A 72,089-nucleotide genomic window follows, 5' to 3' on the forward strand; every position below is an offset into this window, starting at 1 on the left:
ACATGGAACTGTACAATACAGTGAACCTGTATAATACAGTGAACTCTGTTGTGGACAATGGACTGTGGTTAACAGTAGAAACATAATAATGTTCTTTCATGAATTACAACAAATGCACAACACTATTACAGGGTGTTAATAATAGGGTGGTATATTCCCTGTGGTATACAAAGCTATGTTTGTTATGTGATAATCTCATTTGATAACAAATGGACTAACATCTTCAGACACAAGTAAGCATTGTCTCAATTTTTATTTTTTTAATTTACAAATTTCTAAGTTGTTAAAGCTTTGTAGAAAACAAAAAATGACAGGACTTTGCTTGAATGATTTTCTTCTCATGTTGGATTTCAATCATATGCTTTTTGATTTAGTCATTTTTCTGTTATTATAATGATGAATGCACTATATTTTCAGAAATAGAATTGTAGCAATTATGCTGGACAACTGAATTTGCTTTGCATATTTACTAATAATATGATAGCTAAAAAAAAAAAAAGAGGGGGGACTCAAAGAAATCATAGTATCTCAATGCCAAGAATGTAGGAAGAAAATAGAAAAGAGTACAGAGGAACAACATTCCTACAAATCTAAGAGATTAGTGTGAATAAATACCAGGAAAGAAAGTTAAATCAAAGCAGGTGGATATTGGAGATGCTATGAATATTTGAAGACATGCAATAAACTTAATGGGACTAAAAATGACATGAATATGACAACCAAACTACCTATATATATAGGTATGTCTACCAATGTCCACTTCCTGGAGATCTAAAATTATAGTCTATAGAGAATTACCACAAGTGAAAAATTATTTTGAGGTCCTGAATTTTATTTTAAAAACTATTCAATTTTGCATTTGATGTCATATTCACATCCATTTAATTTTTTTTAATATTTAACTTATCAATTAAAGTACTTGACTTCTTTCTGCAAAAAAAAAAAAAGAAAGAAAAAAAAAATTAGTAAATTTAACATTCCAAGTAGATGGCCATGTTTCTCTGTGACATGGAGTTCTCCAACATAACTCAGAGTACTCCAATTAGAGAAGCATCATCTTATTTTCCAGCTCCAAGGTGTTGACTTAAAAATCATTCAAACTGACTTGTTCTGAGGCAGCCACGAGTCCCTCAATGACTAGGTTCTCTTTGAGAAAATTCTAAGATGAATGACTGCTAGCACTCTATGATTCAAGCTATGACTTACTAGAAAAGGACTTGTTCTAGGAACCATTTCCCTACTGTAGATAAAGCCTCTCTGGGGAACATCACTCAAACACCATCCCATCCCACCATGAGCCAGTAAAGCCTTGAGGCATTTTCACAAACATACACACACACAAGAGTAGGCTTCCTACATAAAACCAGCAGTCATTTTGCTTGAAAATACCCAGTTCTTATTTGTAAAATTTTGGGGGACTCTCACAGAATTACATTTAGGGAAAGGGCCCAAGACTACAAGGCTTCCTAAGTTTGCCCCAATCAGATTCACATCTCCTCAACACTTGAAAAGGTTGGATAAAGGAATCTTTTATCATCTGAATGTGATTAAAATTTTCAAGCTGACTTCTATGACCAACAACTCAAAAAAAAGTGTTATAGTGTCCCAGACGGTGTTTACTTTGGCTCGAGCACACTGAGTTCTGAAGTCAAACAGGGAATACATTTCAGGTTTGCTTAAAAAACCTGAATGGTCCCCCCCTGAGAACAAAGATATAAAGTGTTCCTGAGGACTAGGAGATACCCCAAGAAGTTGTCAAATCACTGAGCAGTGTATGAAATTGAAAGGAAAAACCTCTACTATTTACAGAGAGTATGATTGTTTAAAAGTGTTTTGCTTTGGGTTTTTCCCCAGTTTCTAAGTGTAAAAAAATGAGACCAAAAGTACATTTAGGAATGCATTATTTCAGGTTATTTGATCACTAATGATATTGTACTTGCACAGGAGTAAGAAAGCATAGCAGAGTTATAAATTTACCAGTAGATAAGGCTGGAACAATATAATAGACGAAGTCCTAAAACTGGAGAAGTTCATGAGTAATTTTACATGCCAATGCTGTAAAAGAGCAAAAAGCCACCTATAATAGAGAAAACATTCATACGTGTTATTATACGCAATGGAAATGTTTTAAAAAAAATCAATATTCATTGTGTTTTCAAGAGTTTCATAACACATAATGTTTCAGGACTGAACATCTAAAAGTTAAAAGATCTACAATACATCCCTATCAAATTATACTTTGTGTTAAAGGAACTCTAAATTGACCTTCAGGCCCTGGGTTACAAAATGGATCCTGGCAAAGGAGGTACACAAGGTGGACACCCAGCACTGGGGCAATCAGACTTCAGGAATATACAGCTTGCATTAGGAGAAATAGGAAATAGGTCAAGAAAAGGAGGCCTAACCTGACCAATCAGTTTCAGACAAGATTCCTTCCGCCTCAATTTTCCAATAAGCTACTAGACAATAAACCGTCTGACAACCACCATTTCCCTTTCTGGGGAGGACTATAAATTCACAATGGCCCCTGAACACTTTGGAACACCTGCTTTTATTTGGTGTTGCCCTACTCGCAAATTGTTATACTGTTAAGAAAAGTTTCTTATTTCTATTTGCAGTAGCAGTTCTTTTGACACTTGGTAATTAATATAGAATGCCTAAATTCCCATTATGATTAAACATAAGTTATTAAAAATCAAAACTGCATTCATAAACAAATAGGGAAAAATCATGCTGAGCTCAAAAAACTAAGTTTCTATGCAAGACAAATTGCTTTTCTTAACTGAAATGCTCAGATCAAAATGTCAAAACAATTAAATTACAATTTTGTCTGACATCAATATCCCATGCAACAGCGCAAAACAGACAACTGTGATTTCAGGTGTACTGTTTGCTTTTAACTGGCAAACTAATTGAGCAATGAATCAAATTTTGCTAAAGAAAACACGAAACACACTGCCAAATCACGAGGTCAAGGAATTCATCAAGACTTACTTCCCATACAAATGTATGCTTTTGGCTCAGGGAAAAGATTATCTATTCCTCGACATAAAAACACACAAAATAAGGACAGATATTTAACTGTCTATATACCAAATATGACTAGAGAGTCTAATAAACCAAACCACACATAAAAATAAATCACATTCATTTACATGTGTACGCCTATACTTACCTATCTATCTATCTATCTATCTATCTATCTATCTATCTATCTATGCATATGTGTCTATGTATGCACAGAAAGGGAAAGGGGGGCCCTAAGTTTTTGCTGTAACAAACCTAGTTCTGCCACATTGCCATTTCATCTGTTTCTTGAATGTACCATGCAAAAACATACACAATCACAGTATTTATGAGCTGTAAGAAACTATAAAAATGATCTTGAGTGATCCCCACACTTTTCAGTAAGAAAACTGAAGGCCAGAGAAGACAAGGACACAAAAGTGAATAGGGACAGAATTGGGACTAGAACTCTGATCCTAACTCCAAACAATCATGCCATATACTGGAGAAATGTGACTCCTTAAAAACTTGCAAATATTGTCAGTAGTAGCAACATGTTCCTATTACTATGTATTTTTACATTTACTTACATTTTAACTGACGTGTTCTGCTTTGAAATATCCATAAAGACTTCCTGAGAAAACGATGCTGTGTTAGAATTTTCTACCCAGGCATATTTGGATTTCATAAACCATTCAGCCTTAATGTATGTTTAGGATGAGTTAGCATCTTAAAACCTTGCCCCCATAATCACAATATTGGACCTCACTTAAGTGAAAATCATTTATTTATGAATTAATATTGATTCTCAGATTGGCTAAAATTCTTTTCATTTATTTATTTTTTTCTCTGTATCTAAAATGTAGCATTATAATTAAGGATTTGGATGCTGAAACAGGACAACCTGGCTCCACTACTTACTAAATATGTACCTTTGGACAAATTACTTAGTAAGTTTAGGTCTTAGTTTCTTCATTTGTAAAAAAATAATAGCACATACTCATAGGTTTGCTAAGGATTAAATTGGTTTTTACTTACAAAGCAAAAGAACAGTGTCAGCTCTTAGAAAATACCCAAAAAATATTCACTACTATAATTATTACAAATATTTATTCAGTAAATGGTTTAACAAACATACTGAATCTGAAGGAATCATAGAAACCATGTAGAACAAGGGTTGGCAAAGACATTTTAAAGGGCCAGATAGGAAATATTTTAGGATTCCCAGGACATAGAGTCTTTGACACAAGTTACTCAACTCTACAGCTACAAAGGGAATGTAGCCACAGACAATACATACATTGATGGACGTAGATAATGTTCTAATAAAACTTTATTTACAAAATCAGGCAGCAGGCTGGATTTGGCCTGAGGGCTATACTTTGCATGGAAAATAACGACAACACTCTACAGAGAATGAAATTAAATAATAGAGGTAAGATGAAGTGAGTGTCAGAAAGTTACCCAGTAAGTCACTGGCAGATACAGAACTAGAACTGAGAACTCTACAATTAAGCTCAATGTTCTTTCTACTTCTCCACACAAGAGAGGCTTCATGAAAATACCCTATCCTGACCTACCAACAGAAAAAATCTCTCTTCTCTACCTTCATACAATATCCAAAATCAGCAGAAAATTGATGGAATTTCAAGAGTAATGAGTACATTGATATTCATTAACTATTCTTTACTTTTGAATGTATGATAATTTCCATAATAACAAGTAAAAAAAAAATGAAAGCACTCAGTACTTCTCATTAGGCCTTTATTAATTCTATCAGAATGTTTGTGTATATTCTTTGCTTCATTCTCTACTAGAAATGATAATATGAGGGCAAGGATCCTGTCATCTGTATCTTGTTATTACCACCCCTTGCCAAGATTTCACATTGAACCCTGTTTACAGTAAGGACTCAATAAACAAATAGTCCTTAAATAACACTGTCCTTTTGCTTTGTAAGTAAAAACCAATTTAATTTCAAACACGATACCATTTCCAACTCCAACAACTCTCCCGATCTGGGTAAAGTACTCAAGTAGCCATGAGCAATATTGTCAAATTGCAACCTTCCCCTATGACTTTTATTGCCAATCCAGTTGTCTTTATATCATTTTGAAAATCCAACATGAAATCTAATCCTAGCTAACTATCTCTTCCTAGGTCTAATACCAATTCTTCTATAATTAGATTGGGCACCAGTAACACCTTTCTCCATTAGTTTACACATAACACTTAAAAAGTCAACGAGCTCTTTGATAAGGATGGTAATAGTCTTAGAACTTTACTGTAGTTATCTATTGCACTGGAGATAGAATTCAATGTCCTTACCATCTATGATGGTTAGGTTCATGTATCAACTTGGCCAGGTGATGGTACACAGGTGTCTGGTCAAGCAAGCACTGGCCTAACTGTTGCTGCGAGGATGTTTGTGGCTGGTTAATAAACCAACAGGCTGGTTTATTAAATCATCAGTCAGTTGGCTGCAGCTGTGACTGACGGTGTCAATGAAGGGCATGTTTTCCACAATGAGAGAATGCAGTCAGCTGGATTTAATCCAATCAGTTGAAGACTTTTAAGTGAGAGAGACAGAGGATCTTCACTACTTCTTCAGCTGACCAGTGAACCCCTGAGGAGTTCGTTGAAGTTGCCACCTCGTTTCCTGAGGAGTTCATTGAACATGTTCTTCGAAGTTGCCAGTTCATTGCCTGAGGAGTTCATCAAACATCTTCACTGGAGTTGCCAGTTTGCTGCCTGTCCTATGGAATTTGAACTCGTGCACACTCATAGTTGCATGAGACACTTTTATGAATCTTATATTTATAGATATCTCTTGTTGATTCTGGTTCGCTAGAGAACCCTAACTAATACAACTTGGTATCGGGAGTGATTCTTGAGAAACAGAATCTTAAAATGGGCTTTTACAATTTGTTTTCTACTCTGATTAGATTCAAAGGCACTAATGACTCATTTCCAATAATCAAGATGGCACTGACAATCTATGGCATGAGTTGGTAAAGGAGATATGCTAAATAGCACCGTTTGATTCTCCTAATCATACTCTTGTACAAAGCAAGGCTCTGGATGACAGTGTTTTCGACACCTTTACAGAGTTTTGCAGAGTTAAGAAGTATAATCGTGTTGGCTGGTTGTTCTTACATATGCTGGATAAAGTTATAAGAGGAAGGGATGAGCTAAAGGCTTCAGATTTGAAACTCAGGTGCCGTATGACAGATGTAAAGGTTTCTATGTGTGCCCTGAAAGAAAATCTTATTTCCTGTGGCCACAGACTTGAAATTTCTGAAAACCAGACCCAAAGTCTCACTGTGTGAGTAGCAGGTTTACAATGTAAATTAAAATCTCAACCTTGCAGGGTGTCTGCCATTAAAGTAAAGGCATTGATTGGAAAAGAATGGGATCCTGAAACTTGGGATGGGGACACATGGATTGATAATAATGGCAGTGAGGGCACTGGAACCCAGGATTCTGTTAAGTCATTGTTAGATACACCTGTAGTGGTCAGTCCTGAGGAAACAGACCCCACCACCTCCAGTCTGCCTTGAGGAAACAGCTTCCCCACCCCCAGTCTGCCCTAAGGAGACTGCCATCCAACCTCCACCTAAAGAGATTAACCCTTCAGTGCCTGCTAATCCTATAATCACCTACCCTGAGGAAGCAGCCCTCACTCCTCTGTCTGGAGAGATTAATCCTATCTTACAAGATGAAAATGCAACAGAATGTCCTGAGGTAAATGGCTCGAAGGATACTTCTAACGCTTTTCATGACCCATCCCCAGGACCAGTCTTTGCTTCAAGACCTATAACTAGACTAAAGTCCCAACAGGCCCCAAAGGGTGAGGTACAAAGTGTGACTCATGAGGAAGTACGCTATACTCCAAAAGAAATGTATGAGTTTTCCAACTTATACAGAAAGAAACGAGGGGAATATGTGTGGGAATGGATATTAAGGGTGTGGGATAATGGTGGAAGGAATACACAGTTGCATCAGGCTGAATTTACTGATATGGGCCCACTAAGCAGAGATTCTGCATTTAATGTTGTAGCTCGAGAGGGAAGAAAGGGCATTAACAGTTTGGGTGGTTGGCTAAAACATGGATCAAAAGGTGGCCAGCATTACCGGAGGTTGAAATGCCAAAACTGCCCTGGTATAATGTAGGGGAGGGGATTCAAAGGCTTAAAGTGAATTTACCATGGAAGAACTGCTCACAAACCCCTGGAATGTTTTACCAGGACTGTGAGGAATAAATTTGTGAGACTAGCTCCATCATCCCTGAACAGCTCTGTAGTCGCCCTTCTCTCTAAGTCAGAGATTACTGTAGGAACTGCTGTCATTGAGCTGGAATCCTTAAACACAATGGGGACAATCGGACCCTGAGTCAGCAGAAGCCATGTGGCTGCAGTTAATCACCACAGACAAGGTGGACATGGCCACCATGATGGAAAACAGGCTCAAAGGAGCAATCAAAATAATCTGACTCACAAAGACTTATGACACTGGCTAGCAGATCATGTAGTACCAAGTAGTAAAATAGATGGGCAATCAACTAAATTCTTGTTTGAACTATATAAGCAGAAGAATTCTAGGTCAAATGAACAAAAGTCTCCTTTGAATTACAAAATCAGAGACTCACAACCCCTTAATCAATTCCCAGACTTGAGACAGTTTACAGATCCAGAGCCCCTTGAATGAAGGGAAGGCTGGGTACCCTTGGGACACGGCCCTGCTAAAGAGCCAAAAATTTATACTGTTAATCTTCCCAGCCTTCCCTAAGGGAACCTAAGGCCTTTTACCATGGTAACAGTGCATTGGGGAAAAGGAAATGATCAAATATTTCGTGGATTATTAGACACTGGTTCAGAAGTGACATTAATTCCAAGAGACCCAAAACATCACTCTGGTTCACCAGAATTGGGACTTAATGGAGGTCAGGTGATTGACGGAGTTTTAGCACAGGTCCATCTCACAGTGGGTCCAGTGGGTCCCAGGACCCATTCTGTGGTTATTTTCCCAGTGCCGGAATGCATAATTGGAAGAGACATAACTCAGCAACTGGCAGAAGCCTTACACTGCTTCCCTGACTCATGGAGTGAGGGCTATTATGGTGGGAAAGGCTAAGGGGAAGCCACTAGAACTGCTCCTGCCTAACAAAATAGTAAACCAAAAGCAATACCAGATTCCTGGAGGGATTGCAGAGATTAATGCCACTCTTAAGGACTTGAAGGATGCAGGGGTGGTGATTCCCACCACATCCCCATTCAACTCTCCTATTTGGCCTATGCAGAAAATAGATGGGTCTTGGAGGATGACAGTGAATTATTGTAAGCTTAACCAGGTGATGACTCCAACTGCAGCTGCTTTTCCAGATGTGGTATCAATGCTTGAGCAAATCAACACATCCCCTGTTACCTGGTATGTAGCTATTGATCTAGCAAATGCTTTTTTTCTCAATTGCTGTCAGTGAGGACCACCAGAAACAGTTTTCACTCAGCTGGCAAGGCCAGCAGGTTACATTGACTGTGCTACCTCAGGGTTATATTAACTCTCCAGCCCTATGTCATAATTTGTCTGCAGGGATCTTGATCATTTCTCCCTCCCACAAGACATCACACTGGTCCATTATATTGATGATACCATATTGACTGGACCTAGTGGGCAAGAAGTAGCAATTACTCTAGATTCATTGGTAAGATATTTGTGTGGCAGAGGATGGGAGATAAATCCAACAAAAATACAGGGGACTTCTGTCTCAGTAAAATTTCTAGGCGTCCAGTGGTGTAGGGCCTGTCAAGCTATCCCTTCTAAGGTGAAGGATAAGCTGTTGTATCTGGCCCCTTCTATGACCAAAAAAGGCACAACACTTAGTTGGCCTCTTTGGATTTTGGAGACAACATATTCCTCATTTGGGTGTGCTACTCCAGCCCATTTACTGAGTGACCAGAAAAGCTTCTAGTTTTGAGCGGGGATCAGAACATGATGAGGCTCTGCGACAGGTCCAGGCTGCTGTGCAAGCTGCTCTGCCACTTGGACCATATGATCCAGCTGACCCAGTGGTGCTGGAAGTGTCAGTAGCAAATAGAGATGCTGTTTGGAGTCTTTGGCAGGATCCTACAGGAGAATCACAATGCAGGCCCTTAGGATTTTGGAGTAAAGCTTTACCATCCTCTGCAGATAACTACTCTCCATTTGAGAAACAGCTGTTGGCTTGCCTCTGGTCCTTAGTAGAGACAGACTGCTTAATCATGGGCCACCAAGTTACCATGAGACCTGAGTTACCTATCATTCATGAGCTGGGTGTTATCCGACCCGCCAAGCCATAAAGTTGGGCGTGCACAGCAGCACTCCATCATAAAATGGAAATGGTATACACGAGATAGAGCTTGAGTGGGTCCTGAAGGCACAAGTAAGTTACATGAGGAAGTGGCCCAAATGCCCATGGCCCCCACTCCTTCTACCTTACCTTCTCTTTCCCAGCCCACAGCTATGGCATCTTGGGAAGTTCCTTACAATCAGTTGACAGAGGAAGAGAAAACTTAGGCCTGGTTTACAGATGGTTCTGTACGATATGCAGGTACCACCCAAAAGTGGACAGCTTCAGCACTGCAGCTCCTTTCTGGGATGTCCCTGAAGGACAGTGGTGAGGGAAATCCTCCCAGTGGGAAGAACTTCGAGCAGTGCACCCAGTTGTTCACTTTGCTTGGAAGGAGAACTGGCCAGAGGTCTGTCTGTATACTGAATCACGGGCTGTTGCTAATGGTTTGGCTGGATGGTCAGGGACTTGGAAGCAACATGATTGGAAGATTGGTGACAAAGATATCTGGGATGTGATAGACCTTTCTGAGTGGGCAAAAAACATGAAGATATTTGTGTCCCATGTGAATGCTCACCAGAGGGTGACTTCAGCAGATTTTAATAACCAAGTAGATAAAATGACCCATTTGGTAGATACCAATCAGCCTCTTTCCCCAGTCACTCCTGTCATTGCCCAATGGACTCATGAACAAACTGGTCATGGTGGTAGGGATGGAGATTATGCATGGGCTCAGCAACATGGACTTCTACTCACCAAGGCTGAGCTGGCCACAGCAACTGCTGAGTGCCCAATCTGCCAGCAGCAGAGACCCACACTCAATCCCCAATACGGCACCATTCCCCAAGGTGATCAGCCTGCTACCTTGTGGCAGGTTAATTACATTAGACCACTTCCATCATGGAAGGGGGGGCAGTGATTTCTTACTGGAATAGACACCTACTCTGGATATGGGTTTGCCTTCCCGGCACGAAATGCTTCTGCAAAAACCACCATCTGTGGACTTACAGAATGCCTTATCCACTGTCATGGTATTCCACACAGCATTGCTTCTGACCAAGGAACCCACTTCACAGCAAATGAAGTGAGGGAATGGGCACCTGCTCATGGAATTCTCTGGTCTTACCATGTTCCCCATCATCCAGAGGCAACTGGGTTGATAGAATGGTGGAACGGCCTGTTGAAGACTCAATTACACTGCCAACTACGTGGCAATACCTTGCAGGGCTGGGGCAACACAGTGTTCTCCAGGAGGCTGTGTATGCTCTGAATCAGTGTCCACTCTGTGGTGCTGTTTTTCCCATAGTCAGGATTCACAGGTCCAGAAATCAAGGGGTGAAAACAGGAGTGGCACCACTCACTAGCACTCCTAGTGATCCACTAGGTAAATTTTTGCTTCCTGTCCCTGCAAGCTTAAGCTACAAGTCTTTGTTCCAAAAGGAGGAGTGCTTCCACCAGGAAACACAATAATCCCATTGAACTGAAAGTTAAGACTGCCACCTGGCCATTCTGGGCTTCTTATGCCTCTGAATCAACAGGCAAGGAAGGAGATTACTATACTGGCTGGGGTGATTGATCCTGACTATCAAGGGAAAACAGCACTGCAACTACACAATGGAAGTAAAGAAGAGTTTTCCTGGAATATAGGAGATCCCCTAGGGCATCTCTTAGTACTACCATGCCGTGATTATAGTCAATAGAAAACTGCAAGAACCAAATCCAGTCAGGACTACCAATGGCCAAGAAACTTCAGGAATGAAGGTTTGGGTCACCCCACCAGGCAAAGAACCACAGCCAGCTGAAGTGCTTGCTGAAGGTAAAGGGAACATGGAATGGGTAGTGGAAGAAGGTAGTGATAAATATGAACTACAGCCATATGACCAGTTACAGAAACGAGGACTATGATGGCATGAATATTTCCTCCTTGTTTCTGTTATGTTTGTATCTGTCCGTAAAACAAATATCTTTGCTTTCTTCTCTGTCTTATCCCCTTATCATATGGCATAAGCTGTATTGTTCATTTTGCTGTATTTAAGCTAAAGGAAATCAATTTTAAGAGTTAATGTCACCCAAGGACTTGCACCCTGTTCTGCAGAGATTTAGTGCATTTCCGGTTGTACGCTGCACAGCAGAGTACTGTTAGGCGAAATACATGTGTGATGGTTGGGTTCATGTGTCAACTTGGCTAGGTGGCCTAGCTGTCTGGTCAAGCGGGCACTGGCCTGACGATTCCTGTGAGGCTATTTGAGGCTGGTTGGTTTGTCGGATCATCAGTCAATTGACTGCAGCTGACTGATGACTCATCAAGGGGCGTGCTTCCACAGTGAGAGAATGCAATTGGCTGGATTTGGTCCGGGTGATCAGTTGGAGGCTTATAAGCTGGACGGTTAGAGAACCTTCACTTCTTCTTCAGCTGCTCAGTGAAGCTTTTCCTGGGGAGCTCGTCGAAGTTGCCAGTTCGTTTCCTGAGGAGTTCGTCAAAGTTGTCGGTTCGTTTCCTGAGGAGTTCTTCAAAGTTGCCGGTTCGTTTCCTGAGGAGTTCGTCCAAGTTGTCGGTTCGTTTCCCGAGGAGTTCGTTGGACGTCTTCCTTGGAGTTGACAGCTTGTTGACGGCTCTGCAGAATTTGGACTCGTGCGCTCCCGCAGTTGCGTGAGTCATTTTTACAATTTGATAATAAGAGACATCTCTCATTGATTCTGTTTCCAAGGAGAACCCTAACTAATACAACATGTCTGTTATTATTCTCTACTTAGAGATAAAGCATGGTTTTAGGTGATGTGTATAACTGCCAAGTTGGCAAGGGGTGGAATGTGATGGTTAGGTTCATGTGTTAACTTGGCCAGGTGATGGTACACAGGTGTCTGGCCAAGCAAGCACTGGCCTAACCGTTGCTGAGAGGGTGTTTGCGGCTGGTTAATGAACCAACAAGCTGGTTTATTAAATCATCAGTCAGTTGGCTGCAGCTGTGACTGATGACATCAATGAAAGGCGTGTCTTCCACAATGAGAGAATGTAGTCAGCTGGATTTAATCCAATCAGCTGAAGACTTTTAAGCAGGACAGATAGAGGATCGTCACTTCTTCTTCGGCTGAACAGCGAAGCATTTCCTGAAGAGTTTGTCAAAGTTGCCAGTTCGTTTCCTGAGAAGTTCATCAAACACATTCATCGAAGTTGCCAGTTCATTTCCTGAGGAGTTCATCAAAAACGTTCATTGAAGTTGCCAGTTCGTTGCCTGAGGAGTTCATCAAACATCTTCATTGGAGTTGCCAGTTTGCTGCCTGCCCTACAGAATCTGGATTTGTGCATACCCACAGTTGCATGAGACACTTTTATAAATCTTATATTGATAGATATCTTTTGTTGATTTTGTTTCCCTAGAGAACCCAAATACACCATCCTCATCAGAGTTTTTCCCAGATTTCACCATATGATCCAGATTGTGCTACTTCCTCCTCTCCTAGCTAATTTCTACACCTTATCATCTCAGCTTTCAAGTCTTCTCCCAAGCAGAACCCAATGTAGAAATTCTCCCCCTTTCTTTCCTCAGCAAAATGCAAAGTCCCAGTGGACTGTATACCATGGATGATTGTATGGTGTGTGAATGTATTTCAATAAAACTGAATTTAACAAAAAAAAAAAAAAAAAGGCAAAGTCCCTTGCTTCAAGCAATTCTCAGAATCTATGTGTTCTTTCATCAACTATTCCTGACCAAATTGGAAAATAACAATTCCTACAAATTTCTCAGGCACCATTACTGTGCCACCCACCACATGAGAAGTGATCTAAAGATCCCCCACCTGCATTTGTATTCACACACTCTTCCTTCTCTCTTACTCCTACAGATAAATAGCCCCTAATCCTAGGTACAGACAACCTCTCTTGTATATTAAATCCTATCCTTTCTCATATACGCAAGAACATTACTCTCTCTGTCTCTTGCACCATCATTTTTTTCATCTCTACTGGCTGCCTCTTTCTCTTCAACTCAACAAACCATGGTTTTGCATATCCTTTAAATTCTCTTTACTTCACATGGTCTTCCAACTAAAGCTCCATTTCTCTCCTTCTCTAAAATTCTTGAAGAGTCACATATCATTACCCTCTTCAGTTTCTCCCCTCCTATTCTGTCAAACCCATTCCAAACAAGCTTTCACACCCACCATTCCAAGAAAACTGCTGTCTTCAAGGTCATCAATGACCTCCTTTGCTAAATCAATTCTCAATCCCCATCTTTAAAAAAGTTGGCCAGTCCCTTCTTCTTGAATCACTTTAGTTAGTTGGTTTCCAGGATTCCACACTCTCCTGCTTTTCTTCTTACCTCACTGACAGCTCTTTTCAGACACCTTAGCTGGTTCCTACTCATCTCTTAATGGCAGAATGCCCCAAGGTTCACTCCTCTTCAAGTTTCTAATCCCAGACTTTGCTGATGAATTTGTCCAATCTCTATGTGGAAGATTCTTAAATGTGTACCTCCTAGCCTAGCTTTCCAACTGCCTGCTTGTCATCTCCATGGATATCTAAAATGCATCAACACTTATCACGTCCAAATCCAAATTCTTAATTCCCAACACTGAGGCAGGCTAAAACAGGGAGAGAGGGGAGAGAAAATATCGTGAAGCAGCCCTTGAGCAAGGATGATTAATCAAGGTCAGGAGGGCCTGTCCTGGACAGACAAACAGCCTGGGGATACCCACTTAGGTAAAACACCCAGCAGCAGCCAACCCACCCAAATGCACTATCTACCACCAGGTACCATCCTGGAGAGAAGGGAGGAAAGGAGAAAGAGCCCCAAACAAGAAAGGGGGAGGAGAGTAAGTAAAGCTAAACTATAAAAGCAAATTGCCCCAACATTTGGGGCCTTGTGCCTTTCTGACCTCTGTCTTTGTAAGAGTGCCTGCATGTCCTCTTAAATGTGTTCTCAATAAATTTTCTGTCTGCTTACTCTTTGGGCCGCGCCCTTGAATTCTTTCGCATGGCATGGCCAAGAGCCTATGAGGCTGAACCTGGCAAAATATTTCGGTGAGCCAGCCAGGAGGCATGTCTCTTCAACCCTCTGGACCGGTAAGTCATGGCTATTGACCAGGAAGCTTGGCCATGTTCTTTCACTTTTTCTCCTTGTTTGGCTCATTGCTATCCTTTCCTATGTCCTCATGCAACTCTCTGTCTCCAAGAATCTAGGGACTCTGATCTGGCTCCCCTGGACATAAACTCGGTGCACTCTGAGCCTCCGGCTCCCTCCCCAAAGGTTGCAGGAGCCCGTCTCCATGCTGTGCAGATCCAAGGATGCTCAGGGTGGCAGGTGATGCCACCCTTGGGACCTGACTGGGGGCTTCTCCCTGTGTTGAGGAGGAGTCCAATGAGAGCCAAATCAAGTCCCCCTGTTCCCCTCCCCCCGACCTCTCTCTCTCTCTCTCTCTCTCCTCTCTCTCTCCTTGGCTCTCTGAGACTTCCCCACACTCTCTCTTTTCCTCACCTCTGAGGAACCAGACTCATCCTCCTGATGAATCTTTTCCTCTTTCCACCTCTTTGACAGCGGTCCTCTCCCCTGCCTCCATGAGCTTCTCCTTCTTTCTCCTCTGTATGGCTTTTAATGCCTTGTGAGACATTTCATCTTTTGTAACACAGGATTCTGGGCTAAAGATTCTTGTACCAAATTAAGGTGTTGTCTTCATTATTCTAGGGAGTCACCTGGTTTAGGTCCATGGAAATTGGGCACTTTCCAACGGGAGTGTCTCCCCTTCAGGTCTTGATCTTTTAGTCTCTATTGAGACCCCCTGTTGCTGAATATAAAGCTCCCTTCTTCTAGCGCATGCTCGCTTTTTAACCCTCAGGAAACAAGAAACTTAAGAGAACAAAGGTATTCCTGGGGGCACTGTCCTAGACTTCTCTCAGGTGAGACGAGTATCCCCACCTCAGGAATGTAGGTCTAGACATCTCCCAGGGAGGAATGTCTAGGGATACCCAGCGACTCATCCCGGGGATGCTCGGTAGCTTCACTCCTCATGATCCCAAAAGATTGGGCCAGCAGAAAGGAAAGACTCCTTGAGAGCATTGTCCTGGAATTCTTCCAGGAAGGCCCAGGAAACTCCCGGAAGTGTAGATTCAGACATCTCTCTGGAAAGATGTCCAGGGGATGCCCAGTGACTGTACTCCCCATGTTCCAAAGAGATCGGGCCATCCTGGGGATGCTCGGTAGCTTCACTCCTCATGATCCAAAAAGATTGGGCCAGCAGAAAGGAAAGACTCCTTGAGAGCATTGTCCTGGAATTCTTCCAGGAAGGCCCGGGAAACTCCCAGAAGCGTAGATTCAGACATCTCTCTGGAAAGATGTCCAGGGGATGCCCAGTGACTGTACTCCGCATGTTCCAACGAGATTGGGCCAGTGGAGACAGACCTGCTCAGCTCTGATGCATGTTGGGAAGCCACGCAGTCATACGGTCGCTAGTAAGCCTCCTCTATTTCCTTTTCCATAGAAAATGGGAAATGTCAACAGTCAATATAAGCTAAAAGATGGGAAGCATAGCCCTCCAATGGGACTCTCAATTGCAATACCATCCTCCAGTCTTTAAAAGATAGGGAAAGTAGTCAAAGATTCCCTATGCCCAAATGTTTATGACTCTTTATTAAGACAAGGACCTGAAAGGGACTTGTCCTTGTGTTGTGCCATGTCTCAATTTCCATCAGAGGAAAAATCTTCTTGATGACCTCCTTTTAAAACTTGTTTGCTAAAAGGAATGAGAAATGAACCACCAAGCCAGTTATCTGTAATAAGCTAAAAGAGATCACTCAGGAGAAAAGGAAAACCCAACTCTGTTCCAGGGTAGTTAGTGGAAGCCCTAAAGTAGTATACCAACTTAAGCCCGGATTCCAGGGAAGGTCAGATTTTGTTGGGCACCCATTTTACCAGCCAGTCTGCCCCTGACATTCAGAGAAAGCTGCCAAAGCTTTCCATGGGTCCACAAACTCCTACTAATAACCTATTAGAAAGTACCTTTTCTGTTTTTATCAGGACAAAGCCAAGGAGGGGGTGAAGGCAATGAGAGGTAAGCAAAAAACCAAACAGACTCAGCTTATTGCAGTCACTATTAAAAGCACCCTGCCCCCTCAACGTCACCCGAATCATGGCTCCAAGCCTCAAGGGCCTTGCTTCATCTGTGGGTCAGAGGGCCACTGGCAGAGAGAGTGCCAGAAACCTCAAGACAACCTTCAACCTTGGAACTCAGCAGGGCCTTGCCCCAAGTGCCACCAGCCTGGGCAGTGGGCTAGGGACTGCACTGTCTCCTGAAGGGGAGAGGGGGAAAGGACAGTCCCCAGAGCCCCACTCATGGCAAGTAAAAAGGACCAAAAGTGCCCCAGACCCCATATAGCTCTGCTGACTTCACATCTAACCATCAACCTAGAGGAGCCTCTGGTGACACCTGATGTGGCAGGTAATAGTATTAATTCCTTAATTAAATAATAGAGCCATTTACTCTGTTCTGAATTGCCACTCTGAGGCTACCACCGCTGCGACTTGCCTAGTTATGGGAGTTGACCATAAACCCAAAACTAGAACCTTCGCTACCCTTCTCCTTTGTAATCTTGGACACATTCTAGCATCTCATCAATTTCTCATTGTCCCTGAATGCCCCACCCCCTTTCTAGGGAGGGATCTTCTTCACTCCCTGTGAGCCACCTTAAGAATAGTAACCAGGCTAGTATTTATCCCTTGTTTGCCCTGAGGTCTCTACTAAATTGAGGCCTCTTGGCATCCCAAAGGAAATCCTTAAGAAAGTAAACCCATCTGTATGGGATAAAGGCATCCTGGCCAACCCACAGAATAGCCCCTGTCTGCATACAGGTTCTCAGTCCTAGTTCTTAAAAACGTTTTTTGTATTCCTCTTCACCTTGACTCTCAATACCTTTCTGCTTTTGAATTGCAGGAACTCAAGGATAAGATTCCTGCTCTGCTCACTTAGACAGTGCTGCTCCAAGGGTTTTGAAATAGTCTGGATATCTTTAAGAATGCCTTAGCAGCAAACCTTACTGACCTTCAACTGCCTCTAAGTACAGTCTTGCAATATGTTAACTTTGTGAACTAACACATTCCTAGCATGAAAATGAATTCTGTTTGTAGTCATTGCTGACTAGAAGCCCTGAATGGATATGGAAAATTGCAGAAGGTTTGAGAAAGTAAATTTTGTAGTCATTATTGATTACAAGCCCTGAATGAAGGTGGAAAGTTGTGGAGAGTTTAAGAAAGTAAGTTCTGTTTCTAGTCACTGCTGACTACAAGAAGTTATAGAACATTTATAAAAATGAATTCTGTCTGCCATAGTCAATGCTTCTCTCTATTAAACTGCTCATAATGAAAAGTTAAAAGTTCTTCTTAACCATCTAAATACTGTCTAGAAGAAAAAGATTTTATATCATATCAGAATAATATCCTTGATGTCTATGTTCACCTTACCACCCTTTACTTCAAAAGACAATGCTTCTCACTCATAAAGCAAAACTTACAAAACTGAGTTCCTAGCTCTGCATGCTCACAGCAGCAGTGTAGAAAGAGTGAGGCTTTCTCCGAATTAAACACCACCAAGAGATACTCAACCTCTTAAATGCCATGTTTTTGTCAACGGAAATAGCTGTAATTCATTACCCTGGCCTTCAAAAAATAATACTAACATCTCTCAAGGAAATAACCAGGCCAACACAGCAGCCAGAGCTGCAGCCCAATCAATCAAGTCCCTTCTAAGCCTCATTCCTGCACCCCTTAATTTGCCACATGCATCCTCTTATTCCCCAGTTGAGCAGGAATGAGCTGCCCAGCTAGGATTCACTCTTGAACCTAAAAGATGGTAATTCCCTTCCCTCTTCCCCAGTCTCTCTTGGCTAATGCCTCCCCTAGGCTGGCTCACTTATATCCTTCTCTTGCTATTGATTGACCACTGCATTTTTAAACTTCTCACCAAGTTTACTTATCCCGGACTAGAAGCCTTTCACACGAAACCAATGCTGATGCAAGGATTTTCAGCCTTTCAAACTACTTCTCTGGACTCCTCCCCTCTCAACTTAAATAAGATAGCCAGAAAGCTCTACACCCCATCAGGTAGGGCCTACACCCCCTGGCAAGCAGGAAGCAACTACAGAAGACAGACCTTTGTCCCTCAACAACCCTTCAGATTACGGGGTGAGAACTCTCCGATGGGGAAACTGAGGCAGGCTAGAACAGGGAGAGAGGGGAGAGAAGGTAGCATGAAGAAGCCCTTGAGCAAAGATGGTTAATCAAGGTCAAGAGGGCCTGTCCTGGACAGACTAACGGCCTGGGACTACCCACCTAGGCAAAACACCCAGCAGCAGCTGACCCACCCAATGTACTATCTACCACCAGGAACCAGCCTAGAGAGAAGGGAGGGAAGGAGAAACAGCTCCAAACAAGGAAGGGGGATGGGGAGTAAGTAAAGCTACTCTATAAAAGCAAATTGCCCCAACATTTGGGGTCTTGTGCCCTTCTGACCTCTGTTTTTGTGAGAGTGCCCGCATGTCCTCTCAAATGTGTTCTCAATAAATTTTCTACCTGCTTACTCTTTAGGTCATGCCTTTGAATTCTTTCCTGCAGCATGGCCAGGAACCTAGGAAGCTGAATCCGGCATCACCACCACTCTTCCTCCTATCTTTCCCATCTGGATTAATGAAAATTCTATGTTTTCAATTGTTTACACCAAAAAGATTGAAGTTCTCCTTGATTCTTTTGCTTTCATATCCCATATATTCAACCTGCCAGAAAATCCTGGGGATAGTGCCCTCAGAATATATTCAGAATCTGACCACTTTTCACCACTTCCACTGTTACCATCCTGGTCTACACAACCATCATCTGCCACATGGATTATCAGAACAGTCTAATGCTTCTGCTCTTCTTTCCTTCAGTCTGTTCTCAACACAATGTTGAGCAACTGTGCTAAACTTTTGGGTTAGATAATGTCATTCCTTGGATCAAAATGTTCCAATAGCTTCCCACCTCACTTCAAGTAACAACCAGAGTCAGTACATTACTAGACTATATAGTACAATCTGGTCCCCTGTCACGTTTAGACCACATATCCTACTTCTCACTCCTCTACTCCACTCCAGCCACACTGGTTTCTTTGCTAATTCCTGAACATGCAAATATGGTATTCTCTGTGCATGGACAGCTCTTGCGTTAAATATCACATGGCACTCCCTCATCTCCTTCAAGTCTACTGAAATGTAACCCACCTCAAGCCTTCCCCAATCATCCTATTTTAAATTGCTACACACACACATACACACACACACACACGCACACATGCTTTCTTGCTTTGTTTCTCCATAGCACTTAATACAGTATCATTTTATATTTTTCTTAATGATTATTTATACAGTCTTGTTCCACTAGAATGCATATTCCAAGAAGGCAGAGATATGTTCTCTGCTTTATTCTAACACTCAGAACAGTGCTTGGCACATAGCACTGAATAACTGTTGACTAAGCAAATAAAGAAGCATTGAGCTATCTACTTGACTCTGAAAATGCTTTATGTAAGCAGTTAATAACCATTTAACCCTGGTTGGTACTACATAACAAAAGGTTCTCAGCTGAGTCTATAATACTCTATGGTAACAGGAGCACATTAGATCACTCTTACAGAGAGGAAACGTTACTTTTATATTTTTCAGAAGTTTTGAAATCAGAGATTCCTGATAACTATGAAGGAGAAAATTCTCTGAGCAGCTGGAGGAAGAGGTATTGTTGAAAGAACTCGCCTTTCCATTAAGAAATCTTAGAGGAAACAAAAGAAGAAATGGAAAAAAATCCCACCCAAACATCAAAGTATGTTTTAAAACCCAATTCTTTCTTTATCCTCTCCTCCCCATTCTTCCAGAGCACTTTGTACCACTACTCTAGTGGTCACCATGGACTCTTCTCCGTCCATGGAGTCTCTGGAAGACAAGAACTGAATCTCCTTTCTTTCTTGACCTGTCATCAGATAACACAGGATCTAGCTCGTGGCCAACACTCCAAGAACTGTTACTCTGAACTGTTACTGAACTGAACAGAGTTTATATACTACAGGAACTCAACATAACTGCTTGTGTTTGTCTACAGAAGCAGCACCATTATCTTCGTTTCCTAGTCGTTTTAAACAAACCAATGTCCTCTGCCTTGCAGGACAAATTGCAGCAATGAAACCACTGGGAAATGTGGTAGTAAGCCAGACACCTGGGTAGAAACCTGCGCAGGCGCTAATCACAGGCTATGTCAACAGACTTTCATAAACTCCCTTGAAAAAAACCATTCTGCGTGTCTTCGGGAGCTGCATTCCACACGTAGGGGCGTCATTCTACAGCTAGCCATCCCTAAAGCACCGATCTGAGGCACCGCTCGTCAACCTGCGTCCCGCTAGGTTGTCTGTCGGGCATCCCAGGCGGCGAGTGTGCGTGTGTAAACGTTTCAGAAGTGGGCACTGGGGAGCTGCTGCGTTTAGATCTCACTCAGCTCTGGGAGGTGGGCGAGGGAGTCCAGGCGGGGAAAGGGGCTCCTCTGATCAGCGTGTGTCCCGGGGAGACCAGAGCCAGGTGCCCCACGCACCACCCTGCCGCAGCCAGCGCTCCCCTCCGACCGAGTACTTCACGCCGGGTCTGCGCCCCAGTACACCGGCCGGGGGATGCAACCAGCGCCGCATTAACAACAGGCTGGGCGGAAGGGAAGGGTAAGGAGCGCGCGTCCGCTAGGCTGGGGCCGTGCAGCCCCTGAGCGCCAAGATGGTTCTGTCTAAACTTTGAAAACCGAAAGACTCCAATTACCTGAGCGGCGCGGGCGCGGGCGCGGGCGCGGGCGCGGGCTCATCTGCGGTACGGCTGCTGGGCGCGGACCGGGTTTTCAGCAGCCGTAAAGCGGGAGAAGCGCGTGCGAGCCGCGGCGCTAGTCCTCTCCCCCGAGCGGCGGCCCCCGCGCTTCTTCTGCGAGCGTCAGCCGCTTGGCAAGGAGCGCGCTGTGTTGAGTCATAATAAAAGACATGTTTGCCGAGCAAAGTGGCTAGAGGGCCCTGGAGGAGCCGTGTTAAATGACAGGAGACGGGAAATTAGGAAAAGAATTTGTTAAAAAAGTAGGCTGAACTGCATGGTGGGGGAGATAATAGCTTCTTTTACAATTTACCTGTTTTTTAGTATTCTTTGTATCTAACGAAACCCTTTTTAAGTGATGGCCTCTGGAGTGAGATTGCTGAGCCCTCGCCACTTCCAGCTTTAGGACCTTATGCAAGTTACTTGAATTCTGTAACTATCTTTCTTCCTATCAACTAGGATATTAAGGTACATGCTAGAAGAAAGAGAATACAGTCTTGGTACCTTGTAGCACTCACTGTACTATTATTTAAAAATAAAGCAGGGAGGGGCGGGAAGTGAAGAGGATCCTAGAGGAACAGATGTAAAAGACCACACAAAAGTAAAGGAATTTTTTTCTAGTGGGGTAAGTTGAAAGAAAAATGTCCCAGTGGCAGAGAAGAAATTGGACCATCTGAGGAACAAATGAGGTTGAGAGATGTAGTTGAGATGACAGTGGGGGGAATAAAGCTAGGCTTAGTGGCCAAAAATCTGAAGCATCATCATGGAAGGGTGGAGAGAGTATGTTTACTCACTATTTAGAAATTCATGACAAACTCCATTAGCTGAGGGAGGTGTTTTGTTTTGTTTTGTTTTTAATCTATATAATCAGATAAACAACTGTCTAAAAATGAGCCCCAAATGGAGAGACTTTTCTCCAATGAATGAGATTTGGCAGTTCTGCAAAAAAAAAATTCTTCCCTGCACTGCATCTTGAGGAGTTGAGTCATCAAACCCCAAACAAAAATTAGTGGGCTGGATTCCTGAAAGGCATCCAGATGGATGCATTCTGGTTAGTTTTAATGACTGTATGATGTTCCCTTCTGTACTTGTCAATTTCAGAAGAAAGGAATCTGAATAAAGATTTGAGACCTGAACTTGAAAACAAATGCCAAACTAGTTACTTAATATGGTTATCCACCCACCATAAGTTTACGGTTAAAAATTCCAAAACGTTACCACATCTCCCACTTTCTTTCGGCCTTCCATTTGTTTCTGCTTTCACTGTATTTCTCTTTATCTGCTTTTATTGTATTATTTTTATAGAAGGGAACTGTCTGGGGGAAGAGTGGTTCTAATTAATGGTAAAGAAGGAAGGAATTTAACTAGGCCTCTGTAAGTGGTAAAACTGAAAGAAACGTTTTTCAGTGGAAGTTTTAATGAGAAGGAGGGTGAGTGGGCAGATGTGCAATCAAAAGTTGTTTTAGAAAAAACAAAAAAGCAAAGAAGACCAAAATTAAAAAGAATGGTCTAGGAATAAGAAACAGTTCTACTCCTGCATTACTGTGAAAACCAAAGACTACAGGAAAGTTTTCTCTGTCAGAAACAGTAAAGAAAAATGTGTGGCTCCCTCCACTATCCATCCCTTCAGAGAGAAAGAAGAGAAAATTTAAAAAAGGGGGTGGGGGGAGAACCTTGAGGTTCTTGTGATGATTTGAATTTCCCTGGGTGGTCTCCTGCAGTGTAAAAGACTGAGGTGCCTCTTTCTACACTGTCTGAGAGGATAATTTTGCATTAGCAAAAAAATTCTAAGGAAGACAAAAATTCCCCTCCCTTTGTTTCAACTTGGCTACATTCAGGCTGAAGCAAACAGATTAAACTTTTATTAATGTGAAATAAAGAGAGAAAATCTTAAATGGTGGGAAGCCCTTACCCTAAAAAGCAGCAAGAAAATAAAGCCAAAGCTGAAACCACAGAAAGAGATTAGGAAGCTTTTCTAAAGGGAAACTTTGAACTTTGGACTCTAAAATGAATGCCTTGCTTTAGTCAAATACACACTGCAAACTGAAGCTGGGGACCTAGAAGATTTTGTCAAATCAGATAAAAAGCTTACCCTGCCTGAAATGTTTTCGTTGAAGAAGATAATTCCGTTCATCTTAGTGAATACAAAAACTCACCACCTGATTTTGTGTGCCCATTAACAATTCAGTCACCTAATCCATTTGAATGCACTTTTCAGTTGGACTAGCATTCTGTAAACTGAACCTTAACTCAAGGGCTTTTGAGCATATTATTAAGTTATCCAAATGTGAATTTTGACTAATAAGAGTTTACTTTTAAAGCTCTTAAATCCCTCTTTACTTAATGTTAATAATTAAAAGCATAGAGCAATCACCTTTTCAAGGTGCTTTATAGATCAAACATGTTATTAAATTATATCAATTTGATTACACGACCCTTTATATGATTGAATTTAATCTTTTTGTTCTAATATGCTTTTCATGTAAGAGTTCATATCAGATTATAGTGGAAAGGATTAATAGTTCAGATTTCAAAAGCTCATATTGTTCTTTCTAATTAATACCTCAGTCTACTGAGGAATTCATGGTACATTCCAAAACTTTGTTACACTTTACCTGCTGCTAAATGACTAAAATAAAAGAAGCAGTAGTTGAGCAGCCAGACACAGCCCTGGCAAATTTATAGTTTTTGAAACTATGTTCAGGAATTCTACAAAAGACTGTAACAAAGCTGAAGTATGATTGTCAAGTAAAACTTGAGCTTTAGCTGGGAACACTGTGTTTCAATGTTGCTAGCTAATCCACCTCAATAAAGGAGAACAATTTTAAAAATACAGATACATGTTCTTCTCTGTCAACTATATGTATACAAACACTCATGGAATATATCATAAATACTTTTAAAAGGGACTAGTAGAAACTATTCAAACCTACAGGAATGTGACCTTTTTTAGACCTTGAGCCATGTTTTAAGAATGCTTTATGGTTTTGATTTTTGAATGATGCCACAACTAGAAATTCTCAGGTAATTTAAACAAATCTTTATTAGAAAAATAAACAACTGTAGGAAATAGGCATTCTATTTTCTATAGGTTATATACTATTCTATAGGTATATTACTCTATAGGTGTATTTTTGACCAGTGTTTAAATTAGTATAACCCCCTATGGAGAACAATTTGGTAACAGTCAAAATATGGATCCTGGCAAGCTCATGTGCGTTGGGAGAGTCTCTGACTATCCGAGTTTTGCTGCTTGTGATATGAGACAGACAGTTGCTGTGGGTGCCATCAAGGCAGTGGACAAGAAGGCTGCTGGAGCTGGCAGGGTCACCATGTTTTCCCAGAAAGCTTAGAAATCTAAATGAAGATTACCCATAACACCTGCCACCCCAGTCTTAATCAGTGGTGGAAGAACAGTCTCAGAACTGTTTGTCTCGATTGGCCATTTAATAGTAAAAGACTGGTTAATGATAGCAATGCATCATAAAATCTTCAGAAGGAAAGGAATGTTTTGTGGACCATTTGCCTTTGTGTGGGAGTTTTAAGTTGTTAGTTTTTAAAATCAAGACTTTTTTGCATGTTATATTTTACAGTAATGGAAATAGCTGAGGTTGTGGAACTGTGACCCATGATATTCTTTGAAATTTGCTCCCTAACTACTTGTTAAATCATACTTTGAAAGTTTTCCCTGTTATGTATACATGTTAAAGTTCGCAATAAAAAATGCATTAAAAAAAAACTAATACTTTTTAAATGGAAACAATGACCAAAAATCTGGCACAGAATTTTGAGACCCATTAAAACAAAGTTTAATGAGAAAAAAAAATTACAAAGACCAAAATTATATTCGCCCCTAGAAGCAAATTGCTTCTAGGAATTCATTCTTCAGAAATAATGTAGAACATTAATCATTATAATAACAAAAATTTGAAACTAACCTAAGAGGAGACTCATTAAATAAATTATAGGAAATCCATACAATGGAAAACTATGCAGCTGTAAAGGGAAAGAAAAGAAATAAAATGAGGAACTTTTCTGTAAATGTTTTTGGGAAGTACAACAAGATACATTAAGTGAGATAAAAACAAGGTGCAGAACTATATAATATAGTACCTTTGTATAAAGGGAGAAGATGTATTTATATTTACTTCTACATGCATAAAGAAATTCTGGAAAGAAACAAGAAACTGACAAGTATTACTCACATAAAGGAGAGAAGAAATATACTGTTCAAAGAAGACATTTCATTGCATACATTTAGTTTTCAGTTTTGGGCCATATAAATATATTCCCTAGTAGAAAGTTAGTTTAAAAGAAAAAGGTCCAAAAGTCTGCATAAGATGTAGAGGGATGAAGTTGGAAAAGTTTTTGTGAAATTGAATCAGCTCCCTTTCATAGCTCCAAATGTATTGAAGTTTAGTATTAAGAATTCCTGCTGAGTAATTGAACTATAGATTCTATGTACATTTATTTTGACTATTAAAAGATTATTTGAAAATGGAAGTTGGAACTTCACATACAGATTAAATTCATTTTCATTTCTCTCTAATGATTTTAAAGTAAAAAATATAGAGAATTTTCTGCATATAGTGTAGGGTATTTTATGCTAATAAACTGTCCAGAATTTCTACAATTTACTATTCTTTTGTTGACAATATTGTGTAGTAGCTATTGTTAACATGTTTAAATTCCAGAATGGCTGAGAGAAAATAGTTCCTACTTTAAATTTACAGATGAATCACAGGATCTAATTGTTCACTCTATGAAGCTCTCACACTACTTCAAATGTTTTTTGGGAAATTAGCGGTCTCAGTTTGAGCTACTCAATGAAAAAATGAATACATTTGATTCCTGTGCTTGCAGAGTGTTTTGTGTTTAAGCTGTTTTATTGAGATATATTCACATACCATACAATCCATTAAGAGTGTACATTCAATGGCTTTTAGTATAGTCAGAGTTGTGCCTTCATCACAACAATTAATTTTAGAACATTTTCATTACTCCAAAAAGAAAAACACTATATGCCTTAGCAGTCAGCTCTCAATCTCTTTATCCTTCCCCAGCCCTAAATAACTACTAATCTATTTCTGTCTCTATAGATTTATTTATATTTAGATTTTATATTAATGAACCATGCAATGTGTACTATTTTGTGTATGGTTTCTTTCACTTAACATATTTAAATTATTTTTTTATTAGAGAAGTTGTAGGTTTACAGAAAGTCATGTAAAAAACAGAGCATTCTCATATACCCCCCATTGTTGACACTGTATTGGAGTGTACATTTGTTATAATTGATGAAAGAATATTAAAATATTACTTTTAACTCTAGTCCATCATTTACATTAGGTGTATTTTTCCCATATACCACCCTATTATTAACACCATGTAATAGTGTCATAGATTTGTTATAAATGATGAAAGAACATTCTTATATTTGTACTATTAACTACAGACCATCATACACACAGGGTTCACTGTGTTATACAGTCCCATGTTTTATCCTCTAACTTGCCTTATAGTAACATGCATGACCCCAAACTTCCCCTTTCAACCACGTTCACAAACATAATCCACACTGTTAATTACACTCACCATAATGGGCTACCACTGCCACTATCCATTTCCAAACATTTATAATCAGCCTAAATAGAAATCCTGTACAAATTAAGCATCAGCTCCCCATTCTATCCCCTAGCAACCTGTATTCTAGATTCTAACTCTTTCAGTTTGCTTATTATAATTAGTTCATACAAGTTCATACAGTATTTCTCCTTTTGTGTCTGACTTATTTCACTCAACATAATATCCTCAAGATTCATCCATGCTGTTGTTGCACACATCAGGACTTATCTTACAGCTTAATAAAATATTCCATTATGTGTAAATACTACATTTTGTTTATCCATTTATCTGTTGATGGACACTTGGGCTGCTTTTCAGTTTGTTTGAGTCCCTGCTTTCAGTTCTTCTAGAATATAACCAAATAGCAGGATTTCCAATTCATATGATAATTCTATACCTAGCTTCCTGAGGAACTGGTAAACTGTCTTCCACAGTGGCTGCACCATTTTACAGGATGGACTTCTCCTACCTAAGATTTTTCTGTTTCTTCAATTCAGTATTTGTGGTGTCTTTCTCCAGTCTCTATCGTCCTCCAGAGTTCAAAGCAAGTGGAATTTGCCTTTTTATTCTCTAAATCTCTGGGGAGGCTTTTTCAAGGGGTGTTTATTATCACCACATTGATGACATCTTGAATGTATTGTGTTTTTGAAGAAATTTATTTATATAAAGAAAGATATTTGCTGAGAAAGTGGTATCTGGGAGTTGTTGACAATTTGTATGTGATTCTTGAATATTGGTCAGATTGGCAGAAATGGTTAAGTCTCATTAATATCTATGTGCTCCATGCATATTTCATCTCCCTTGCAGTTAAATTAGTCATGAGACTCAGTTCTGGACAATGAAATATGGATAAAAGTAATGCCATGCTCTTTTCACTTGTGAGCTGGATTATTGAATAAACTCCAGCTGAGGATCCAAAGTATTGATTCTCTTGGCATCCAGCCTGAAAAAATAACTAAACTACACTATTTATTCAAATAGAGGTTATTTAATATCAGAACATTGATTGCATAGATGCTGAAGCCGGAAGAAGCAGAAAGAGGACACTAAGGCAACTGAGAGATAATTGCAGGAAACAGCTACAACCCCTAGGGCTGGGTGTAGTGGAGAATATACAATATGGTCCCCAATGACCCCAACCTCTCAGTATTTATGCCCTTGAGTATGGTTGCAACTAGTGACTTGAACCTAATGAGTAGAATAAAGCAAAAGTGATAGAATGTCAATTCTAAGGTTAGGATATAAAAATATCCTTCCATCTTGGGTGTGCTCTCCCTCTCATCCTGAGGGAAGCCAACTGATATGTCATGAGGCAGTCCTGTGGAGAGAAAGGTCCATGTGGCAAGGGACTGAAACCTCCCAACACATGAGGAAGATTGGAAGCTGATATCTCCTTCTCTGAGTCAAGCCTTCAGATGAGACTTCAGTCCCCACCAACAGTTTGGCTATGCTAGAACTTCATTAGAGACCTTCAACCAGAGGCATCCAGCTAAGTCCTGCCCACCTTCTTGATGCACGGAAACTGTGAAATAGTACAGGTTTGTTGTCTTAAGGCACTAAGTTTTGGGTAATTTGTTATGCAGCAATAAATAATAGACTAGGGAAACAAAGGGGAAGAGGTGGACACCAAAACTTCAGAGTTAGAGAATGAACATATGTAATTGGTGCTCAGTCATCTGAAAAGGTTGTATTTTATCTACACCCCACAAAGTAGGATGGACTGCCTCTCAATTATAGGTGGTATGTCAAAGCTTATGACACTCCACACACCAAGAGAATTTGAGAAGAATGTATTGCTCACACAAGGTAATCTCAGGGGTGGCAGAGTGGGTACAAGAAGATTTAGTATGACTTGAGCAGGGCAGAGGGAGTGGGTTGAGCCCATGTAGTGGCTAAGGGATGAAACAGGGAAAACGTCCCCATGCATAGGCTTGAGATTTGCAAGGTTTGAATTTCCCACCAAAAGCAAAGGAGGAGGCATGCGTGGGTTTTCTTAGCCTATCCAGACATGGAGCCAAAAGGGAAGAGTATGGCAAGACATAAGATAAGTAAGAAAACTTCAAAAAAAAAAAAATGGAGTCAGACTTTATTATCAGCTACTGCTTGTAATTCAGGTGCTCAGGAGAGGGGACCCAGGATTTGGAGCTCAGGCATATTATCAAAAGGTGTAGTTGTCTGCAGCTGATACAGTGAAAGAGCACAACATGATTATTTCTGGGAGTGCCAAAGGACAACTGAAATGACATCTAACTACTGCTGCTCAATCCATACTGACAGGTAAGAAAAGGACATCCCTGCTCTTCCTTTTCCACACTCCAAATCCCTTTAGTGCCACCTGTTGGCAGAAAGTAGCACCTGTTGTCTCAGAGGTGTACATCTGTCCCAGCTCCCCCAACAAAGAAGACACTATGGAAGTGTGGATTTGAAGCAGAAAGTCAATGTTCAGTAACCAGCATGATCCTCACCTTTGTTATCTCAGCCTCAGTGCACGTGCTTCTATATATTTTTGAACTTCTACAATTTTCTACTTCTGCATTTATCAAACAAAAAACTGTCACCCTCCCCACAAACAAAAGGGGAGACACCGGCAAGAATGTCAATACCATCTTGTTGATCTCTGGGTTAGGTTAATTATTCTGGTTCAGTCACAACCCCACCTGAGTATATCTGACTCCAAACTAAAAACACTAACTATCATTACCAATCCTTATTTAAAATAAGGAAAAAGGAGGAAAAAGGGAAAATACTATATATATAAAGTTGCTACAGTCTTTATTTCCGTAAAAAGTCGTAAGGAAGTTGATCATTATAACTCCCTCCTTCCATTACCTATTGCACATTGTCTTTGCAGGTTCAGCCAGTATCTCTGCTGGTCAGGGTTCCTAACCTGGTGAGTAACCCAGCCTTTATCCCTGAAGGATCTAATGGCTCAGTCATTCTGTCTTTATTGGGTTGCTGTAGTTTTCCATTAATTTTTACTATTGATTATGTACATGATAGGAGGTAACCCAGAGAATCCCCTGGGTTCCACATATAGTTCTCACTGTACCCATTGTGTAGCAGCAACCTAATTTCACCTTGATAATCAAGATCATTCATTTCAGCCAATCAAGTAACCTCCTCTTGGCAGTTCAGTGGCATGAAAAGCTCAGAATATCCAGATGGCAATCTCAACTTCCAATTCAATGGAATAGTTGTTATGATCCCCTATTGGAAGCATTTCTTAGTTTCTGGCAAAAAAAAATCAGCAGAGTCCAAAGTTGCAGGGATGGAAAGCAGACTTCTGAAAATGGGTAATTAGATGAACTGGAGAGAGGAGCCACTCCTATTTCTGCCTTATGATACTCAGAACCATGTGCTCTAGCTTTGGGAGAAACAGCAACACACGTGTTCAAAGTATATATCTTATGCTGTAGAAGAGTATTCACCACATACATGAAATACCAGTGAATGCCATTCTGCCACACTTCTTTTACTGTGAAATAATGTTGTGCAGGAATTCAAGATGGTGAAGTTAGGTGTTCTGTGAGTCCGTGAATGGTGGTGCTGGCTAAAGCATCGTTGGCAGACAAAACAAATCATTATCCAGAATAAATGTACATTCCAATGAAGTCGAATCTCCATGGAGGAGCCACTAGATGAAAAGATGTTGGGTCCTTGAGTTCCTCCCTAGAGGAAAGTATCTAAGAGAGTTACCCAGCCCAAAACATCAGCTTTGGACTTTGTGTGTAAGAAATAAACTTTTTTAAATTAAGCCACTGAGATTTTGGTGTTGTTTATAATAGGATTTAACTTTTTCTGACTAATTCAAGCAAGAAAATTCCATTCAATAAGAAATAAAATAATTCTGAGGACCTACTTAAGAATTAAAGACTTAAACAGTTGTTTATTACACTCAAAAACTTGATCCCTTTAACATATACTATTAAGAAATACACGTATTTCTACATTTCTCTGTATTGTGTTTTCTATTTATATTATGAAATTATTTTCCAAGTCTGAAATAATGAGAAGAATATTTTTTTTATTCTTATTACTACCACTGCTAGTACCATTGATTGATATGTTTTCTTTATTTCAAGTAGCTCAAAGGATCTTTTCTTCCCTTTCTGTCTAAAAGATATTTCATTTAAAAAATCAAAGAACCACACATAAAATCAAAATTTTAATTACTCAAGCAAAGTTAAATATCAAGTTTACTTTGCTTCCATCTCTCTTGTACTCTTACACACAGTATAGTTTCCTTCATTCCTATTATATTTCCGGCTTCCAGAAATGGTTTATATACTAAAAGGATGAACTATATGATTGCTGATTTTCTTTATCATCACATTACAAAGCCTTTAAAACATGATCACATCTTGAAAACCTATTTTTATAAATAATTATTGATACATGGCTGGACTGTTAGAGGGAAAAGAGACTTGAGAATTTCTCTTTCCCTGTTGTGTCAATATAAAAAAATGAAACCAGAAAAAAAAATATTAAATGATATCAGATGGATAGCTTAACCTGAATTTCTGTGAGTTTTCCATGCTAAAGCTATTTAAGAATACCTATAGGAAAATAGACCTAAATATGATTTAGAATTCATTTCAGTATAGAAATGAAATGATTATCTATTGATTAAGAAAAAAGAAGACTACTAGAATACAGAATGATTTTAATGTCTTAATAAGTCTTGTATTGGCAAAGATAAAAAAGCACATCCCAAATATTATATAACATTTTCCTTCCACCTTTCCTCAAATATATATATATATTTGAGGTTTTATCAGTTTATCACTTTCATGATTTTCTCCCTTAAATATAAGATTTTATCTATTGATAAAACTGTCAGCACTTCCATCCTAGCATTTCAGTCTGTGTTAAAGACATCTGTTATATTTTGTTTCCTGCCATCATCCTACCCTTGAGGAAACGTTTTTCTCCATTTCATATAATCTGATAAGACTATCTAGAAAAGGACCCTGCCTCTACCACTACAAGGGCAAATTCATGACCCAAATGCACCAGTCCTAATTCTTAATGGGAGAGAGAGTTGCAATTCTCTGTAAAGCTGAAAAGATGGTAGGCCTAGGGTTGCTGAGGGCTAGTTTTGGGGCCATTGTAACTGTGAGTTAGATTTTGTCCCCCTATAAGATATGTTGAAGTCCTAACCCTCAGTACATGTGGATGTGACCTTATTTGGAAAAAGGCTCTTTGCAGATGTAATCAAGATAAGATGAGGTCATACTGGACTAGGGTGCACCCTAAATCCAATGACTGGTGTTCTTACAAGGAGAGAGAGATTTAAAGACACAGAGAGTGATACAGGGGAGGCCATGTGAAAACAGAGAAGATTATGCTGCTGCAAACCAAGGAACAGCTGGAGCCTCCAGAAGCTTGAAGAGGCAAGGAACAACCCCCCACCCCCAGAGACTTCAGAGGGAACATGGCCCTGCCGACACCTTGATTTTATATTACCGTCATCTAGAACTGTGAGAGAATAAATTTCTGTTGTTTTAAAACACCCTGCTTATGGTACTTTTTGTTACAGCAGCTCTAAGAAGCCAATAAAGGTAGTAGTATCATTTTAACAATGTTAAGCCTTCCATTTATGTCTTTCCATTTATTTAGGCCTTTAATTTCTTTCAGCAATATACTGTGATTTAGGGTTTACAGAACTTTCACTTCCTTGGTTAATTTTACTCTTAGGTATTTTATTCTGTTGGATGCTATTGTAAATAGAATTGTTTTCTTAATTTCTATTTGGAATTGTTCATTGCCAGTATATAGAAATACAACTGATATTTATGTGATGACATTGCCTCTTGAAACTAAATTTGTTTGCTGAAATTGTCTATTAGCTCTCATTTTTTTCTGGTTTGTGGTTTTAGGATTTCCTATATCTGAGCTCATGATCATTTTATCTCCTTCATTTTTGAAGAATAGTTTGTCAGATGTAAATGTCTTGGTTGACAAGTATTTTCTTTCAGCACTTTAAATATGGCATCTCACTTCCTTCTGGTCTCTATGGCTTCTGATGAGAAGTGGGCTGTTAATATTAATGAGCATCCCTTGCATAAGATGAGTCACTCTGTCGCTTGCTTTCAAGATTATCTTTTTCTCTTTGACTTTTAACAGTTTGATTATAATTTGTTTTTGGTGTTAATTTCTTAACATTTATCCCTCTTGGAATTTGTTGAATTTCTTAGATGTGTATGTTGGTGACTTTTATCAAATTTGGGAAGTGTTTGGTCATTATTTTTTTCAAATATTCTTTCTGAGTCCTCTCTCCTCTCCTTCTGGGACTCCCATTATGTGTATATTGGTATGCCTGATAACGTCCCACAGATGTCTTAGACTCTACTTACTTCCTTGTATGCTTCATAATTTTTTGTTGGAAACTGGACATTTTGAATGTGGTAACTGGAAATCAGATTCTTCTTCCTCCTCAGGATTTGTTGTTGTTATTTTCTGTGAGTTGAGGTGATTTTTCTCAATTATTTTTGTAAAATCTATATTGTTTGTGGTCTCTGATGTCTGTTTCTTTAACTTGTGGTCAGTTAGTGTTTTGATTGAAATTTCCTTGAACATGTGAAGTCAGAAAAAAAAAAAAAAAAGGAAAAGAATAAAAAAGGAAAAAATAATTTAAAGAAAAAGGAAATCCAAAACTCTCTCAGATGTTGCAGATTGACTCTGTTATTGCTCAACATTTAGCCAGGTCACTTGCAACTCTGCCTTATCCTTCACTTCACGTTTACGCTGAGCCTAAAGATCAGCGAGAAGTGTAAACTTGGGGTCCTCGTGTCCTTTCTGAGTATGCATCCTGCTTTGGGCATGCCAGTAGCTTTCTAAATTCCCCTATATATGTTGGTGATTTTCAGTACTTTAATTTCCCAAAAAAACTTTCTCCCAAGCTTTTGCTCCCGGGCATTTGGTATGTCCATTGTTTGCCTCAATTTTAATCTTTTGCCCCATTTGACAGGGGGTTGTTCAGTTGACTTATAATGTTTTCAAGGAAAACCCTCTCCAAAGCTGCTTTTTGCCTTGAGAGAGTAGTGAGCTAGGCAACACAAAGACAAGAGCCTTCCATCAGTTCTTCAGTTAGGTCCCGTTAGGTTAAAATGTAGTTTTTTGACAATAAGTTCTGCTCTGCTCCCTCTGCAGACAGAGCTCAGAGTCCCACACTGGGAGCACAGGATGGCGTTTTCAGGACTTCCACTGAGTCTGAGAGCAGGTGGGGCAAGGGCAATAAAAATGACATAAAGCTTTCCTACCACTTCTAAGTTGCCTTTTTCTTGATTCACCATTTGCTTGGTTGCTGTAAACCTTTGACTATTTCCAGAGTTCTGGAAAATATGATTCTGACAGTTTTTGCTTAATTTTTCAGTGTGTCCTTAGAGGGATGAACACTTGGTGCTTCCTGTTCCACCATTTTCTCTGATTTCACTCCAAAAGTCACTTTTTAAAAAAATTATGGAATATAACATATTTACATAGAAGTGATAACTTTCCAAGTGCAATTTAACAAGTAGTTAGGGAGCAAATTTCAAAGAGTATTATGGGTTACAGTTCCACAGTTTCAGTTATTTCCTTATTGTTAAATATAACATATATGCAAAAAGGTGATAACTTTCAAAGTATGATTTAATAGGTAGTTATATAGGAAATTTCCAAGGATGTTATGGATTATAGTACCATGGTTTCAGTTATTTCCTTATGAAATATAACATATATATAAAAAGGTGATAACTTTCCAATTGCAATTTAACAAGTAGTTATATAGCAAATTTCAAAGAATGCTATGGGTCACAGTTCCACCATTTTAGTTCTTTCCTTCTAGCTATTCTAATACCCTATAAACTAAGAAAAGGAAAATTATATACAGATTCAGTATTCATAATCTTTTGTTAAATTCTATAAAAGTCACTTTTAATAAAGGAAAATTAAATTGATATCAGACTTTTCCACAACAATATTTTATACTAGATATTCAAGGAAAGGAACAAGTGAGCCAAAGAAATTGTATCTATCTAAGCATGGGCCACATACAAACAATTATAAACATGCAAGAACTCAAAAATCTACTAGAATATGAAGTTAAGGAAATCAAAAATGCACTGGAAATCGCCAGCATAGGGACTGGTGGTAAACAATGAATATTTAACTGTATGATTAAAGCTATAGAGTGTGTATGAGGATGATGAGATATAACAATTGCTCTCTCTCTCTCCCTCTCTCTCTCTCTCTCTCTCTCTCTCTCTCTCTCTCTCTATATATATATATATATATATATAATGCAATGAACAAAAATAGGGGGACAAGAGAAGAGAATAAAGAAAGAAGATTAGGCTTACAGTTATTTACCTGGAGCAAAAATATATTACTTTAAAATATACTCTGGGAGAGAAGCAAAAGAAAGTGAAGAAGAGGTTGCTAGATAGTTTTAATGTTGCTTATAGCAGGGAAACAATAGACAGTAACTAAAAAAGAGAAATCTATTGTATTGTCTAACAATATAATCGTAAGATTTCATCTGAACAAAAATTCAAGGCTTCCTAAATACCAAATATGAGAGAGAATGAGCAAAAGAGACAGGCAGAGATTAAAGAAAGACCAGAAATTGACGGAATCTCTCCTTCTATCTAACAATATGATGGAACTTAGAACCATATCAATAAATGTAAATAAATTTAACTCACTTCTTAAATTAAAATAAAAAAAATCAGACTGGCTGTACCAGTTTGGATATATTATGTCCCCCCAAAAGCCATGTTTTTATCCAATCTTGTGGGATATTTGGATTTGTTTGTTTCCATGGAGATGTGGCCCCACCTATTCAGGGTGGGTCTTAATTAGATCATTGGAGTCTAAAGAGAGCTCAGACAGAGAGCAGGGAAGACAAAATGCCCCAAAAGCAGCTGAGAGAGACTTTTGGAGAGAGGCTTGAGAGCTGACAGAGATGCTCAGAGATGCTTGGAGTTGCAGACAGAAGGACATATGGACATGCTAAGCTAAGGACACACAGGAGCTGAGACAGGAGATGAAACACAACCCAGGACCAGGAGATGCCAGCCACGTGCCTTCCCAGCTGACAAAGGTGTTCTGGACACCATCAGACTTTCTTCAGTGAAGGTATCCTCCTGTTGATGCCTTAGTTTGAATACTTTTATGGCCATAGAACTTTAAATTTATAAGCAAATAAACCCGCTTTATAAAAACAAATCTATTTCTGGAATTTTGCATAAAGGCAAAATTTCTGGTATTTTGCATAAAGGCAGCATTAGCAAACTGGAACACTGGCTAAAATGTAAACTGTGACTTCATACTGTATAGCAGTAACACATTAAAAACAAATATAGATGAACATTAAAAATAAAAGTATGGTTAAAGACATCCCAGTAAATATAAATAGAAAAAAGCAAAGTTTGCAGTATTGCAACCTTGATACCTGGCAAAGTAAAATTCAGGCCAAACTATTAAGAGACAAAAATAAAAATATATTTTATGTTGTTAAAGTGTACAATTCATAATCATGATATAGGTTATTGATATTCATGCACCAATAATACAGCAATAGATTTTATATAGCAGAAGTTGTAGGAGAGGCACAAAGAAATAGATAAAAACACAGATATAGTAGGAGACTTTAATATATCTATTTCAGCTCAACGCAGCTCAAGTGGGTAAAAAAAAAACCCACCAGCAACGAAAGTATCTTCCACCAGTCAGTTCTTGGTTTTCATTTTGTAAAAGAGAAAATACAAAATGAAATGCAAGATTTCTCTAAAAACTAAAAATAAAACATGAATTAAAGACCCTGGAAATACATAAAGTAGATATTAGAGGAAAATGAATGCTCTGACATACCCATATGAATAGAAATGTAAATAAGTGATTTAATTATCTAAATTAAAATTCTAGAAAAAGAACAAAAAGTAAACTAAAACAAAGCAGAAGGCATTAATAGAGATAAAAGGGAATATAATAAATTAGAAAAGAGTAAAAACAAAGAACTAATACACAAGTAACAACAGTTTAAAAAAATCAAGATCAACAAAATGGGCAAACTGCTAGCTAACCTGTCAAAAATAAGAAAGTATAATTTCACAAAATTAAGAATGCAAAGGACCTTTTAAAATATCATGAGATAATTCTTTGTACAACTCTCAAATAAACTTGAAAAACTCTCTGATGGTTAATTTGCTGGGCTTCCTAACAGTAAAGCATTAGGCCCAGATGGATTCACAGGGGAATTCTATCAAATCTTTCAGTGCTACCTAAACTATTCCTTATCAATGAAAAAGAAAGAAAACATCCAAATTCTTCTATGAGGCCAAGATAACGTTGATAACACAACCTAATAAAGCACAATTTAAAAAAATATATGATGCTTGCTCTTGTGAGATTTAGGGTTGTAAATAGGAAGCTGAGCCTTCCTATAATTATGCCTAAGAGGCACCTCCAGGGAACCTCTTTTATTGATCTGATGTGGCCTTTCTTTCTCTAAGTCCAATTCAGCAAATAATCTCCCCCCCAGAAGAGACATGACTCCCAGGGGAATGAATCTCCCTGGTGACATGGGACATGACTCCCATGAGTGAGCCTGGCCCTGGCAATGAGGGATTGAAGATGCATACTTGACCAAAAGGGGGAAAAAAGAAAGGTAACAAGCTGAGTTCACAGTGGCTGAGAGATACCAAATAGAGTCAAGAGGCTATCCTGGGGTTTCTCTTATGTAAGCTCCAGCTAGACATCCCAAATGGCCACAGTATGCCATGTTCTTATCAAATACCTAGGTCCCTACCTGAGACTCTATAAAAGATTCACTTACTAAGTTTTATCTTTCAGAAACTTAAATCCACCAGAGTGTTCCTATACCAGACAAGTCCTAAAACCCAGAGGGAACAGCCTCTTTAAGATCAACAATCAGATGCAGCCCCTTCCCCCTGCTGTCAACACCCCTTTAATGTGAACAAGTTAGGGTGCTCACTGCCTAGACACCCCTGAAGATGGAGAAAGAGATTGAGAGGAAGGGGCAGCAACAAACAAGATAAGATTTAACCAAGGTCTTTGAATACTGAAACTTTACATAATTATATTTATTTTTTTGGATGCTGGGGTGTTGGAATGGCTATAAGGGGGTAAATGACATGGTGGAACTAAAGCCCATAACATCCTTTAGGATTTGCTCTGTAGCTGCTCATTGAATTTTGCCTTGAAGGTCTTCACCTTTCTGTATGTACCTTGTATTGCGTAATAGGGAAGGGACTGAGACTGTGGAACGGCAACCCATAACAATTTTTGAAATTACCTATATAACTGCTTGTTGAGCTGTACATCGAGAGTTAATACCTTTCTGTATGTATGTTGTATTTTATAGTAATGGAAATCGCTGAAGTTGTGGAACTGTGACCCATGACATTCTTTGAAATTTGCTCTCTCACAATTTGTGAAATCATACCTTGAAAGGTATCACTGTTGGGTATATATATGTGAAAGTTCACAATAAAAAAATTAACTATCTGAAAAAAATACATAAATAAGAAAACTATAGCTAAATCCAATATATGAATATTGTTGCTAATTCTTTAAAAATATTAGCACACAGAATCCTATAGTATAATAAAAATAATGTATCATTAACATGTGGGATTTATTCAAGGAATGCAAGGAATTTTCAATATTAGGATTGTATTAAGTTCATTCTTTATATTAGTAGAAGTAAGGATAAAAATCATATAATCATCACCATAAGTGGTTTTTATGCTAAAAAAAACCCCACACTCAGGTTGAAATTGAATGACACATACTATATACTATGTATATAATCATAATATATATATAATTAATACCTCTTTACCAATCATCTATCTTTATCTACCCACTTGTCTGTCTTTCTATTTTTCTATCTAATCTGTCTACCCATCATCAATTTATCTATCTTATCTATCAATCGTCTATCATCTATCTATCTGTCTATCTATCTATCTATCTACCTATCTATCTATCTATCTATCTATCTGTCTAATCACTGAAGCCAAAAGCCAGCTTTTTACCTAATGGAAAAAAACAGACTTTTCTACTATTACCAGGAATGTAATAAGGATGTTCAGAATCTTCCCTACTATTTCACATATTAGAAGTGTTAGCTAATATAATTGGTCAATATAAAGCAATTACAAGCATAAGAATTTAATGGGAAAAATTTAAAACAATATTGGAAGATGATGTGTTTTTGTATCATAGCAAGGGGAGAGGCAATGTCAGTGTGCATCATTGGGAGAGTGGAAGCACACATCAAGATATAATGCAGCAGTTACAAAGAAACAAAAGACCAGATGTATATAAGTAAATGTGATGCTTAATTTCATGTGTCAATTTGACTAGATTATGGCATTCAGTTGTGTGATCAAACAAGAACTGGCCTGTTTGTTACTGTGAGAGTATTTTGTAGATGGCTTTGCAGCTATAATTTTTGATTGCATCTATTACTGATTGCATCTACAGTCAACAAAAGAAATGGCCCTCAGCAATGTGGGGAGTCTTCTCATCCAATCAGTTGGAGGTCTTAAAAGCCAGAATTTGGGATTTCAAAAATCAAAAAAAAGGATTTTTGCCTTAACTTCAATCAGCCAGCTTCCCTGCTCAGTATGGGCTTCTCAGACTTCAGGATCACCTTTATCAAGTATTCAGCTATGGCCTGCCCTATGGAATTCAGACTTTCCATCCCCCATGGTCATGTGCGCCAATTCCCCATAATAACACACATATACGCACACACACATACCCCACTTGGTTCTGTTTCTCTGGAGACTCCTAATACAGTAAGCATGGATGAATCTTAAAAACATAGAAAAAGGTGAAAAAAAGAAACATAAAAAACACCTTGCTCTGACACAATGCTATTTACACAAATTAAAATTATATGATTTCAAATAATATACACTTTGCAAAAACACATATACATAAAAGTGTACTCGCGCACACACTCACACATGATCAATTAGAATGGTTGCCTAAGGAGGGGGAAAAATAGAAGTGGACACGGGGTAAGAAGGATTAATTAAAACAAATAAATGTAGAGCTTAGAACAGATGAATGGTGGTAAAATGCTAAGAACTGATTGCCTCTACATCTGAGATCCGCACCCCAATCAATAAGGTCTAAATGACCTACTAATTTAACAAATGACTGAAAGATTTGGGTAAACTTGATGGCTTAAATGCATGGGTTTATTTTTTTTTTCTCTCTGAATCTTTAAAATGGCAAAAAAAAATTTGTTTAAGTGCAAGCACACAGTAACTAAGAGAATGGGTAAGGAAATGACAGCAGAAAAAAAATATCACAATTTGGAGTTGAACTTTTCTCTGTTTCAATGTCTCCTCCTGGGAAGAGGGAAACTGCTTGCGTGGCTTAAGTAAGGTGTGGTATATGTATGAATGTGGGAGGGATTGGGTGGGACAGGACTGACTTCAGGGGCATACAGTTTGTATAGTTGCACAGGACCCCACCTTTGGTTTAATATTCTGTGTCACCCTCTTGAAATTGTTAATAATTTTTGAACAAGTGCTGTATTTTGATTTTGCACTAAGCCCTAGAAATTATGCAATTGGTCCTAAGTGAGGAATAGGGAGGTGGAGGTATCTGTTTCTTACACAGATTTTCAATGAATCCTCAAGTTTTTAATGCCCCTCTTCACCTCACCTTCCAAGAAACTTGATTCAACCAGTTCCTGAGCTTTTCTGGGCTTCTGTGGAATGAATGGACTTGTTGATTTTTGATTACTGCTTCCGCGGGCTCATGCCAGATAATTTTTTTTTTTCTTTACAAAAATTGTGGCACTTTCTCTCTCTTTATCCACTCCTTTCCTCTACTCTTGCTTTGATAGTCTCTTTTAATGGAAAAATTCATTCTATTCTCATTTAGTGCAATGATTTATACACTTAATTTTATTTCTTCCATCTTACTCTATATTTATTATTTCTCTTAACAGTGTTGTTTTCTCTTTTTTCTTTCATCCTTAATGCTGTTTTGAGTAAGTTGCTAATCATCCAATGTGTTTTTCTTGTTGATTTGGAAATTCCATTAACTCTCACATTTTATTAATGAGAAACTATCATTTGTGGAAAACAAGATGAGATACCAACAATTTTCCTCAATTAGACGCTGTATTTTTTTTTCTGCCTCAAGACTCTCCTTTTCATGTCTACTTCCTTCCAACAACCCAAGGATACTTTTTACTTCTCCTCTCTTTTCCCCTCTTAAACCCTCTATTCATAGGATTTTCAGAACACTGTTCTCTTTTCCTTCTCCTTCTCCATCAGTAACTCCTAGCTTTTGCTTTGCTAGTAGGTACCTATTAGGATATCTTGTCTAAAATCTTTTTCTGTATTGAATTTTTAATTAAAACTTATATTTTGCATTTTTATTTTGTAAGTACTTATCAGTTTTATGCTTTCATATAGTTATTATTCTATCTCTATCATCTCTATTGCTATGTTTATTTATGCATATATCTATTCATAGAGATTGATATCTATTGCATATCACTCTATGACCTCCACAACATCCTTGACCACTTGAGATCTTGAGGTGCTTGTTTTGGAACATTTGAAATTTGTTTAAAGTCTTCTCAACCATTTTCTTGGATGTGGAATGTATGTAAAATAATTCTGAATTTTTGCATATCCTCAAATATTTTTATTTTACTTTAGCAGGTGAAAGGTGTCTTGGCTGCATTTGGGATTTGGGTTGTGGGCCCTCTTCTTAGAACTCTGTGGAAGCCATTTTACCATCTTCTTGCTTCCAGTGTTCAGAAGAGTAAGTCAATGTCAGTCTGTTATACATATTTTTTGTTTGTTTTTAAGTAATTTGTTCTTTCCATCTGCAAGCTTATAAAAACTTGTTTTTCTTTGGAATTCAAATACTTCTTAAAGATATACTTAATTTTTTATCCTTCTTTATCAATCCAGGCTGGTTTCTAGTAACCCCCTTCAATCTGTATAGTCAGGTTTCTAAAAATATCGTAGATATTTCCCCTATTATTTGTTAATTCCCATCTCCTCTCCATCACTTTTTTTTTTTCTTACTGGAATTTCTATTATTTGTATGTTGTATATCCTAAAGCTGACCACTAAGACTCTTATTTTTTCTACTGTGAATTCCATCTTTATAATTTTGCTCATTTTAAAGATATTTCATTGATTAACTCATCCCTTCAACAACTATTTATTGAATGCTTACTCTGCCAACTACCATTTTGAGTGCCAGTTAAGGCCCTGCCATAAAGACATCTACATTCTTGAGCTGGGAAAAAAATTAAATATATAGTATTTCAGCTGGTGATATGGGTGATAAGTTATATAAAGAAAAATAAGGCAGGGTAAGGGGGCATAGAGGTCTGGTTGGAGAGGTTACTATTAAATGAAGGTGATCAAGGAAGGTTTTGCTGATGAGGTAGCATGTAAATAAAGACCTAAGAGAGAAGTTCGAAATGAGTATGTGTATATCTGGGGGAACATAGTTATAGAAAGTGGGAATAGCAAGTGCAAAGTCTCTTAGCAGGGAGTGTTCTTGGAGTGTTCAAAGATCAGAAAAGAGACCAGTATGGGTGGAGGAGACAAAAAGTAATCGGTGAGAAATCAGAATGTTAACAAATGGTCTAGATCATGTTGTTTTTTAGTCCATTGTAAAGGCATTGGCTTCTATGTGTAGTGATATGGAAAGCTCCTGGCTGGTTTTGAGCAGAGGAGTGACACAAACTGACATGTTTAAAAGAATCACCCAATTGTAACAAGAATAGACTAAGGGAGTTAGGGGTGGGCATATGCAGTAAGAGCACTTAGAGGCTATTGCAGTGATCTAAGTAAAAGAAGTTAGACCAGAGTAGTTGCTGTGAGGTGGTGACAAGTGGTCAGATTCTGCATATATTTTACAGAATTTGCTAATGAATAGGATGTGGGTTCTGAGAGAAAAAAAAGAGTCCAAGGTGACTCAAAGTTTTTGTTTTGAGCATCTGGAAGCATGGACTTTCCATTGACTGTGGTGGAGAAGAATGCAAGAAGAGCAAATTTGGAAGTGGAGGCAGTGCCAAAATTAGGAGTTGGTTGTTTTATTTTTGGGGGGAGAGGACATATGCTTTATTTGTGATGCTTGTTAGATATCCAAGTAGAGATATCAAGTGTGAAGGTGGATATATGGGTCTGGAAATCAAGAATGAGGAATGAATGAGAGATATCAATTTTTTAATCATCAGTATATAAATGATATTTCAAGTTATGGAACCAAGTGATATCATATGGGGAGTGACTATAGCTAAAGAAAAGAAGAGGTCCAGCCTACACTCTGGTGCAATTCAACATTTAGAGGTTTTCTTGCATTTGATGTAGTAGGCCATTAATTTTTGTATCAAAGCTAACTCTCCTTCAAGTCATTTTCTGAATCTTTTACATGTGAAATGATGTTTTAACCCTAGAAAGTATTTTTCATATTGTATTTTGAATTTCTTTGATTCTATTAATATTAGTGTTATTATTTTTCAGGTTATTGTGTGATTCTTCATGTACTTCATAAACTAACTGGGGCTTAGGTCTATTTGTTGGGTGTCCTATGCGGTGGGAATTTCAGATAGCGGAGGGTAAAGAATTAACTACCTCCATGGAACTATGGTTTAAAGCCAAGCAGGCAGGCTGTAAATTTCTTGGCAAATACCTGAAAGGGCAAGGAGAATCAGTTCACCCATTTATCTCCCTGTGGACCTTTTGAAGACCAAGGAGTCAGAGTTATTTCCAATTATTCTTCAGCAAATATTCACTCTGTTCACTCTCCCACTATATAATTTCCACTCCATTGATGTTGGGCTTGGCCATATGACTTTCTTTGGCTAATTGAATGTAGGTGTGATGCAAGAAGAGTCTTAAATGAGCTGGTATGGTTTGTCTTCCTTTTGGATTCCTGTTATCCGTCAAGCAAGAACATGTGCTGGGTAGTTACTGTCTTTTTAGCCTGGGCCTTAAAGTGAATACATGTGAAGCAGTCTGGAACCATACCCATAACATGGAATCAAGCCCAAATGAATCACACCCTAAAGCAGAGTAGCTAACCAAACCCAGCCTAGCACTGCTGAACTGCAATCAGCTGAATACAATCACCTGACAAACCTAACAGCATGAAAATAAACATTGTTACTATAAGCTGCAGTGTTTTGGGGTGGTTTCTTATGCAAAATTATTGTGGCAATAAGTGACTAATTTAGAAACCTAGCATGCTGGTGTGTGGTCAATATCAACCTTTTCCTAATGAGCCCACTCATTTGCAAATGCCAGCCTTTTGACAGGATTGAGATTTCTGGTTGTCGCTCCCAGGCTGTTCCAGAGATGCTTACCAACAGGGTGATCAGGAATGGGGGAAGGATTAAAGAAACCACACTAGAGTTTTGTAGTAGGGCCTTTATTATTTAAGGTGCAAACTAGGCTGCTGTGACAAAGAGACAAAAAATACAGTAGCTCCAACAAGATAGATGTTTATCCCTTGCTCATTAAACAGTTCAGAGGTAAGCAGGCATTCCCCAGCTGGTAGTCACCTCTGCCATGCTCAATTGATGGTTTAGACTTCTACATTCAACTCAGGAAAGATGCTCCAATGCTTGCCATCTCCCAGCCAGTGGAAAGAAAGAGTGCCTATGCCTAATCACTTTTAGTACACAACCCAGAGAAATACACAGTATTTTTTTTTTTTTTTTGCATCCCCTTAGCCAGAACTTTGCCATTTGGCCACTCTTAGTTACAGGATATCTGGAAAATACAGTCTTGAGTTGGGCAGCTTCATTTCTATCACACAGAAAGAAAAGAATTGATAGTAAAAGATGATCTAGTAACTAGCAATCTGCTACAGATCGCAACAGAGCCAGAGGCTTTACAAACATCTACTTGCTTATCCAATTAATTGGTTCAGGCTTGAAGAGTAGGAAAGGAAGAGGAAGATATGGCACTCAGGTCATTAGTTTCCTTATATAATCTTTTTTATCTCTTTTGTAGGTATTAAATGAAATAATACATAGAAAGTATCCTGAAGGAGTGATGTCATCAACATGGTGATAGGACATCTCATGAAAAAGTCTCCCAAGATTCAGTGAATAAAAGGACAAATCCCACTTCTGCTTGCTTAGAACTCTGGAGGATGGTAGAGACTGGAGAAGGACTCCACAAAGGTGAAACAAAGAAAAAGAAAATACCAGGAAGGAAATTTCCAACCCAGACCACTGGTCTGTTCTACTCCACCATACTCAGTCCCAGGCAAGTTGAGCATCCCTCAGATGTAGCGACCAGGGTCCTTCCCAACATGGACAGAAACTACAGAGTCACTTATAGCAGTGAGTTAGAACCCACACATATTCAGACATAGGGACCCAAGTCTGCAGAGACCCAGAATGGAACACAAGCTACCAAAGAGTTTGGCATACAGGGAGAGGACACAGTATAACTGCTGGCAAGAATTGCTGTGCCTTCACTCTATCCAGTTTCTTTTTATGGACCAACTAAATGCAAAACAGTCTTTTCTGAAGTGACCCACCTTTCTGTAGTGACCTCATCTGAATCCCTAGGGTCATCAAAGCATAAGGAAAATGGTGCACTGAGTGAAGGAGAGAATTTAAACAGCTTATAGGACCTGGAGAGAAAATTCTGCACAAAAACAAACAGAACAGATCAAGATTTCCTGAGAAGGAACAGAGGAAAGGAAACTTTCTCCTGGAGGTGAAACAATTTCACAAAAAGTGCAATCTTAAAAATTGCACTTCATATCCAAGGCAAGAATCAGATGAAGAAGAGCAGACAAAATCTGAATGGTTAAACATGGGCTGTTCCAAATGTCTAGAATAAGTTGGACCAAGCATCAAAGAAAAGCATTAGCACAAAGCCAATGAACAGTAAAACACTAGACAACAGGGAGAAATTGACCTTCAAAGTTAATTCTTCAAGAGAATAAGATGCCTAGATATCAGCAAAAAATTACAAGACATACTAAGATCTAAATATATGGCTCAGTCAGGGAACAGAATACAACTTCAGAGGAGATTCAGAATTTTAGAAAACTAATCAAAGATGTACAAATAAAACTCCTAAATCAGTTCAAAGAGATGGAAAATGTGCATAAAGGGATAAAGGATATTAAGAGGACAATGTGTGAGCATAAAGAATGTGAAAGTATAAAAAGAAACATAGAAATTATGGAGATGAAATGCACACTACTAGAGATCAAAAATACACTGGATGTATATAAAATAGTAGTTTGAAGATGCAGAAAAAAGAATCTACAAACTAGAAGACAGGAAAATTGAAATCATGAAATAGATGAAGTAAGTACTGCCTTTTCATTAATAACACTAATGTTAGTGGATGAAACTCATGAATCAAATGATGCAGATTAGCAGAATGGATAAAAAGCATTTATAGAAAAGAATAGAAAAAAATTGAGCAGGGTCTCAGGTTTTTGAGGGACAGCATGAAATACACAATCATACATGTCTTTGGTGTCCCAGAAAGAAAAGAGAAGGGAAAAGGGGGAAAAAGAATATTTGAGGAAATAATGGCCCAAAACTTCCCAACTCTTATGAAAGACATAATTATTCATATCCAGGAAAAGATAAAACAGAATAAATCTAATAGACCTACTCTGAGATACATGCTAATCAGAATGTCAGATCCTAAAGATAAAGAGAGAATTCCGAAAGCAGCAAAAGAAAAGTGATTCATCAGTTACAAGGAATCCTCAATAAGACTATGTGCCATTTTCTCCTCAGAAACCACAGACGTGAGAAGGCAGTGGTATGATGTATTAAAGGTACTGAAAGGGAAAATTTTCCAGCTAAAAATTCTGGCAAATCTGTCCTTAAAATATGAGGGAGAGTTTAAAGTATTCACCACTAACAGAAACTGTGAATTTTGTCAACAAGTCATCTGCCCTATAAGAATTACTAAAGGGAGTTCTGCAGGTTGTAAGGAAAAGACAGGAGAGAATGGCTTGGAACAGTGTGAAGAAAAGAAGATCTTCAGTAAAATTAACTAAATGGATGAATGTAAAACATAACAGCATGGTATACTCAATATACAACTCTCCTCTTTAATTCCTATAAGTTTCAAAGTGCAATTGAACCAGAAAAGGGTGTATATTTTGATGATGAATGGGCAAAATATAAAGTGATAAGGTGGGACAACAATATAAATAGGGGAGACAAAGGAAAAAGGAGGCATACCATGTGTATGCTATGGAAACTAGGTTGGTATGTTTTCAGAGAATATGTTATAGTTATAGATTGGGTAATATAAACCCCAGGCTAACAACAAAGAAAGTATTTTAAAAATATACAGAAACAAAAATGAAAAAGGGATCAGTGAGATACATCACAAAAGATCAACTATACAGAAAAGAAAGCTGCAATAAAGGAAAAGAGAGACAAAAAAGTTATGACACATAAAAACCAAGGGACAAAATAGATGAAGTAAGTACAGCCTTTACATTAATAACACTAATGTTAGTGGATGAAACTCATGAATCAAATGATACAGATTAGCAGAATGGATAAAAAGCATGATCCAACTATAGATTGTTTAAAAGAGAATCACCTTAGATACAAAGATACAAATACATTGAAAGTGAAAAGATGGAAAAATATATTCCATGCAAATATTAACCAAAAATGAGCTGGGGTAGTCATACTAATGTTGGACAAAATAGAATTTAAGTTAAAAACTGTTGTAAGAGACAAAGAAGGATGTTTTTGGCAATTCAAGACCCCTTTCCCTTCCAAATAAATTTGATAACTAGCTTTTCCGAGTCTACAAAGTAGTTTCTTGGAATTTTGATTGGTTTTGGATTTAGGGAAAACATCCTAAAAAAGAATGAAGTGGGAGGACTTACACTTCCAGACTTTGAAGCCTACTATAAAGCTACAGTGGTCGAAACAGAATGGTATTGGCATAAAGATAGACATATTGATCAATGGAATTTAATTGAGATTTTGGAAATAGACCCCTGGATATATGGCCATATCTACTGAACTGGGGCAGAATAGTCTCTTCAACAAATGGGGCTGGGAGAACTGGATAGCCATAACCAAAACAATGAAAGAGGACACCTACCTCACAACCTATAAAAAAATTAACTCAAAGTGGATCAAAGCCCTCAATATAAGAAACAGTAGCATAAAACTCCTAGAAGATAATGTAGGGAAACATCTTCAAGATCTAGTATTAGGAGGTTTCTTCTTAGAACTTATACCCAAAGCACAAGCAATGAAAGAAAAAATAGATAAATGGGAACTCCTCAAAATCAAAAGCTTCTCTGCCTCAAAAATCTTTGTCAAAAGTGAAGAGGCAGCCAACTTAATGGAGAAAATATTTGGAAACCATATATCTGACAACAGACTGATACCCTGCACATATAAAGAAATGCTACCATTCAACAACAGTAGCAGTACAACAGCCCAATTATAAAATGGGCAAAAGATATGAAAAGGTATTTTTCTGAAGAGGAAATACAAATGGCTAAAAAACACATGAAAAAATGTTCATCTGCACAAGCTATTATGGAAGTGCAAATCAAAATCACAATGAGATACCATCTCACACCAATATCAATGGCTGCCATTATACAAACAGGAAACAATAAATCTTGGAGAGGATGTGGAGAAATTGGAACTCTTATTCATTGCTAATGAGGGTGTATAATTGTACAGCCACTGTGGAAGACAGTTTGGTGTTTTTTCAGAAAATTAGATATTGAATTACTCTACGATCCAGCAATTCCACTTCTCGGTATATACCCAGAAGATTTGAAAGCAATGACACAAACAGACATTTGTACACCAATGTTCACAATTGCCAAGAAATGGAAACAATCCAAGTGTCCTTCAATAGATGAGTGAATAAACAAAATGTGGTATGTACATGCAATGGAATACTATGCAGCAGTAAGAAGGAACAAGGTCCAGAAACTTACAGCAACATGGATGCCTTGAAAATATAATTCTGAGTGAAATAAGTCACACACAAAAGGAGAGATATTGTGTGTTACCACTTCTATGAACTCGCTGAACAATGTAATATCAATGTGTTTTAATTTAGAATATTGGGGACCTAGTGACAGACAGTAGCTAGTGAGGGGGAATGATAAGCTAATATGTTCAGATATGTTAATGATGGTGAATTCAAAGGTATGGTAATGGATAGGGGTGATGATTGTTTGTTAATGGGATTATAAGTATCAGAGCTGTATTGAAGCTAAATAGGATTGAAAGAGGTTATTTAAAGGCAAGTTTCCCACAGATCAGCACCACAAATACAGATAGGTACTTGCATGATATACTTCTAAGGTATGACACTAGCACAAAGAGTTGATAACAGAAGGGTATATGGGAAAAATCTACATATTGCATACTAGGAACTATAATTAATAGGAATACCATGCTAGTACTACACAAATACTAGGAACAAATATTTAAGGGCTGACAAGAGCTACAAGATGTTTTGGGTCATGAAAATTGCTTAAAATGGAGAGTGATGAGGATTGTACAACTAAGTGATGATAATGTGAGATATGGATGGATTATCATGGACATAACATATTCTATGTGAACTTAGGCACCCCCTATTTTATAAGTCAAGCCCTTGATCTTGAGGCTTGCTCAGGTGAAACTTACGGTTGTAAAGGGGAAGCTAAGCCCACTGGTAATTATGCCTAGGAGTCACCTCCAGACAACCTCTTTTCTTGCTCAAATGTGAACTTTCTCTCTTTAAGCCTCACTCTGCAGATAAATTCATCACCCTCCCCCCAACATGAGACAGGACCCCCCAGATGAATGAGTCTTCCTGGAGACGCCGGATTCCGCGAATGAAACTGACCTTGTCATAGAGGGATTGAGAATGCCTTTTTGATGAAAAGGGGGAAAAGATAGGCAACAAAATAAGGTTTCAGCAGCTAAGAGAATTCAAATAGAGTCAAGAGGCTGTCCTGGAGGTTATTCCTATGCAAGCTTCACTTTGATAAGCCAAATGACTGCAGTATGATAAGCCTAAGTCAACAGTAGTCCTGAAAACCTTAAAGAATACCTAGACCCCTATCTGAGACTCTATAAAGGTTTCACTCACTAAGTTTATTCTCCAGAAACTTAAATTCTTCAGAGAACAACTATGCCAGCTAAGTCCCAAAACCCAGAGGCAACAGCCTCTTCAAGAACATCAACTAGATGTGTCTCCTTTTCTCATAAAGTTGACACCCCTTTTTAACATGAAAACCTGAGGTGGTCACTGCCTAGACATCCCTGAAGATCAGGAAAGTGATTAAACTAGAGAAAGGGATAGCAACAGACAGGATGGAATTTAACAAAGGATTATGAATATTAAATCTTTATACAATTTTCTTTTTCTTAGTTGCTGGGTAATACAATAGCTAGAAGGAAAGAATTGAAATGGTGTAACTGTAACATATAGCATCCTTTAAAATTTGTTCTATAGCTGCTTGTTAAATTGTAACTTTAAGGCTATCATCCTTTTGTGTTTATGTTATATTTCACAATAAGAAAATAACTGAAACTATGGTGGTATAACCCATAACAACTTTGAAAATTTCCTATATAATGACTTGTTAAAGCATATTTTGAAAGATATTACCTTTTTTGTATATATGTTATATTTCACAATAAGGATATAACTGAAACTGTGGAACTGTCACCTATAATATTCTTTGAAATTTTTCTAACTACTTGTTAAATTTCACTTGGAAAGTTATCACTTCTATATATATGTTATACTCTATAATAAAAAATATGATTTAAAAAAGAGACAAAGAAGGACACTGTATATTAACAAAAGGGGCAATCCACCAAGGATGAACAACAATCATAAACACTATGAACCTAACTACAGTGACACAAAATACATGAGACATATACTGGCAAAAATGAAGGAATAAACAGACAACTCTACAATAATAGTTGATGACTTCAATTCATCACTCTAATCAAGAGATAGCATATCTAGACAGAAGATCAATAAGGAAACAGAGAACTTTAATATAACAAATGTACTAGACCTAACAGAATTATATAGAAAATTGCACCCAAAAACAGCAGAATATACAGTCTTCTCAAGTGCTCAAGGATCGTTCTCCAGAATAGACCACTTGTTGAGACACAAAACAAGTCTTCATAAATTTAGAAAGATAGAAATTATACAAAGTTGAACCATAATGGAATGAAAATGGAAATCAATCACATGCAGAGAACTGGAAAATCCACAAATATGTGGAAGTTAAATTATATTGTCTTAATCAATCACAAGGGAAATCACAAGGGAAATCAGTAAATATCTTGAAATGACTGAAAAGGAGAAAGCAGCATAATTTATGGATGCAGTGCAGGCAGTGCAGAGAGGGAAATTTATAACCCTAAACACTTACTTTAAAAAAGAAGGAAGAACTAAAATCAAAGACCTGACTGCACACCTGGAGAAACTAGCACATGAACAGCAAATAACCCCAAAGCAAGCAGAGGAAAGAAATAACAAATATAAGCCCCGAAATAAATGAAATTGGAATAAAATATCAGTAGAGAGCATTAATAAAACCTAAAGTTTTGTCTTTGAAAAGATCAATAATTGACAAATGCTTAGCTGGACTGACAAAGAAAAAATGAGAGAGGACACACATAAATCAGAAATGAGAAGTAGAATATTACAGCTGACCCCACAAAAATAAAAAAGATCATGAGGATACTCTGAACACCTGTGTGCTAACAAATTAGACAGCTTTGATGAAATGAACAAATTTCAGAAATATGTGAACAACTTACACTGAGTCTGGCAGAAATAGAAGATCTCAACAGACCTATTATAAGTGAAGAGATTGAATCAGTAATAAAAAAAGCCTCCCCAAAAGAAAAGTCCAGGACCAGATATCTTCACAGGTGAATTCTACCAATCATTCCAAGAAGAATTAATATGAATCCTGGTCACACTTTTCCAAAATATTGAAGAGGTGGGAATACTACCTAACTCATTCTATGAGATCAACCTCAGCCCAATACCAAAGCCAGAAAATGATACAAGAAAGAACACATAGACAATTTATCTTATGACTATAGATGTGAATTCTTCAACAAAATACTCACAAATCAACTCCAAAAGAGCATCAAAAGAATTATAAAACATTATCAAGTGGGTTTTATCCCAGGTATGTGATGGTGGTTCAACACAAGAAAATTGATTAAGGTAATACACCAGATTAACAATTGAAGGAGAAAAACATGATCACCTTGACTGATGCAGAAAAGGCATTTGACAAAATTCAGCATCCTGTCTTCAATAAAAACACTTAGAAAAATAGGAATAGAAACTTCCTCAAAATGATACAGAACATAAATGAAAAATCCACAGATAACACTGTACTCAATGGTGAAAGGCTAAAAGCTTTCCCTCTAAGATCTTTAAAAAGACAAGGATGCCCACTGTCATCACTGTTATTCAATATAGTATTGGAAGTTCTAGACAGAACAGTCAGGCAATAAAAAGAAATAAAAGGCATCCAAATTGGAAAGGAAGGAGTAAAACTTTCCTTATTTGCAGTTGGCATGATCCTATATATGGCAAGTCCTCCCCCAAAATCAACAACAAAGCTCTTAGAACTAATAAACAAATTCAGCAAAGTGGTGCAGTTCAAGATCAACACACAAAATCAATAGTGTTCTTATCACTAGTAATAAGCCATCTGTGGAGGAAGTCAAGGATAAAATTCCATTCACAATAGCAACTAAAAAAATCAAATATCTAGGAATAAATTAAAACAAGGATGCAAAGTTCTTGTACACAGAAACTACAAAACATTGCTGAAAGAAATCAAAGAATACCTAAATAAATGGAAAGACCTTCCATGTTCATGGATTGGAAAACTAAATATTGTTAAGATGTCAATTCTACCCAAAATGCTTTGCAGATTCAATGCAATCCCAATCAAAATTTTAACAGTCTACATTGCAGAAATAAGCCAATTATCAAGTTTATTTGGAAGAGTAAGGGGTCCTGAATAGCCAAAAACATCTTCAAAAAGAAGAACAAAGTTAGAGGACTCATACTTTCTGACTTTAAATTACATTACACAGCTATAGTGGTCAAAACAGCATGGTACTGGCACAGGGATAGATACATCAAACAATGGAATTGAATTGAGATTTCAGAAATAAGCCCTCACATGTAGGCCAATTGATTTTTGACAAGGCTGCCAAGTCCACTCAATTGGGAGAGAATAATCTCTTCAAAAAATGGTGCTGGGAAAACTGGATATCAACATGCAAAAAATGAAAGAAGACCCCTATCTCATACCTTATGCAGAAATTAGCTCAAAATGGATCAAAGACCAGAATATAAGAGCCAGTACTATAAGACTCCTAGAAGAAAATGTAAGGAAGCATCTTCAGGGTCTTGTGTTATGCGACGGTTTCTTACACCTTATAGGCAAAGCACAATGAGAGAAAATATAGGTAAATGGATCTTCCTCAAAATTAAAAATTTTTGTGCATCAAAGGACTTTGTAATGAAAGTGAAAAGACATCCTATTCAATGGGAGAAAATATCTTAATATCCAATAAGAGTTTAACATCCAGAACATATTTAAAAAATCCTACAACTCAACAATAAAAAGACAAACAACCCAATTTTAAAATGAACAAAAGGCTTAAATAGATATTCATCCAATGAGAAAATGCAAATGGCTCAAAAAGAATGAAAAGATACTCAACATCACTAGATATTATGAAAATGATAATTAGAAAATGATAATTTCACACCCACTAAAATGTCTACTACTAAAAAAACAGAAAATTACAAGTGTTGGAGAGGCAGTGGAGAAATAGGAACACTCATTCTTTGCTGGTGGGAATGTAAAATGATGCCACCACTGTAGTAGACACAGTTTGGTAGTTCCTGAGGAAGCCAAATATAGAATTGCCATATGACCTGGCAATCCTGCTATTAGGTATATACCCAGATGAAGTGATATTTGCACACCAATGTTCATAGAGGCATTATTCACAATTTCCAAAAAATGGAGGCAACCCAATTATCTATCAACCAATGAAATGTGACTATATATGGAATATTATTCAGCTGTAAAAACAAATGATGTTCTGTTACATGTGACGTCACGGATGAACCTTGAGAACATTATGCTGAGTGAAATAAGCCTGACACAAAAGGACAAATATTGTATGATCTCACTGATATGAACTAATTATATAACCCAGCTCATTAAGTCACAATCTAGAATATTGTTTACCAGGGATGGATTGGGTTTAGAGAATGGGGAGCTGATGCTTAATTTATACAGAATTTCTATTTAGGTTGATTGTAAACGTTTGGAAATGTATGGTGGTTATGGTAGCATATTGTTATGGGTGTAATTAATGGTGCTGAATTATTTTTGTGAATATGATTGAAAGACAAAGTTTTGGGTCATGTATGTTACTAAATGAAAGTTAGAAAATAAAACATGGGACTGGAAAGAAAAGTATCCTGAAGATTTCCATAGAGGGAATACTATAAATTATAGCCATTTTATTGTTTTTATTAGTAGTAGCATTATTGTGATAGATTGAATTACTTTTTCCAGATATTTATTCCTTCATGCTGTAGGAAGATTAGACATTCTTGCTTATTGCCAGATGATTTGCAGGTCCTTGCACAGGAGGAAAATAGATCCCTCTACCATCCATGCTAGGCTTGTTAGATGCAAGTGACGTGTGCCACATTTAAGCAGAATCTTTAAGAACTATGTGACAACAGCATATCCCACAGGGCTTAGACCCACATCCAATTCATAGAGACTCTCAGTTGACATAAAATGCAAGTGACTAATAAACCTTTGTTGTTGTAAGCCACTGAAATTGTGGTATCATCTATTACCCCAAAACAAAACTGATGAATATGATCATTCTTATTTTACATGAGTCTGGAGTTTTAGAGTACAGTGCAGGACTGTGTGAGTCACTAATGAGGGGGTGTAGAATGAGAAGAAATGTGCCCCAAATGTTACTAACATTTAAGGAATGTGAAGAGGAAATGAATGCTGCAAAGGAAACAGAACACATGGGCTGGGATGTAGGAGGAGGACCAGAGTGAAAATCATAATACTTTTCATGGAAGTTGACTAGTCAGGCTTTGGTCAGAGAAAACATAAACACCTCTAATTGTTTCAAGCAGGAGGGGATTGATTAGAGAGAATTAGGTGCTTACAAAACTGTTGAGAGGGCTGATGTCAGGAAGGCTGCTACTTCAGGGAAGCAAGAAGTTTCAATGGCTGCTTAGTTCAGGAACTACAGGAAATTGCTCCTAATACTCAGAGTGACTATACATATACAGAAGATTTTGCATGTGTCTGTTGTTTCTGGAGGAAGAATAGTTGATTTTTCCTTCTTTTCTTCTTACAAATCTTGAGCAAGTTTTCATTATCAGAATATAAATCATTTCAGGTCTCTGGTGGAAATGGGGTTTGGGAAATATAGTTCCTGGAGGTTCTTGCTCCAGCAATAGATGGAAGAGCATAGAAAGGAGTGGGGGTGAATGTTGTAGCCAAAAAAATGAAAACAGAAACAACAAAATAATACAACATCTAGCAAAAAAACCCAATGGAGAAGAGGACTTTTGAAAAAGAAGAAAATAGTCACTAAGCCGAGTAACTTGGAAAGCTAAAAAACAGTAAGTACTGGAAAATGGCAATCAGAATTATGAACTAGGGACTCATTTTAAATATTTTCCAAAAGAATTATAATTAAAATTATATGTATCAGCCCTATTTTTATGTATTAAAGTGGGAATGAGAAATGAAAAACAAACAAACAAACTAGAGACCATTTGTGCTGGTTTGGATCTGTTACGTGCACCAGAGAAGCCTATGTTATTCTTTTTTTTTTTTTAATTCAGTTTTATTGAGATATATTCACATACCATACAATCATCCATGGTGTACAATCAGCTGTTCACAGTACCATCTTATAGTTGTGCATTCATCACCCCAATCTATTTTTGAACATTTTCCTTACATCAGAAAGAATCAGAATCAGAATAAAAAATAAAAATAAAAAAAGAACACCCAAATCACCCCCCCATCCCACCCTATTATTCATTTAGGTTTTGTGCCAATTCTTCTACTTATTCATCCATGTACTGGATAAAGGGAGTGCGATCCACAGGGTTTTCACAATCACATTGTCACCTCTTGTAAGCTACATTGTTATACAATCGTCTTCAAGAGTCAAGGCTACTTGGTTGAAGTTTGGTAGTTTCAGGTATTTACTTCTAGCTATTCCAATATATTAAAACCTAAAAAAGTGTTATCTACATAGTGCATAATTGTCCACCAGAGTGACCGCTCGACTCCATTTGAAATCTCTCAGCCACTGAAGCTTTATTTCGTTTCATTTTGCATCCCCCTTTTGGCTAAGAAGATGTTCTTAATCCCATGATGCCACGTCCAGATTCATCCCCAGGAGTCATATCCTGTGTTGCCAGGGAGATTTACACCCCTGGGAGTCAGTTCCCACATAGGGGGGAGGGCCGTGAGATCACCTGCCAAGGTGGCTTAGTTAGAGAGAGAGGGCCACATCTGGGTAAAAAAGAGGCACTCAGGGGGAGACTCTTAGGCACAATTATAAGCAGGTTTAACCTCTCCTTGCAGCAACAAGCTTCCTAGGGGCCAGTCCCAAGACAGAGGGCTCAGCACATCAAGCTGTTGGTTCCTGATGTTTGTGAGAACCATCAGCAACAATCCAGGTGAGGAAGTCCAACACCTCTGCATTCTCCCTCAGCTCTTCAGGGGGTCCCTGAATATATATTTTTATTCTCCATCCTAATTACTTTAGGATGTGTTGCTATTTCATTCTAATCTATACAGACCTACCATAGCTCACTTTCTATTCAAAGTTCCGTGTAATTGTAGTGTTTGAACAAACTGACTGTAGAAGTTATATTGTTTAGAAAGTAGAGGTCCTACACCAAAGAAACATCTCTTCCCTTGCTCTCACATGGAAGTTGAAGTTTGAACACAGTCAAGCCTATGTTCTGTTAATCCACTCTTGTGGAGGCAGAGCTATTGTCGGTGAGACCTTTTGATTAGGTTGTTCCCATGGAGATGTGACCCTACCCATTCAAGGTAGTGCTTAATCCTCTTGCTGGGGTCCTCTATGAGAGGATAAAAGGCAGCAACATTTTTGGAGAGAGCGCAGAGAAGCTAAGAGAGAAAGAAAATGCCCCAGGAGAAGCAAAAAGGACCCACAGAAACTGAAAGAGCCATTTTAAAACCAGAACCCAGGAGAAGAAGGACAAGCAGATATCGCCATATGCCTTCCTGTGTGACAGAACCCTGGAAGCCATTAGCCTTTCCTCAGAGAAGGTATCTACCTCTTGATGCCTTAATTTGGACATTTGTTTTGCCTTAGAACCATAAATTTGCAACCTAATGAATTCCCACTGAAAAAGCCAACTCATTTTTGATATATTGCATTTTGGCAGCTTTAGCAAACTGAAACAGTACTTTTTCAAGAAGTTTGGCTAAGCAGGGAAGAGAGGAGGCATGTTGAATATGATGCAGAATCAAGAAAAAATAATTTTAATATGGTAAAGACTCACTTATGTTTTGGGCATAGAGGAAATAATAAATAGTATGTGAAGTTACCAGTGAGAGAGTAAAATTAATGTTGCATGAATAATGTAATGTGTGAGTATATAAGTCAGATTATAAGTAGTAGGCTAACCTAGAGTAGGGATGCCAACATCATCTCAGGCTTAAGTGAAGGGGATAAAGATAGGTATAATTGTAAATAGCCTGGTAGCTATGAAATGGAAATAGAGTTAAGGAATTTGTGCACTGATGATACCTCTTTTCCCAATGAAAAGAAGAGCAGGGTTATCTGCATATTAAATGAGCAAAGATTAAAAATACATAATTCTCACTGATAGTGAAGGTATTTAAAAACTGGTGTCTTACACACTGTTGGTGGGAATATAAATTGTCTGTTTTTTTTTTTTTTTTTCTGGAAATAGTATGACAATTTTCATCCAGAACCTATTGTAATTTGAACATAACTCTTTGCCAGTCTCCGCTCCTGCCCCGCCCCCACATGGAAGCCAGTCGTAGCATACTTTTACCAAGCCTAAATCCACAAAACAAATCCAACTCCAAAGGCCTAAATAAAAAATTTAGATTGTACTGATGAGGATTACATGGCAGTCACACTGAAAAACTTCCTAAAAATTTTCTGTCTTGGGGAAGGCAAGGGAAAATCTTAGAGCAACCTTTTAATTTCCCTGAGATTTGCTATGGATCTTGTGAATTGATAAATATAAAGGAAAGAGAAGTTCAAGAGATGATTTACAATCATCAGACGTCCAAGACATAGCCTTCTATCCATGTAAATAGGCAGATTGCCCTATTTATGAGTTCTAGAACTTTAAAGACAGCATACTTAGTGGATGCAGAGAGTGGACTGAGATTTTCTCCCTTATTACCAGACAAATCCAGAGTTCTATTCAAAGGGCCTTGTGGGATAGGCTTTTTGAGTCTGGTGAATCTCTTACTTGTAATTGATCTGTTGAGATCTTCTATTTCTTCTAGAGTTTGTATAGGTTGCTTGGTATTTCTAGGGATTTGCCCATTTCATCTTAGTTGTCTAATTTGTTGTCATTGAGTTGTTAATAGTATCCTCTCATGATCCTTTATTTCTGTGGGGGTCAGTGGTAATGTCCCCCTTCTCATTTCTGATTTTATTTATTTTCATCCTCTCTCTTTTTTTTCCTTTGTCAATCTAGCTAAGGTTTTGTCAACTTTATTGATCTGTCCAAAGAGCCAACTTTTGGTTTGTTAATGCTTTCTATTGCTTTATTGTTCTCTATTTCATCTATTTCTACTCTAATCATTGTTACTTCTTTCTTTCTCCTTTCTGTGGATTTAGTTTGCTATTCTTTTTCTAGATCCTCCAGGCGTGTGATTAGGTCTCTGATCTCTTTCTTCTTTTCATAATGTAAGCATTTAGGGGTATAAATTTCCCTCTCAGTACTGCCTTCACTGCATTCCATAAGTTTTGATATGTTGTGTTCTCATTTTCATTCATTTTGAGATATTTACTAATTTCCCTTGTGATTTCTTCTTTGACCCACTGACTGTATAAGAGAGTTATTTAACTTCTACATATTTGTGGATTTTCCAGTTCTCTGCATGTTATTGATTTCCAGCTTCATTCCATTATGGTCATAGAAGGTTCTTTGTATAATTTCAATCTTTCTAAATTTATTGAGATGTGTTTTGTGACCCAGCATGTGGTCTATCTTGGAGAATGATCTTTGAGCACTTGAGAGGACTCTATATCCTGCTGTTTGGGGGTGCAATTTCTGTATATGTCTGTTAGGTCTAGTTCATTTATCATATTATTTAAGTTCTCTGTTTCCTTATTGATCTTCCATCTAGATGCTCTAGCTTTTGATGAAAGTGATATATTGAAGTCTTCAACTATTATTGTAGATGTATCTACATCTCCCTCCAGTTTTGCTAGTGTTTGCCTCATGTGTTTTGGGACATTGTGGTTAGGTGCATAAATATTTATGATTATTTCTTCTTGGTGGATTGGTCCTTTAAAGTAGTGTCCTTTAAAGTAGTGTCCTTCTTTGTCCCTTGTGACATCTTTTGAATTAATGTCTATTTTGTCTAATATTAGTGTAGCTACACCAGCTCTCTTTTTGTTACTATGTGCATGAATTATTTTTTTCCATCTTTTCAATTTCAAAACTGTTTGTGCCTTTGGGGGAGTTCCTTGTAATCAACATATAGTTGAATCAAAAAAAAAAGAGCTTTTTTTTTTGTTTTTCTTAATCATTCTGCAAATCTAGGTCTTTTGATTTTAGAATTTAATTCATTTACTCTCAGTGTTATTACTGTAAAAGCAGTACTTAACTTCTTCCATTTTTTCCTTTGGTTTTTATGTGTCATACCTCTTTTGCCTCTCTTTTCCTTTATAGCAGCCTCCTTTTCTGTATAGTTGACCTTTTGTGATATATCTCACTGATCCCTTTCTCATTTCTGTTTCTGTATATTTTTAAAATACTTTCTTTTGGTTACCCTTGGGTTTGTATAATGCAACCTTCTTTTATAACCTACTAATTTGAAAACATAACACGTTAACTTCAATAGCATACACATATTCTGCCCACATATCCCTTTGTTTCTCCTCTTTAAGTTGTTTTTGTCCCACATTACCTCTTTATATTTTGCATGAACATTATCAGGAAATATGACTATTACTTATTCAATTGTATTTTAATTCTTATGGGATTTAAAGAGTAGAATTATATGTTAAGGATACCGAACTATTGGGTTTTGCTTTTATCCGTGTGGTTCCAAGGTAGTGGGATTTGTCCTTTTACTGGTTGTTTCCGAGGGGAGACTTTTCCAGATGAGGTCTTATGTTGCCATGTTGATGACATCACTCCCTGGGACAGGCTTTTTGAAAACAACAATAATAACTTTGAATTCTTAGTACATATCAGGAACTATTCCAACCACTTTAATTTGTTAACTCATTTTTACAAATAACCTTCTGATATATTTACTATTATCGTCTGCATTTTATAGATGAGGAAACTGATCCCAGAGAAGTAAATTGTCCAGTGATATGCAGGTGGGAAATGCTGAAGACTGCTTTAAAGAGGCAACAAAACAAAACAAAACAAACAAAACAAAAAAGCAAAAAAACAAAACCAAAAACCCATTTTGTTATGGAAATTTTTAAAAATCTTCATAGAAAAGATTATACAGTGAACCCTGTGTACCTTTCATTCTTTTTCAAGAACTGTCAAATTTCTACTTTTCTTGTTTTATCTATTTCCCCCTACAATGAAGCTTTTCCTTCCCTTGACTTTCTTTCCTCTTTCTCTCTCCCTTCCTCCCTCCATTCTTTTCCTTGTTGGGATATTTCAAAGACAATCTCAGATATCATATCTTTTCTTTGTTGGAGTTCTACCTAGATAATCTTTATCAGCTGGTGCATCCAATCCTCTAGATGCTGTTAGTGTTGGCTGATAACTCATAGCTTCATCTTATTTCTGAAGAATTGCCCTTGGCAAATTAGGAGTTACCTCACTCAGGAGACTCTGCCTCCCATCACCACCCACCCGTACCCTCCCACCCAGGTGGTGTAAAGTCCTTGACTGATCCAATGATTGACCGGCACATGGCTTTAAAAGTTTCTCCAGAGCTTCCTTGGGGATCCAATGGAAGCTAGTCCCCAGCTGAGACCACATTCATGCTTAGCTATTTCCCCTGCTCCCCTCATTCACTTGTAAGCACTCCCCCCTTGCTCAGTAAATCACCTGAACAAGAAGTTTTATTCCTTGGGCTCTACTTCTAATCTGAACAAAGACAACACCAGGAAACATCCCAAGAAGAGGACTCTAAATCTGGGATTCTGGGATTGATCACTCACAGTGGATAGCAGAGAGGACCTCATCGCTGATGGGAGAGATAATATTCTGTGATAATGTGATTGCTAAAACTTTCATCTGTGGTGAACTGGGATGATGGAAGGCTATTATACCAGCTAGTCAGAACAAGAAAGGGCTCTATGACAGGTCCTGGCTATTGTTCTAGTAGATACACCTCTTGGGCCCTACAACCCAGCATATCTGAAGGTAAGAGACTTGTCTGTGGTAGAGAAAAAATGCTCTGTGGAGCCTCTGGCCAGCCTGAGTAAGAGGATTACAGTGCAGTCCCTTAGAATTCTAAAGCAAGGTCATGCCATCTGTACTGATTATAAATTTACTTACTCTTAGCTCCAAATTCATCTTTTTTGCCTGCTATGTAAAAACAGATAATAGACTCTTTATTATTATTATTATTTTGAAACTGGCACTGAAATGCTGTCATTAGAGAGCACTGGAGAGCACAAGTAAGTTGCAAGAAGAGGTGGCCCAGATCTCTGTGTCACCTGCAAATATTGCATTACCAGCTTTCCTTTAGCTCACATTTATAGTCTCACAGGAGGGAATTTTCAATTACCAGCTAATGGAGGAGTAAAGTTTGAGCCTGATTCATGAATGGGATGGCTTGATATGTGATTACAAGTTGAAAATGGACTGCTATTCCACTAGCTCGCTTACTCAAAATGGGCCCTGAAGGATAGTGGTGAGGAGAAATCCTCCCAATGGACAGAGCATCAGCCAGTTCATCTGGTCATCCACTGTGTAGAGAGAGAATTGACTCAAAGTTAAGGGTGTATATGCACTCTTGAGCAATGGTGAATACGTTAGTTGTTTGGTCAGAAGTCTGGAAGGGGCAATTTTGGAAGATTGGTGTCAAATAAGTCTAGGAAAGAGGCATATGTTTAGACCTATGTGTGTGGTAACAAAGTTTGAGACTCTTTAACAATATGCTCCCCTCCTTTTATGCATTTTTCACTGAAGACACCAGATCATTTGTATTATAGAAATTCCAACATTTTTCATTTGGTTGATTATATCAGCATGGCATTAATATATTCTTCCACACCTATGTTTCCAACAGTAATTTGGCATTAGATCCAGACCTGATTAGAGTCATCTTCAATTTTGTTAACAATAATAAACTGAAGAGAGGTGATATGATGTGTACTTCCTATTACATTTCATCAGGAAGAACATAATGTGATTATCTCACTTTTATTTACACTTAGATGGTTCAGGTCTTAATATCCATCCATTAAAAAGTGTTCCCATCAACATTTCCTCTAATAGATTCAGCATTTATTATTTCATTAGGGGTACAAATGGTGACATTCCAATTTGAATATTATTGAATTTGACACTGTTAGTTATAATTCTTCTAAAAAGAAATACTTTCCCTCATCAATTTTTTGTGTATCCTGAAATACACAATAAATAGTCTGAACAGGAAAGATGGGATAAATAAATGTTTGCATTTTTCTTTTATTTTTATAATAATGAATTATGTCTTGGCCACCATCAAAGCTGAACAATGAATTTCTTTTTGAATATTGTTATTAACTTGAAGATTTATATCTCTGTGTGTGTATATATGTATTTGACCTTTTTTTGATCTACTGCAGTCATTATCTTTTTATTACTCAATTTGTTCCATCTTTGGCATATGGGAGGCTCTTCAAGTTGACACCTATCTCATTTTGACATGACTCCAGTGGTCCTTCCTGGTTTCCTTGCTTTCAGACCCATATCAAATAGTATATTTCTTGTCCTGGACCTGGAATGAATCAGTCCATTCTATAAGGAACTCTGGAAGAAGGTATTTAAAGATTAAAATCTGGTTGCTTTGGATGTTAATTGCTACTGATCTGTCATTATTTCTAGGTCTTTTTAGTGGACAGTGCTAGAAATAAATAAATAAATAAATAAATCGTAAGTTCTTGATGCATTTTACTAATTTATTTGATTGTTTATTTGTATCTCTTTTCTGTTGCTTTCATAAATCTTGCTTCCTAATGACATTAATAGTTTATTTGCTTTACCATATTCATGTGGGTATATCATGTATATGACAATATATATAGTAGTTTCAAAATAATAATACCATTATACCAAATACCAAAATAACAATATCAGCATTACTACTAATAACAGTGCTACTAAATACAATTTCAATGTGTTTTAAATTGAATTGAATAATTAAATTATTTTGATATAATTTTGCATTGCTTGTTTTGTCCTTAAGATCTATCACAGAAGTACAGTCAATATATTATGTTTTAATTTTATTTGAAATAATTCTTGTTCATGTAGCTATGGTAACCTGATACACTTAGGCTAGTTTGTTTTCAAGTTTCTGACAAGGTTTGTTCTGTCATCCTTTGATTTATTATTTGTAAGAAAGGGTTAAGTTTAGCTTTCACATAGAGACAGCATGGAATAGGGAAAATGGTGGCAGAACTGGCTTAAAAAGGCCCTGTGGTAAAGGGAAGAGAGAGACAATCTGCGCCAGCTCCTTATATGGAAAAGTAACCATGGTTACTGGAATGTAAAGAAATATGGGGTAAAATCAGAGGCAGGAACTCCCAGCAGGAAATTTAAACTGAATGAACTCTCTCGGATAGGCTGTACAAATTAAAATCTCAAAGAGGGGCTAGTTAGCTCTCTCAAATAGTCTGTAACCTCTGTAGTACCCAGCCAATGGGGAAACAGGGGAGGGACTTGTGCATTAGAAATAGGAGATTAGAAGATCGCTACATTCTTCCTCCCGTGCACTAGCCCACCACGTTTCTGGCTGAGTGCCCTATCTTGCAAGATTGTAAATAAATTCTTTTCTCTTCCAGAACCAGGTGAGCATTTTTTTTAGGTATAATGCTTGTTTCTGACATATTTTTTTTCAAAAAATTATGTATGTCATTTGCATGGTTGTTAAGTCAAAACTAGTTTCCAGCTCTGTAAATCCTATTCTCTACTGTTTTCTCTTTCTTCATATAGGTAAACCGTTTTTATTCATTTTTGACTCTTCATTGTTTTAGATTTTGGATTTGAGCCCAGTTAGTCTCATTTCCTAGTCCTTGGTCTTACACAAAATGTTAGACTGCAACTGCCCAGTCAGAAATCACCAAACCCTTTCTTGGGGGGAGGAGTGGTTTAAAATTGCATATTTTGTAACTAATTCCTAAGATATAAACTTGTAAAATATTATTCCAGGGCTCTGCGTAAGTCCCACATCTACCCCTGAAATTCAAAACTACTAGGTAGTAGCTAAAAGCCTCTTTAATGGCTTTTTGTGTTCCAAAAGCTTATGGCCTTAACCCAGATACCTACTTTATAGATTCATAGCATGCAAGCTTTGCAGATATTCTTTTGAAGTTTGCATTTATAAGCCTGTGTGTATCAGCCTCTGTAAATTTCCATGTGACCTGTCTGAACTTCTTGAAAACAGAATGTGAACAAACATTACAGGGTTTTTGTGAAAGAGAATATAGGCTTCACATAAAAGATTTTTCCTAAATCTCCATTATATTCACTTTAACCGTCCCTGTTTCTTCTCATAAAGTTTGTCTACCCCTGGTTCCTATCATATCTCTCCCCTCCTGCTTTTGCTGCTACTTCTCCCAGTGGCTTTAACTCCAGGGGATTCTCAATAATACCATCTAATATGCATAGTCCACTCAGCATAATAGAAGTCTGATAGTTGGTGGATTAGCTTTAGACCACAAAAGCCCCAAAGCTGAGGTTGTTAAACACAGTCCAGCCATCTATTGTTCTTCATGAACGCCCCTGGGGAGTGATCAGTTTATGCAGTCACACTTCAGATTTTTTCATGATCTTTGATCTAGAAACTCCACTCCTGGGAATCTAGCCTAATGAAGTAATTTGAACTGGTACAATGAATTATACACAAATATTTTTGCAAATATGTAATATTGCAAGTTTATTACAACCCAAGTGTTCAACAATAGGAGATGGTTAAATGATGGTACATATTTATACTGGGCTATTAAAGTTTAGTTATATTATGCTATGAAGACATTTTAATGACATCTAACAACTCTTAAGACATACTGTAAAGTGATAAAGTATAAACAAAGTAGTATTTGAAGGAGATATGACAAAACATTAACAATGTTAACAGTGGTAATTTCTGTGTTTTCCAAATTTTTATAAATGGGGATATATTACACTAGAATATATATGCCTGAGTTGGATGCTCAAGCTTTTTATGACTATAAGATACTGGACTGAAGGGCAAATGTCCACAGAGAAAATGGGGCTTATAGCGTTATAGTTTGAAGATGTGAGCTTCAGAGGTGCGCAGTTGCCAAATGAAAGCAGCAGACAAACTCAAGATCTAGAGGAGGTGATGGAGAGAATGCAGCAAACATATCCTGGCCTTCCAGTAAATGGGATGTAAGAGAAATCACAGAACACACTGAAGGTTGCAACAGTGAAATTGGAGTTCTCAGTGGAAAACCAGGTTTACATTAATGTAGCACTTCCTAATCTTCAGTTATTTAGGATTTTTGCCATTTCTACTTTCTACATATACTATGCTTTCTCCATGTTTTTCTTTAAATCAATTCCCACTACCTCCCTCCCTTTATTCTTTAATCAAAATGCTTCCTTTAATTTTAACTTAAGTGATAATATGAGTGTAAACATGACTCTCATATGTTGGTTTTATATATTTTTTCTAATATACATTAAAATAAAATATAAATATTATAATTTAAAATTTATGCATGGACAGCCTGAAATCATCTTTGAAAAATATTACTTTAGAGCAAGGAGGTGAAGGGAACTTTCTTTGATATGCAGAAGAATTGTTTACAGTGAAATAAGACTCCATAGAGCAATGTGGAAAGTGTTTGTGTAACAGTGACTTTAATGTTAAAACTGTAAAAGAGCAGGAAATTGTAAAGTAGCCTTAAAATGTAACCTTCAAAGCTTGAAACAGGCTATAATAGAAGCTCTTATTCTCACAAAGAAGCAATATGTAAATGGTAAAATCTGAAGCAGTATGTAAATGTAAAGTTTGCACCTTTCCCAGGTATCACCTATTTCCTGAAGAAAAGAGGAAATAACTAAATTACTGAAGTTCTCCAAACCTGTTACATGATAAGAAAAATAATTAAATCTCTTTGTCTCTAATGGGTTTAGCCAATTAAAGAATCACTGGGAGATTGTACCAAACCTCCCAGATATAGATAAGCCTTTTGTCTATCACTCTTATTACATGTTAATTAAATAATTATCTCTCTTTGTCTCTGAACCTGGGTATAAAGACCAATTGAAGAAACACTTGGAGGAGACATATTTGGGAAAGTTTCCCCTGTCTTCCCTATGGCTGAAATAAACCATCTTTTGCTCTTCGCCTGGTTCGGTGTGACTTCTATTTGCCGTGCTGAGCGTCGAACCCAGATTTGGCAAGTGCCCCTTCTACATTCAGAGGGTGGACAACACGAAGATGCGTGATAGGTTGGGATGGGTAGTATAGAGCATCACGTGAGAGAACACAATAATAAAACAGAACGGTTTGTATTTTGGGTGGTGCTTGGTACTAAAGATGATAAGTCTTTTCTGTAGGCACTCAACTGACTAAAGTTTTCTAGGACAATGCTGGGTTTATAACAGGTAGCATAGACTTCACAGTCTTGTCCTTAGAACACGATGGGAAATGCTGCTGTGGCCCAATGGTGCCAGTAACTGACACTAGAACTTGATGTGGCTCTCAGATTGTTGGTTAAAATTCCTCCAGGTTTCAGAAGGTGAGGGCTACTTCATATTTTCAGACAAAACCCTAGTTTACTCCATAATAGCCAGGGCCAATATTGCACATGGGCACTGGAATTTATAACTTATTTTGAAATGGAGAGAAGATGAAGATAATATCCACCTCTTTGAAAGTGAGTCAATTAGACCTATGGGAGGGATTTACCAAAATGTCTGAGGTTTCTGATTTTCAATAACCTGAGGAAATCTTTTACACATGTACTTAAAAATCATGGAGAGAGCAAAGAAGAAAGAAAATGAAGAAAACTCACCACATCAAATAAAAATAATCTTTAAAGTCATTAGTGAGATTTGAATCAATGCTCTAGATCCCATCTCATCAAGGAACAAGCAATTTAACAGGTATTCCCCCAGAATCCATCAGCCTGAGGGAATTGAAAAAATTGATGAATATTGATAATTCACTAAAGAGAAAATAAAAATGCACAACCATCTCTGGCCAAAACCCTCAATAAATAATTTGAAGAATCCTAACATTGCCCAAATCACTTTCATTCCTAACATGAAAATTTGGTCATTGCTGTGTTTATCAGCATGAAACTCTCTCTGTGGCTCAAACGGCATCACATCCCTGGGCAGGACCACCCTAGCTTTTCTCTCTTAATGACTGATGCTATCAATGAATATTGCACTAAGCCTCTTTATGATTCAGGCTCAGGACATAGCCAATATCCCTTCAGGATAGTAAATCAGTCCCAGCCACTGTACTGGGAAAGGGCTCTGTGATGCTTTTTCTAAAAGCTGTGAAGCTGTTCACACTCATCTCTACCTCAACGCCATGGCAAAGGTGAGGCTGCCTCTCCTCCCTCTTATAGGCATGGGGCTCTCTCTCATTCCACATCCTCTGCTTTACCCTCCTTCTCCCAAGGCTCAGGACAAGTCCCTGGAACACTTTTCCATCATCCATCTATTTATTAATTCATTGAATAAAGATTTACCTTTTGAGCCTCTGCTCTGTGTCAATTCCTCTTTTGGGCACTGAGCAGTAAACAAGATAGACAGATTTCCTGCTCTCATGGAAATTGGATTTCAGTAATTAAATAAATAAAATTCAGTACCATGAACAAAACAAAAGAGAACAGTGCCTGTGAGTGATGCATAAATTAGTGATTATTATAATTATCCCTTTAGTATAGTATTTATTGGATGCCCTAATATAAAGCTAATATTCATTTCAATATTATGAGTAAATCCAAACTTTTAAGACTTCCTTACTTTGCTCATGGGCAAGATTTGGTTTCCTTCCTAGGCTTCTTCATTTACACTGAGCAAGGGCACTTCTGCTGGTAACTAGAAGTCTGCTCTCCAAAGTTACTCTGGATTCAGCACTTGCGAGATCTATCACTGCCTTGTTAGCACTCTATGTGGTGACAGTTTCTGCAGGTTCTAGGGTTGCCTCTGTAGGTAGGACAAGACATCCCCTATTTATAATTATCCCTTGCACTGCTCAGTTAACACTATTTGTTTCCATTGCCTGAGGCTCAGCTTCTATCTTTTCCCAACTTTTTTTTTTTTTTTAACAATTTATAAAATTTCCTCTTTTGAATGAGGTGCCATAGAATCCCTCAACATACCAGCACCTTTTGAAGACATATTCAAAAAGCAGGAAAGGAGACAATTAGTCTTATAGTACTCCCATTCTTCACTGATGGGGTTCTATCCCAGTGTTTATTTCTGTGATGGACAGTCTAGATATCCACATAGAAAGACTGATTCTGAGCTCAGACTGACTGGATTCAAATTCCAGCTTTATCACTTACTATATACATAAATTTGGAAAAACAACAGCTTTTTTTAACCTCATTTTCCTCCATCTATAATACGGCAAATGTAAGTGCTGGGAAAGTCAGGGACATGCCTAGTGGCCATCTCCCAGACCTTACCAAACCCCCCTCCTGTTTTTCTGTTGTGTGCAGATGTTTCAGTGTGTTTCCATTCTGCAGCTTGGGGGAGATATTAGGTCTAATGAAAAGGCCTGCCCATATCTTAAACCTGGAAACTGGGAATGAGCAGCCCCAGCTGCTTATCAGGGCAGGAACCCTCAGTAGTGATGTCCCCTTCCTCTGGGGTTGTATAAATATTCAACTTTCAAATAGCACAAGGTCTTCCTCTCCTATACAAACTGGGGCCACAAAGTGGGGCATGCAGAAACTGCCAACCACCACCACTGACCCGAGCAGCTGGCCTCCCCAGGAAACCAGCCATGATGGGCTCTCTTCTGTTCTTTTGTACTCTTTTGCTATGTAAGTGATAAAGCAGTCATTTGCTGAAAGTTTCTGTTTTGCCTGAGCCTGTGTCCCCATGATGTACCATACAGCAACTCGCTCCACAGTAAGCCTTGGCGAATGGTGAGAACTCTGAACAATGGAGAGTAAGCTTTTCTCCAATGCCCCACACTCTAACTAGAAAATAATTCCTGAGAGAGAGGGAAAAGAAAGGGAAGGGATTGCATACAGGCATGGCCTGCTTCCTGGGCAAGACCTCACTAGCAATTGTCTGTCTTGAGTATCAGAGCCTTTAAGGACTTAAAGACACTTAAGAGGTAATTGTGACCCTTAGCAGCAAAGACACATACACGATTTCAGGTTCAGCTTGTTATTTGTTTGTCATCTACTGGAAAGTTTGGTGGACATAATAAGGTCATATAGGATGTGGGACAATTCTTGGTTGGGCAGGGTATCTAGCAGCCCTGACTTCTACCCAGTGAACAGCAGTAGCATTTACTAATCATGTGACAAACAGCAATAATTCCCTCCACCTCCACCCCGACACATCTTTCTAAGACATTTCTTAGAGGGCAGTACTGCCCTCCTGGAAAACCACTTTTTATATCCTGCATATTTCAACCACAAATGGCAATTAATGGGTATAAGAAAGGGTTAAGTTTAGCTTTCACATAGAGACAGCATGGAATAGGGAAAATGGGGGCAGAACCAGCTTAAACAAGCCCTGTAGTAAAGGGAAGAGAGAGAGAATCTGCGCCAGCTCCTTATATGGAAAAGTAACCAAGGTTACTGGAATGTAAAGAGATATGGGGTAAAATCAGAGGCAGAAACTCCCAGCAGGAAATTTAAACTAAATGAACTCTCTCGGATAGGCTGTACAATTCAAAATCCCAATAACGAGCTAGTTGGCTCTCTCGGATAGGCTGTACAAATTAAAATCTCAAAGACGGGCTAGTTAGTTCTCTCGGATAGGCTGTAAACTCTGTAGTACCCAGCCAATGGGGAAACAGGGGAGGGACTTGCACATTAGGAACAGGAGATTAAAAGATCGCCATGTTCTTCCTCCTGTGCGTCAGCCCACCATGTTTTTGGCTGTGCACGCTATCTTGCCAGATCGTAAATAAATTCTCTTCTCCTCCAGAAACGAGTGAGTGTTTATTCCCTTACAGGTACCACTTTATTTCCAACAATGGGAAAAGCAATCAGACAGACTAGGGTCATTACTGAGAGAAAAGGAAAGTGCCAAAACAGCACAAGTACATTATGTGGATTAAAGGATCTCCATTTTTCGTCACTACTAAAAGAGACAATAAAAGTCACCTTAATTTGTATACCTAGATGCTATCTTGGAGAAGTGCCTGAGACGGAAGCAGAAATATGAGAAAATAGGAAATTTTCACCTAAAGAATTAATGATACTGTTTAAATTATTATGTAAGACTGAAGTTACTGCATTGGACTTGTTCCCTGCCCCTCACCCCCATAGGTAGGGCTTATTGTGTTCCAGGCAGTTTAGCTCCATCTAAGAAATAGTTACTAGTAGTGTGACTTGCCTCAGGAATAACATAAAGACTATGATGTGTATGTCCAATAATTTTATGTGTCAACTTGGCTAGGCTATTATGTCCAGCTGTTTGGTCAAACATTAGCCTAGATGTTTCTGTGAAAGTATTTTGTAGATGTGATTAGCATCTACAATCAGTTGCATTAAGTAAAGGAGATTACCTTCCAAAGGTTGAAGGTCTTAAGAGCAAAAGGACTAAGGTTTCCTGGAGAAGAAGAAATTCTGTCTTAAAGCTACCACTTCAAGTCTTATCAGAATTTCCAGAATGCTGGCCTGCCTTACAGATTTTGGATTTGCCAGCCATCAGAATCTCATGAGAAAATTCCTTAAAATATACCCCCCACCTCTTAGAACACACACATACATATACTGGAGAACTCTGGCTGATACAAAGGCTGTTGGTAATATAGAGACACTTGTGACCTTAGAGAGAACAATTTTCATGGAGTTATGACTTGGAGTAGGAGGTATGCTTCAGAGATGAGGATATGGAGATAGGCAGCCTTGCTGTGAGAATAAAAATGTCAGCATACTTGCTAGAGGGAGCTGAAGAGCAATGAAGAGTTTGCTTTTTTCTTAGGATGGAGAAACTTGAACATGTCTATATGTTAGGGGAAAGGCCCACATGTTTGATGATATAGGAAAATGGGGCTGATTAATGAAGAGTGCATTCTTTGGAGGCATAGTAGGATGTAATGGGAAGCCGTAATGGAGAAATTTCCCTTGTACTATAAGAGCAGGCAGTCATACGAAACAAACTGAAATGTGGGGGCATTTGGATCAACTGAAGGGAAAAGCTTAGGAATCCTTGCCTTTTACCCAAGATATTTAAACATCAAATTTTACTTATTTTGAGTACATTGTAAGTCTTCAAGGGATTTTTTAACTTAATTCCAGCTAATTTTTTATGCTGGAATTGATTTTTTTTTTTTTTTTTTACTTTTAAATCATGTATAACATAAATAAATAACATTGGATAAATCATAAATGCACAGCTCAATGAATTTTTACAAACTGAACAAACCCTTATAATCATCATACAGGCCAAGAGACAGATGTTACGAGTAAGCCAGAGCCCCTCTTGCCCTATTCTAGTCACAATCTGGAAGTCACTGGTCTGAACTTCTAAACCTTAGATTAGTTTTGGCTTTTGTTTTTGAACTTTATGAAACTGGAGTCTTATAATACACACTCTTTGTTTTTTTTTT

This window comes from Choloepus didactylus, chromosome 1 (genome assembly GCF_015220235.1).
Source record: "Choloepus didactylus isolate mChoDid1 chromosome 1, mChoDid1.pri, whole genome shotgun sequence".
Classification (NCBI taxonomy): domain Eukaryota; kingdom Metazoa; phylum Chordata; class Mammalia; order Pilosa; family Megalonychidae; genus Choloepus; species Choloepus didactylus.